At 39.3% G+C, this 72,089-nt stretch overlaps 2 protein-coding genes and 1 long non-coding RNA gene across 3 annotated transcripts in view; all 3 read left to right on the top strand.

The window, feature by feature from the left end:
• The window catches only part of LOC310719210 (uncharacterized protein), a 4,728-nt gene extending 3,346 nt beyond the window's left edge, over window positions 1-1,382 (top strand). The window contains exons 3-4 of the mRNA XM_083528683.1: window positions 619-761; window positions 1,246-1,382. Of these exons, the coding sequence (XP_083384809.1) occupies window positions 619-761; window positions 1,246-1,372 (270 nt within the window). The 3' untranslated portion in view covers window positions 1,373-1,382. The remainder of the gene's footprint in view (window positions 1-618; window positions 762-1,245) is intronic.
• A 16,925-nt stretch (window positions 1,383-18,307) lies between these two features.
• LOC310719198 (calcium-activated potassium channel subunit beta-4-like) lies at window positions 18,308-59,692 on the top strand. The gene is made up of 3 exons (XM_083528665.1): window positions 18,308-18,874; window positions 48,578-48,705; window positions 57,157-59,692. The coding sequence occupies exons 1-3, from the start codon at window positions 18,539-18,541 to the stop codon at window positions 57,323-57,325; spliced, it is 633 nt and encodes a 210-aa protein (XP_083384791.1). The 5' UTR covers window positions 18,308-18,538; the 3' UTR covers window positions 57,326-59,692.
• A 10,435-nt stretch (window positions 59,693-70,127) lies between these two features.
• The window catches only part of LOC310719223, a 3,612-nt gene continuing 1,650 nt past the window's right edge, over window positions 70,128-72,089 (top strand). The window contains exon 1 of the long non-coding RNA XR_014531388.1: window positions 70,128-72,089. This exon is cut by the window's right edge and continues 1,239 nt beyond it. This is a non-coding gene — a long non-coding RNA (uncharacterized lncRNA).

Here is a 72,089-nt window from a genome sequence, read left to right as displayed (position 1 = left end):
AAACAAAGGCTACTGTACCAAATATTAACATTGACTTTCTCAGGTGTTCAAATACTTATTTGCAGCTGTATCATACAAATAAATAGTTAAAAAATCATACATTGTGATTTCTGGATATTTTTTTTAGATTATGTCTCTCACAGTGGACATGCACCTATGATGACAATTTCAGACCCCTCCATGATTTCTAAGTGGGAGAACTTGCAAAAAAGCAGGGTGTTCAAATACTTATTTTTCTCACTGTATATATATATATATATATATAGATACGTGGAATTGTCAGGATTTTCTCCTTCTAAGAGAAATTCTTGAAGCTGTACATATAAAAGAATCCATATCATCAACGTTAGCGATGACCAGGTCGTTTTGTGCCTGCGCAAAACAAACAAACTAATCGTATTTCTAGCTACCTTTTTTTTAATACCCCTGGCATTGTTGTGTATGTTTTCAAGTTTAATAATAATAATAATAATAATAATAATAATAATAATAGTAATAATAAAATTCCCCTTTAAATGCAAGGCAGAGACTAAACAAACTTGCGTTCCTCCACTTAATATGTTTGTGAGGGAACTTAAATTTTAAATATATATAAAATCTCCATACGTGTGTTTACAGCTAGTTCGTATCGAGCAGGACCTCAGGGAGAAGGCGCGAATTGAGGAGGAGAGGCGGCGGGAGGAAGAGCGTGTACGGCAGGAAGAAAACCGCAAGCGCTGGAGAAGCCTGTGCTTCCTCGTCCTCAACCAGCGCACTGCGAAGTATAACCAATATTCAGCTATCTGCAATGCGTCCACAAAAGTGTGGTCTTTTATGAAGGTTCCTTTTGCAACAAACTAAGTAAAAACTAGTCTGAATTTTTGAGTAGCCATGTTGGTTTTTTCACCCGGAAAACCGTAAGTCTCCACCCTTCCATGCTCCAACCCCAAACCACTGAGCTTCCACCACCATGCTTCAATGTGGGTGTCATTAACATAAGACTTTTTAATGTTTTTCACACACATGAATATTTTTCTTTTCTTTTCTACCCTTCAGTGAAAAATGTCGACGGCATTATAGTTAAACATTTTCTTTTCCTAGGGATTATCACCCAATATTCTATTTCAAGATTGAAATGAGGAATTATGTTGATAATGATAATCTTATATTTGGTGTATTGTAATTAAATTTTTTACTCGCACTACATAAAGAAAAATAAAATCAATAAATGGCACTAAAGCGATGCCTCCTTGTGTTTTTCCACAGGCCGTGGGTGACGAGCTACTATACAAACATACCTATGCACATCTACTGTTTGCCGATTGAATCAGCAAACCAGCAGCGGTGGAACAGGAAGAAGAAGAAGAAGAAGAAGAAGAAAGAATGCAATTAGGTCGAAGGGATTTTGGGGCTGTGATCACGATCTTCCACAAGTTTTAATCTAGCTTCTGGAACTGTATATATTCTGGAGATATTGATGATGTTGATGCTCTTCAGTATTCCTTGAAGGTTTTTATAGGATTGGCTTCTACATCAGAAGAACATACAGAGAACTTCATACTCGGGATCGTGCTTCTCACGGTTTCACCACAAAGGCAATCAGGATTTCACTGAGAATGTGGATTTGGTTTTTATGTATAATAATTCAAAAGTTCTTCATATTATTTCTTCTAGTTTTCCTGAACTTTTCACACGGCCCCTGAATAAACTCTTTAGCCGAATGTGTCGTGTATTTTTTTCAGATCGTTTTTTTTTTGCCTTTGGTTTTGCCTCTGGTCACCATTATAAGAGCGCTAATACTAAAGGATATGAAGTGCTAAGTGTGCATGTCATTCTGATGAAGTTCCTCCAAAGCCATAGGTTTATCCTATAGGTTGTAGTTGAGGCAATAGGGATGGTAAGATTCAGATAACTCTTTATTTATATAGATTTACGTATCACGACACTCTTGAGAGTCCCATAGAATACAGATTAAAATGGCAGAGGTAGAGCTGCATCTTCCTGAAAACGGTACAGAAAAATATGATTTTATTCCATCGTGTTTTTTTCTTTTTATTGTACTACAAAGACCTGTTTGCGAAAGGGCCAAGCGTTAGAAGTCAGAAGGTCCGTAATTAAAAAAGTGATGATTTGCCGTGTGTCTGAACCGAAGAAATAAAAGCGAACTGTCTGCGCCATATTGAATTGCATAGCGTCGTATTTTTTCCATCACAGACAGGAATCCAGAGAGAATGACTGAAACAAGAAAAACAATAATCACAATTCAACACGTCTCCTTTCACTGGAGCCACAGCTGCATCGCCCCACATACATCATCTCTAGCAGAAGCATCGAAAACAACCCCAAAAGATAACCCCAGGGTTTTCAGGTGTATTTTTGGCAAGTGTTACAGTTTTCCTGGGGATTTGAAATGGTGTGCAAAAGTATAAACGGTTGATGAAAAAGTTTACAACCGTTTTGAACTGTTTTGGCCGACCTTTCCTAAGGATGTCCGACTTTTCTTGAGAAGTCCGTCTGGTAAATGAGCGAAATCAGTTTCCTTTACTCAATCGGTTGTTGTGGAATGAAAATTCAGCGATTTGATGTACACAAATATATTAAAGTTTGTGCAGTTTGCTACAGATGCGGGTTGCGAGCTCCGACTAGCGCGCTCTCTGACCGCCCAATCAAAGTGAAAATGCTGATGTGATTATACGCCTTCTAGGGGGCTTCAAAGTGGACAAATCGCAGTCTGTTGGACAGCAACATAGATTTGAAGCTTAGTGCCTACACTGTTTCTGCTGTTCTTATGTGATGTGAGAGCTGATATTTGACTGGATAGAACGTAAAATTACACTCGGTGGCACAGTGTACCCGAGAGAAACGCTACAAAATGACAATTGGGAATAATTGAATAATTGAATCTTCATGGCCAAAATTCTATTGAAAGGTAAGTCAGTGATTCAGATTTTAGGCCAGTAGGGAAAGTTTTGCTAGGCCTGACGGCCCGTCAATGTTAAATGGAAATAAGGTGTCACCCAGATAAGAATGGGTTCCCTTTTGAGACTGGTTCCTCTTGAGGTTTCTTCCTCCAAGCTGCTTTGGGACAATATTTCAAAATGCTCTACAAATAAAACTGATTGAAGCTGTCTTGATTCCCGTTTGACACCTATTCTCGGGTTCCCTGAACCTTGGCCAACCGCTACAGGACCTGATCATCAACATCATTATCATCATCATGAAGTGTATCAATCAGCAGGAACCTCTTTTAAACCTGCAACCTTTTGCAATAGACTCCAACATCCCAGGAAACTTGGTGTGTGTGTGTGTGTGTGTGTGTGTGTGTGTATATATATATATATATATATATATATATATATATATATATATATATATATATATATATATATATATATATATATATATACACACACAAAACTTGGTGTATTGAAGGGTTGGAGGTGCAGCCACTCATAGAGCAATGCAATTCACCATGGACACACACACACACACACACACACACACACACACACACACACACACACACACACTTTTAGATCTTGGATCTAAGTGTGGAAAGAAGAATAAATGCGGTGAGTGGAAATATCCAGGAATGTAAGGGTGCATGGAGCTGCAGGGACGTTTTGATGAGTACATCGACATATACTTCAGCATCAGTTCAACATCAAGCAGAACATTTAAAGAGGAATAAATGATGGAAGAAACTCCAGACTCGAACTCGCCACAACACACGTGTTCTACAAAGTTCTAGAAACATTTTCTATTTTTTGTATAATTATTTTTTTTTTAAAACGCTCTCACCTACGTTAGGCAAAATCAACACCTAAGGATAAGGATATGTTCTCATAGGGTTCAAACAAAAATGTTGGACTAAAGACTTTGAGGAGGACGTAGAGAGTACTCGAGTTCAGTTTGTTCTTTTGTGACGAGCGGATCATTTACAGCAGGCCCAGGTGTGTAAAGTGAGACCTGAAAGGCTGCTTTTGATCTGCATGCTGTGTTGGTGCATTCGATAAACACAGGAAGGGGCTTTGAAGAGATTTGAGGCTGAGACATCTTATGTCTAGAGTCTGACTGGCAGGAGAAAGGGATCAGGGTGAATATGTCAAGCCTCGGTAGTACATCAGCTGAACTGAACTTATATGGTATTATGTTTGGAACAAAATACAGGAATGAACCTGCAGCTACCAGCACTATGTGTATTCTTAAAATCATAAGAAAAGACAGACAGACAGACAGACAGACAGACAGACAGACAGACAGACAGACAGACAGACAGATAGATAGATAGATAGATAGATAGATAGATAGATAGATAGATAGATAGATAGTTTACCATATAGACAGACGAACAGGTAGCTAAACAGACTGTTAGACAGGTAGGCAGACACAGACAGATTGGACAAAGAGACATGTAACTAAACAGACTGTTAAACAAACACAAACAGAAAGACAGAAAGACAGACAGACAGACAGACAGACAGACAGACAGACAGACAGACAGACAGACAGACAGATAGATAGATAGATAGATAGATAGATAGATAGATAGATAGATAGATAGATAGACATGTCACTACACAGACTGTTGAATGGATAGGCAGGTAGGTAGACAGAGAGACAATACAATAAACAAATGGACTGACAGAAGACGGTTTGCCAAATAGCCAGACAAACACGTAGCTAAACAGACCTGTTGAACAGATACACAGGTAAACTGACAGACAGGCAGTAAGACATGCAGACAGACACACAGTTGGACAAAGAGGCATAAAACTAAACAGACTGTTAGACAAACTGACAGACAAATAGACAGACAGACAAGCAGGTAGCTAAACAGACTGTTGGACAGATAGACAGGTAGGCATACAGGCAAACAGATAAACAAACAGGCACACAGTTGGACAAACAGACAAATAAACACGTAGCTAAACAGACTGTTAGATAGACAGACAAAAGGACAGATACAGTAGGTATGTAGGCATTGTAATAATAATAATAATAATAATAATAATAATAATAATAATAATAATACATGTAGGTATGTATTATTATTATTATTATTTTATAAAAAAAGGATTTAGAGAAAGTGTATGACAGGGTGGAGAGAGGAGCTGTGGTATTGTATGAGGAAGTCAGGTGTGTCAGAGAAGTATGTGAGGGTGGTCAGACAGGAGTCTCCATGGACTATGATGTTTGCGGATGATATCGTGATTTGTGGTGAGAGTAGGGAGCAGGTTGAGAAGAGCCTGGAGAGGTGGAGGTACACGCTGGAGAGAAGAGGAATGAAAGTCAGTAGAAGTAAGATAGAGTACATGTGTGTAAATGAGAGGGAAGGCAGTAGAGTGGTGCGGTTGAAGGGAGAAGAGGTGGAGAAGTTGGAGGAGTTCAGGTACCTGGGGGTCAACAGCGCAAAGTAATTAAGAAAATCTGCCAGACCTTCACTTCCTCTCCAACAATGACTACACAACACAGCCAACAATCCACTACGTCTCTGTCAAGCTTCTCAACCTTAACAGAAGATGAGATACTGCAAGTCATCCGATCTTTCAATCCCACCACCTGTCCTCTGGATCCAATCCCTTCAACTACGCTTCAGACCATCATGCAAGATCTCCTGCCCTTCATCTCCACAATAATCAATGGGTCATTAACATCTGGCTATGTACCAACTACCTTCAAGCAAGCAAGGGTCATTCCCATCTTGAAGAAACCTGCTCTGGATCCATCAGACATGAACAACTACAGACCGGTATCACTTCTCTCCTTTCTTTCTATATCTCTGGAACGCACTGTTTTTAACCAACTGTCTGTCTATCTCTCACAGAACAACCTCCATGATCCGAACCAGTCTGGGTTCAAAGCGGCACATTCCACAGAGATGGCCCTTTTGGCTGTTTCTGAGAAACTGCATGCTGCTCGGTCAGCCAAGCTGTTATTTGTACTTATCTTTCTGGACCTTTCAGCAGCATTTGACACAGTCAACCACAAGACACTTTTGTCAACCCTCAAGAGCCTTGGTATCTGCGGAACAGCATGGGAATGGTTTGCTTCCTACCTGGAAGGTCGCTCATATCAGGTAACATGGAGGGGATCCACATCTGCCCCGTGCAGACTCACCACTGGTGTCCCACAAGGCTCTGTACTCGGTCCCCTCCTTTTCTCCCTCTATACCCACTCCATTGGTGAAGTCATATCCTCACATGGGTTTTCTTATCACTGCTATGCAGATGACACTCAACTCATCTTTCCTTTCCTCCATCAGATACCACAGCTTCTGCTCGGATCTCAGCATGCTTGTCAGACATATCTTCATGGATGAGTGCCCACCAACTAAAACTCAACCCCAGCAAAACAGAACTGCTGGTCATCCCAGGTAATTCATCTCCAGGTCAAGATCTCCAAATAACACTTCATGACTCTCTCTTCTCCCCTTCAGCCACTGCTCGTGAACTTGGGGTAACTATGTACAATGAATCTTTCTTCCCACATGTCGCTAATGTTGCTCATTCTTGTCGATTTCTTCTCTATAACATCTGAAGGATTCGACCATTTCTGTCCATACAGGCTGCCCAGGTGCTTGTTCAGTCTCTTGTCATTTCAAGACTTGACTACTGCAACTCTCTGCTGGCAGGTTTTCCCCTGAACGCTATTCGTCCACTGCAAATGATCCAAAACGCAGCGGCACGACTTGTGTTCAATCAGCCCAAGTTTTCCCACACCACCCTACTGCTGCGCTCCCTTCACTGGCTTCCAGTAGCTGCACGTATCAGATTCAAAACACTGATGCTTGCCTACAAGGCCAAAAATGGACCAGCACCATCTTACCTCAGCGACCTCATCACATCTCGCACTGCACCACGCTGTCTGAGATCCTCCAGCACTGCTCGACTGGTACCACCTTCTCTCAGAATGAGAGGTAAGTACACTTCAAGGCTCTTCTCTGTTCTGGCACCAAGGTGGTGGAATGAACTTTCCCTAGATGTCCGTACAGCAAAGTCCCTGATTATTTTTAAGCGACGACTGAAGACCTACCTCTTCCTGAAATACCTAAATTAGCACTTATCAAGTTTGTAGAATTAGAGTTATATTTATATTAAATTTGTAATCTTGCGTCCCAGTGTAGCTTTATTCATTACTAGAGATTTAAAGCACTTTTGTACGTCACTCTGGATAAGGGCATCTGCTAAATGCCGCAAATGTAAATGTAAATGTAAGTAATGAGAGTGTGTTAGAGAAGTGAAGAAAAGAGTGCAGGCAGGGTGGAGTGGGTGGAGAAGAGTGACAGCAGCAGGAGTTTGTTATAGCAGGTCTCACCACAGTCCTATAAACTTTTCCTTTCACTCTTGCAGATACCCTTCTAAGTTGTATTGTTTAGAGACATTGACTAAAAGGCAATGAGTTTACTAGAGGTGTAGAAAGTCCTTAGTGCCTGAGAGGGTGGTGTAAAGTCTCTTAAAGGTTTTTAATCTCCTGTAGGCAATCTCATTGTTTGAGATCAGCACAACAGTATCATCAGCAAACTTGATGATGGTGGTGGAGTTGGAAGTGGCCACAGAGTCTATGTGTACAGCAAATATAGCAGGGGCTCAGAACACAACCCTGAGGAACTCCAGTGCTGAGGGTGAGGATGGATGAAGAGTGTTTGCCCACCCGTACGGCTTGTTGTCTGTCTGTCAGGAAGTTGAGGAAGCTGAGTTCAAGGAAATTAAGGTGTTAAATGCTAAACGGTAGTCCACAAACAATATTTTCCCATATTGTGTGAAAAAGATGCAAACTATAAAAGTCATTGATAATTTGAAGGCTAATGTTTTAAAATCAATTCCTCAACATTCGTGGCCTGAAGTATTCTTAGATGAATTATTTAAAAAAAACATGTTTTGTAGACCATCAGTGATGTCAAGGGCAGTGTGGTCTCATCGTCATCCACCAGATGGAGCCTTAATACTAAGAAATACAATAGAACAGGTTTATTGTTTATAGAGTCCTGGTCTGGTAGAAAACATTTTTGTTCCAAGTTCATACACAAGGTCACTGTGGAGCCATGTGGTCGTCCGCATAATGCAAACTTTGCCTTCGAACCCAAAAAGTGGGGATTTAAACTCATGACCTTCCAGTCAGACTTTGAACATTTCTGATAGGAGGTCTTTAGGTACTGAAAAAGAGTAAACTGTGGGAAGGATGGCCCACAGAGAAGATTTTCACAAATTTGCTAGTCCACCATGAGCTCTTGCCTTTTACAAAAAGGCTCCACAAGACACTATTGATCAGGTACTCCTGCACCTTTGGTTGAACCAACCGGGTGTGTCTGGTGTTTTAGGCTTACTAGTAGATCCATCAGACTGAAGAGCTTCAGGAGTTGATGGTGGAACCGAAGTCTTTTTGCAAAGGGATGACATTACTATATATATTTGGGTGGACTGTACCAACTACAGATTGGGCTCCTCCCAGTGTCTTTGCCTTGTTGTACAACTGACAGATTTGATGATCGGCTCATTAACAGAAGGATTGACTGCTCCAGAACGTTCCAGCATTGAACCAAATTGGCCCTTGCAAAGCAATCGAATGTCAGTGCATCTATTTTTATGGCTTGGGAAGTGTATATCTGCAATTATCGCGTCAGCAAAACCAGAGCCAGGTGGAGTTTTGGTCGGAAAAGACATTACTTTATCAGCTTGCCAATCCTGCTAAAAGCAAGTATGAGCATATGCTTTTTTTTGGTGTTTTCCAATGAGTTTTATGTACTGTTTATTACAGAAACTGCATTAAAAACACTATTTCCTCATAAAATTCCTAAAAAATCTTAATTTTTTACCATAGAATATAAAAATTAGCTATAAAAATGATTTTATTTTGGTGTTTTCTAATGACTTTTATGTACTGTTTGTTACAGAAATTGCATTAAAACCACTATTCATTCATTTTCTCCCGCTTATCCGTAATCCGGGTCGCGGGGGCAGCAGTCTAGCAGTGCCCAATCCTCACAGCACCGTCCCTTACGGTCCCTCCTGCAGGTGGTGAGCCCACGGGAAGGCGGCCCCACGTCACTCCGACATCATGGACCTTGATATTTCCCTCGTAAGGGACCTCCGGAGCATAGAGGGTTAAGGGCCTTGCTCAAGGGCCCAAGAGTGGCAGCCTGGCGATACCGGGGCTTGAACCCCAGACCTTCCGATCGGCAACCCAGCGCCTTAACCGCTGAAGCCACCACTCCCCCCCTAAAACCACCATTCCCTCGTAAAATTCCTAAAAAATCTTAATTTTTTACCATAGAAAATAAAAATGAGCCATAAAAATGAATTTTTTGTTGGCATTTTCTAATGATTTTTATGTACTGTTTATTACAGAAAATGCATTAAAAGCACCACTTTCTACTAACATTTCTAAAAAACATTTTTTTTTATTTACCATAGAATAAAAAATGTAAAGAAGTAAAAAAAAAATTTTAATATAAGAAATAAACGCATGATTTAAAAGAAACAGACTAGAAACTATTTACACAAGCATTAAAACACTTTTAGTAAGCAGTTGATTTTTATGAACTTAAAATGAGCGTGGGGTTTTTATTTGATACATTTTATAAATTTTGATAAATTATTAAAAAAATCATTTATTGCAGTTTGCTTTTCTTAATTTGAAAAAAATTAAAATAAAAACACGATTACTATTAAAACCAATACTGCAAAAACTCTTTCTAGACTCTAGTCAATACTTAAAATTTTATTTCTAGCCATAAAAATCGTATTGATCTTATTTTTAGTATAAATTAAAATAATAATTTCTCGAGTAAAAGCTAAAAGTTAGTGATTTTACCTGCAAATTGAACTTAATCACCATCAGAGACATCATTTGAAACCTGGGATCTTTTAATCACTTTATTTTAGCTGTAATAACTAGGTTTAAGGTTGCCAAAGTAAAGAAAAAATGCTCAATACTCACACGTGTTCATTTGCATTATTTATTGCAAACGCTTGTTTTAGGTCGACGCCAACACATTTATTTACACTCTGTCCAAACAATATCCGGTACGGTTTTTGGTTTTTTTGGAACATTGTTATTTATACAAATTGCTTATGGCTTTTAATTTCAGTAAGTTGTTTTGTAGTTTAATTTCAGTTCCTCATGTCGAATATCTTTCGGTGTTTAGTTCTGAAAAAACACGTTTAATGTTTTAAGTATTTTTGAGAAGCAACAATTAAAGATTCTAGCTTTGTTTTCATTGTTGAACATCTTAATTTTAATTGTAATCTTGTATTTAGTTGAAACGCTTTGCCACAAGGGCGATTCTTAAATTAAGAGGAATTCTCTTGTTTTTAAATCATTTAAAGTGCTCGTTCTTAAAATTGCACTTTCAGAGATGCATAGAAAACTCGCTCTGGTCACCGTGTACAGACCCCCAGGGCCCTACGCTGATTTTCTTCATGAGTTTGCTTGTTTTCTCTCAGACCTCTTGATCAGTTTTGATAAAGTGCTGCTTGTAGGAGATTTTAATATTTATGTAGATGATGAAAACGATGCCCTAGGATTATCATTTGTCGATTTACTAAACTCTTTTGGAGTTAAACAAAACGTCACCAGACCAACCCACCGTTTTAACCACACACTAGACTTAATAATATCCCACGGAGCAGACGTCACTGATATAGATATTTTACCCCAGAGTGATGACATCACAGACCATTATCTCCTACTGTACACACTACCGGTAGAGCAGATTAACCGTGTTTCACCACGGTATCGACTTGGTAGGACTATTATTCCAACCACTAAGGACAGATTCATAAATAACCTGCCTGATTTATCTCAGTTTCACATTAAACCCATAACTGCTGATCATCTTGATGAGATGGCGAACAACATAGACCTTATCCTCACTAGCACTTTAGACACTGTTGCCCCCATCCGGTTAAAAAAGGTTCGAGAACAAGCACCTGCACCTTGGTATAATAGTCATACGCATGCCCTAAAGAGAACAGCACGTAATCTGGAGAGAAAATGGAGGAAAACTAAATTGGAGGTATTTAGAATTGCGTATAAGGACAGTATGCTTAGCTACAGACAGGCGCTAAAAGCTGCTAGAGCTAAACACCTGAGCAAACTCATAGAAAATAAAAAAACAACCCCAGGTTCCTTTTCAGTACAGTCGCTAAATTAACAACAAATCAGGGATCTGAAAAATGTGTTCCATCACAGTTTAGTAGTGAAGACTTTATGAATTTCTTCACTGAAAAAATAGATAACATTAGAAAAACAATTGTGGCAGTTTAACCTCTGACAGCATCTCCCGACACAATCGTACTTACAACCCCACAACTACACTGTATTACATGTATAGGACAGGAAGAGCTGTATGATGCTATTATGAAAGCTAAATCAACAACATGTCAGTTAGATCCAATTCCCACTAAACTACTGAAGGAAGTTTTATATACAGCTGGTGAGCCTCTTCTCAATATTATTAACTCCTCACTATCGTTAGGTCATGTCCCTAAATCCCTCAAGTTAGCAGTTATTAAGCCCCTCATTGAAAAACCTAATCTGGATCCAAGCACGCTATCGAATTACAGACCAATTTCAAATCTCCCATTTATGTCTAAGATTTTAGAAAAGATTGTCGCTGCCCAGTTATGTAACCACTTGCAGGAGAACAATATCTTTGAAGAGTTTCAGTCAGGTTTTAGGCCCCATCATAGCACAGAAACTGCTCTAGTTAAAATCACTAATGACCTGTTTTTAGCTTCAGACCAAGGCTACATCTCCCTATTAGTTTTACTAGATCTTAGTGCTGCGTTCGACACTATAGATCATGATCTTCTCCTCGATCGCTTACAGAATTACATCGGTATTCAGGGACAGGCATTAAGCTGGTTTAAATCCTACCTGTCCAATCGTTACCATTTCGTAGATTTAAATGGAGAGCTATCCAGGATAATGCTAGTAAATTATGGCGTGCCACAAGGGTCAGTTCTAGGACCCCTGCTTTTTACAATATACATGCTTCCATTAGGAAATATTATTAGAAGGCATGGAATTAGCTTCCATTGTTATGCTGATGATACCCAGCTATATATTTCATCCAAACCAGGCGACACAGCTCAATTAGCTCGCATAACGGAGTGTGTTGAAGAAATAAGAGATTGGATGACCCATAACTCTCTGCTATTAAATTCTAATAAAACTGAGATTTTGCTCATCGGCCCAAAAAATAGTACACAGAAGCTCCAGCATCTCAGCCTGCATTTAGACGGTTGTTCTGTAACTACTAGTTCAACGGTAAAAGACCTGGGAGTTATTTTAGACAGCAGCTTATCTTTCAAAAATCACATCAATCAAGTTACAAAAACAGCCTTCTTTCACCTTAGAAATATTTCTAAGCTAAGAAATATGTTATCTATATCTGATGCAGAGAAGCTCGTCCATGCGTTTATGACCTCTAGAATAGACTAATGTAATGCATTACTAGGTGGATGTCCTGCATCATTAATAAACAAGCTTCAGTTAGTTCAGAATGCCGCAGCAAGAGTTCTTACTAGGTCAAGAAAATATGATCATATAACCCCAATCTTATCGTCCCTACATTGGCTTCCTATTAAGTTTCGAATAGACTACAAACTACTGCTACTCACTTATAAAGCACTAAATGGTTTGGCTCCCATGTATCTATCCAGTCTTTTAACACGCTACAATCCGTCACGCTCCCTGAGATCTCAAAACTCTGGGCTTCTAGTAGTTCCTAGAATAGCAAAGTCCACTAAAGGCGGTAGAGCATTTTCACATTTAGCTCCTAAACTCTGGAATAGTCTTCCTGACAGTGTTCGGGGTTCAGATACACTCTCCCAGTTTAAGTGCAGATTAAAAACATATCTTTTTAGCAAAGCCTACACATAACACACATCACACACATCACATCACAACCTTGTGCTCCAGAACATCTGATCACATGCACATTATCAACTTGTGCTGTTAATATCATGAACAGCAGCTACGCTAATTCCTCTCCACTGCTTCTCTTTCTCTCCCCATCCCGAGGCATCCTGAGGTTTGGCCAGCTCCAGTCACGTCCCACCTCGTGAAGATTATGGACCTATGGATGATCATGGAGAAGTAGATGCCGAGTGTTTAAAGGCCCTGGCATGGAGAAGCTGATGCTGGATCTATGATGATCACAAATTGTTCTGTATTGTTGAAAGATTTATGACCAAACTCTTGATGTCACCCATATGAGGATGGGTTCCCCTTTGAGTCTGGTTCCTCTCAAGGTTTCTTCCTCATATCATCTAAGGGAGTTTTTCCTTGCCACTGTCGCCACAGCTGCTCATCAGGGACAAACGCACACCATTCACCTTCACTGTTGTTTTCTGTAAAGCTGCTTTGAGACAATGTCTGTTGTGAAAAGCGCTATACAAATAAACTTGACTTGACTTGACTTGACTTGTTTAGTAGCTCTGGTTTTAAGATCTTTCACACAAAAAGATAAAAAAAAAAACTGTGGAAAATAATAAATAAGTGACATTTTGTTTCTTTTCTAAAGCCTACTGACAAGTTTTCTTATTTCAAGAAATCGTACCAAACGTAATTGGCGGATCATCGGTCTTGTTTCTAGTGTAGATCTGAACCTAAATTGTTACTTGCTACTTCACAAAAAACGTCAAAAATTACCCCCCCCCCAAAAAAAAATTGAAAATTGTTTGCTAAATTAATACTTCAGATTCTTATAATTTCTTATTAGGTTGGTTTTTTGTTGACTAGGCAACCTTAAAACCAGTTATTGCAGCTAAAATAAAGTCTTAAAAGATACTAAATGGTGTCTCTGATAGAAAGCTACATTTTTTACATAAAAAAGGCATCCACAACCTAAAACAGATTATTTTTTATGGGAACAAACAGATGAAGCCACTTTCCCTGCATGCCAAATCCTGCTGAAAGCAACCGGGGGCTGTTTTTTCAATGGGTTTCACGTACAGTTTATTATAAAAATCTGCATTAATGGAACAAATTCCTCCTAGAATTCCTCACGATATGCACTGCCATATACGGACTGCAGCGAGCTGAAAATCCACCACCTCGAGCGTCAAGTAGTGATTTACGGATTACTGCGTTCGTAGAAGGCGAGGCAAAGCATATAAAAAAAAAAACGCAATGTGGTTGTAAAGTGAGGCTACAATAAATATTGATAAACTAAAGCTCCTGCTCAGGAGCTTTCAAGGTTATGAGACGAGTAATCGCTCCTCTGCGGGTGCTTTTAAGGTGGAATTCATAGCAGCCCGAGCCTCGTTTTGCTACACATCCATGACATGAGAGATGCAGGATTGTATTTTTGTGACTGTGACAAAGCTGAACACCGCCAAAGTGTTTAACAAATGTTTGGAACTCACAACCATCAACACAAATGTGCATTACCATGACCTGCTTTTCCCATAGACACACCTCTGCCTTAAATTAGGCTGTGTGTTAGTATTTATGTAAGGCATGTTGTGTCTGTCCATTAACACTGTCCATTACTGAAGCCAAACACTGTCCATTACTTGACAATAAACACTGTCCAAGACTCAAATCAAACATTGTCAATGACTATGTTTTGGTCTAGAATTTGACCGTTTCTGACCACACAGGCTGCAGAGTAAAAAAAATTATAATGATCTCAAGAACAGAGTTGTAGTATGATTTATCTTACGTTGTAATCTAACATACCAGTGTAGTTTTATTCATTGCTAGAGACCCTAAGCACTTTTGTACGTCGCTCTGGACACGACTAAAATCACTGTCCATAATTTGAAAATAAACACTGTCCATGGATGAAATCAAACACTGTCTATTACTTCACAATAAACACTGTACATGAATGTACACTATCCATTAGACAAAAAAACACTGCCCATGACTCAAATTACAACTGCCCATGACTCAAATTTAACACTGTTCATGACTCAAATTACACACGAACCAATACTCAAATTAAACACAGACCATGACTCAAATTACACACAGAACATGACTCAATTTAAACACTGTCAATGACTCAAATTACAACTGCCCATGACTCAAATTTAACACTGTTAATGACTCAAATTACAACTGCCCATGACTCAAATTTAACACTGTTCATGACTCAAATTACACACGGCCCATGACTTAAACTTAACACTGTTTATGGTGCAAATTAAACACGAACCAATACTCAAATTAAACACAGACCATGACTCAAATTAAACACGGACCATGACTCAAATTAAACACAGACCATGACTCAACTTATACACCGTCCATGATATAAATTGAACACAGACCATGACTCAAATTAAACACTGTTCTTTGGCTTAAATTGAACATAGACCATGACTCAAATTAAACACTGTTCTTTGGCTTAAATTAAACACGGACCATTAATCAAATTAAACACAGACCAATGACTCAAATTATACACAGACCATGACTCATTAAACACAGATCATGACTCAAATTAAACACTGTTCTTTGTCTTAAATTAAACACGGACCATTAATCAAATTACACACGAACCAATACTCAAATTAAACACAGACCATGACTCAAATTACACACAGAACATGACTCAATTTAAACACTGTCAATGACTCAAATTACAACTGCCCATGACTCAAATTTAACACTGTTCATGACTCAAATTACAACTGCCCATGACTCATTAAACACAGATCATGACTCAAATTAAACACTGTTCTTTGGCTTAAATTAAACACGGACCATTAATCAAATTAAACACTGTCCATGACTTAAATTAAACACAGACCATGACTCATTAAACACAGATCATGACTCAAATTAAACACTGTCTGTGATATAAATTTAACACAGACCATGACTCAAATTAAACACTGTTCTTTGGCTTAAATTACACACTTACAATGAATCAAATTAAACACTGTCCATAACTAAAATTAAACACTGTTCATGACTCAAATTAAACATGGACTATGACTTAAATTAAACACTGTTCATAACTTAAATTAAACATTGTCAATGTCTGAAATGAAACATGGACCGTAACCCAATTTAATCACTGTCCTTTACTGAAGCCGAGCCCTGTCCATTGCTTGATAATTAACACTGTCCATGATTAAAAATCGATTCCTTCTTGGAAATCAAACACTGTCCATTACAGACAACAAAAAGTGTCCATAATTGAAATACGGACCATGACAGATCCAAACCCACAGCCTATGACTGAAAACATTTTCCATAGAAATTGAGGCTTTGATAGATCAGGAGGTGCTCTACAGGATTTACTTACATCCCTGCTAATTTCCTGCTCAGTGATTTGTTGTAAAGCTCCATTTCATGATTCCAGCTCAGGACTGTTCTCATAAATTTCATAAATAAGAAATCAAACAGTGACTTTGCTTGCGTAATGGAACCATAACAGCCCTGAATTATTCATATTCAATAAATAAATCTGTTCTATCTGTTTATCCATCATCAGGAAACTGTGCTTTAAAAGCAAAGGGAAATTAAAAGCTCGACCTGGGAGGGAGGGAAGGGGGGGGGGGATCCTAAGTAATACGCAAAAATGAATCGGATTAGTGAAATGAATCCTGCACTGCTAATCTGATGTCCTACGGTGAAATGCTGGGCTTTTAGGGACACAATTTCAGGCGAAGATATGGCAACCTCAAGATGAACATAGAATGAGGACAGGAATTAGTAACAGTTATGGGAAAAAAAAGAAAAGAAAACTTGGATTTATGATCCATGAATCATTTTGAATCATTTTGAATCATTCTGAATCATTTTGAATCATTCTGAATCATTTTTAATCATTTTTTGAATTTTAACACCAGGATGATTTGCAACAGCAAAATGTCTTGTGTGGAAATCCAAGCCATCAGTCGGATTAAAGTGTTGATACTGCATTAGCGAAACCAATCCATTAGTTTAATTTAATTTTACAGAGGTTTTTTTTTTTAAACACGTCTAACCCTATTTCCATCCAAGTAGTGCAGATTCAGCAATTAATAAATCTAATTATAAATTTTTTTTACTCAGTGTTGAGAACATGGCCTTTTAATCATCATATATATATATATATATATATATATATATATATTAATCATATACACACACTGCTATATTTCAAGTGTTTATTTCTTTTCATTTTGAGAATTATGGCTTAAAGCTAATGAAAACCCAAAATTTAGTATCTCAAAAAATAAGAATATTGTAAAAAAGTTCAATATTGGAGACTCGTGGTGTCGCACTCTAATCAGCTCATTAAATCCAAACACCTGGAAAGGTTCCTCAGCCTTTAAATGGCGTCTCAGTCTGGTTTAGGCTCCCTAATCATGGGGGAAAACTGCTGACTCAACATTTGTCCAGAAGACGATCATCGACCCCCTGCACATGGAGGGTCAAAAAAGGAGACAAAAAAGGTCATCGCTAAAGAAGCTGCAGTTCACAGAGTGCAGTATCCAAGCACATTTATGGAAAGTTGAATGGAAGGAAAAAATGTGGTAGAAAAAGATGAAACGAAGCCCATTCAAGAATTTGAGGAGATTCACAAAAAGTGGACTGCAGCTGGAGTCAGTGCTCCTGAACCAGAGACAACGTCAGAGGTGTCTTACCTGGGGAAAAAGACAAAAAGAAGTGGTCCAAAGTCGTCTTTTCAAATGAAAGAAAAGAAAATTCATTTTATTTGGAAATTAAGGTCCCAGAGTCTGGAAGAAGAAGAGAGGAGAGGCACAGAATCCAAGTTCCTTGAGGTCCATTGTAAAGTTAGCACATGGGCCATACATGAGCTTCTCTATTAAGAAACATGGCTCTACAGGAGCTTCTCTATGAAAACACGGATCCACAGGAGCTTCTATAGGGAGACACGGCTCTACCTGAGCTTCTCTATCATGAAACCCTACAGGAGCTTCTCCTTGGAAATACAGCTTTTTTTTATGGAAACACAAATCCACAGGATCTTCTCTAGGTAGACCCTTCTCTGCTTTACTCGGCTTTATAGGTGCTTGTGTATCGAGACAACTCCACAGAAGCTATGGAAACACAGCTCTTCGAGAGGTTCTCCATTAAGACTCAGCTCCACAGGAGCTTCTCTGCTTTACTCGGCTTTATTGGTCCTTGTGTATCGAGACAACTCCACAGAAGCTATGGAAACACAGCTCTTCGAGAGGTTCTCCATGGAGACTCAGCTCCACAGGTGCTTCTCTATCAAGTGACACAGATCGATATGAGCTTCTCCATGAGGACACACCTCCACAGGAGATTCTCCATGGGGACTCAGCTTCTTCATTAGGAGATGGTAGAAAAGCCCATCTCCATCACCTGGATCTGCCATGCATCCAAATCGGGATCAGGAGTTGGACGCGTAAAAGGGAGGAGCGAGCGGTGGGTTTTTTACCAAGTTGCACGCAAACACACACACACACACACACACACACACAGTGAGACAGAGACTCACGCAGCAGGATGTGTTGTGGATGCGCGCTCTCGGTTCGCAGTTGAAGTTCCAGAAGCGTCCGCCTCGTGTCCGCTTTGCGCCGCGGCGTTTTATGGACCTTTCCTTCCCCCGAACCGCGCGATGGCGAAGATCCGGGTCTCGTACGAGTACTCGGAGGCGGAGGACCGCAGCATTCGGCTCGGCCTCTTCCTGATCGCGTGCGGCGTGCTGTCGCTCTTCATCCTGTGCCTGTGCTGGCTGAATCCGGCGCTCCAGAGTCTCCGCAGCCGCCCGGCCAACTGCACGGTGCTGAGCGTGCGGCGCCTGGACGAGCGCTTCGAGTGCGTGTTTACGTGCGGAGCGGACTGCCGCGGCACCTCACTCTACCCCTGCCTGCAGATCTTCGTCAACAACTCGGCGTCCGGCGCCACCGCGCTGCTCCACTACGACGAGCAGCAGCTGCTCCTCAACCCCAAGGTATTGTAACGTTCTAGCACTTCGAAGTTCACCCCCTTTTTCTGCATCCAGGGGCTCCATAACGATCTCCCTCATCCACCTGATCCACAGGTTTCTCACTCTGGTCCTCCTCCTGGTCCCGCCTCTGCCCTATCCTGCACATCTGTAATGTTCTCCATACTCCAAACATTTCATTAACTATCATCCTTTTAACATCTGAGTTTGTGTGTGTGTGTGTGTGTGTGTGTGTGTGTGTGTGTGTGTGAAACAGAACATGAGTTTTTTTCAGGACCAGAATCGGAAAGCTGTGATGATCCAATCTAAAAACCACCCCAGTTTATTTTTAGGTTCTTTTAGCTGCTTTATCCTGGTCGTGTTGGTTAAAAAAATCTTCAGTTCATTACTGAACTCGCACACACACACACACACACACACACACCCACACACACACACACACACACACACACACACACACACACACGCACACGCATTCACCCAACTTGAAGCACAACCTGAGTGGATTCTTTTCCCCTTCTTGTATGATCCGGTTCCCTTCTTCAATCAGGACCATCCTTTGGATCTCTTGGATTGGAGTCCGCTCGCTGTAGCTGAGGACGGTTCCACCACATGAGGTTGCTGTGGATCTCGAGAACCATGAACATGGATTTGGGCTGTGATTAATAGAAATCTACTGCAATGGTCCATGATGGACAATTAGGGATAAAAAAAGTGTCCTCAACAATGATGGAACGAAGAAAAATAGACATTCAGTGCGATTCGGTTCCTCACAATGTTTCTCCAGGCTTCATGATACCATCCTAGGCTGTATTTTCCATCACCACTTCCACTTCTGGCTCATTAATTTGGAAGAAACCAAAAAGTGATGTTGCTAGGAATGAATAGATTCAGCATTTCAGGGTCACATCAAACCAAAACATGATGGTATGGGAATGATACATAACACTTAATGAATTCAAAATGAGGTATTCGGGGCAAAAAGCAAAAAAATGTGAATTATGTAACAAATCAGGTGTGTGTGTGTGTGTGTGTGTGTGTGTGTGTGTGTGTCGTCTACTTGATATTCTTAATACCATCACTCTTCATTAAAGATTCCATACACCGAATGCATCAGCTGAATCACTTTTTTTTCCTGCAGTAGTACAATTAATGATTTCGACTCAGACGGTAAATCAGAGTCAGTATTTAAAAAAATAAATAAATCATTTAGGTCATTGTCTGCGAGCGCGGATTAACGGCTCAGATGGGATTATTAAAGACGTTGGTCACATGTACCAGCGGATAATCCCGGGAATACACACTGACAAACCCGGGTTAATACATCCTGGTGGATCTGCACTCTGAAATATGGAAGCAAATATAATACAATATAATACATAATAAAATACAATATAATACATAATAAAATCGAATATAATATAATACATAATAAAAATTTAATATAATAATACATAATATATTGTAATAAAATATAATTCATAATAAAATAGAATATAATATAATGCATAATAAAATATCCTATAATATGATACATAAAATAGAATAGAATATAATACAAAATAAAATGTAATATAATAATACATAATAAAATAGAATAGAATAAACTATAATATGACCTACATGCACAACATGATTCCTGCTTGAACTTTCCCACTGCTTCTTCCCTCTCGTCTAGTCGTTCCACATGGACGTAGTAGTGCCATGGCAACGCCGGGCCACGTCTGCTCCGGCTCCACAAAGCCTCACCTGGTTCCCATGGCAACATTTGCAGGGAACTCCTTAGCATTTGCATGAATGTTGGACTACTGAGTGTCAAATATTCTTTTTTTTTTTTTTTTTTTTTTTTACTCAGTGATCGGTATTGGATAATAGATTAACGAGCCAAAAGTACTGGAACGTCTGAGCTTTCAATTAAATTCAATTAAAAAAAATGTAATACGAAGTTATATTTCGTTCGTTCCTTATAATTGTCAGTTGATCCCCTAATGAGTGAGACAGTGGTGACTGTGGCAAGAAAAACCTTCCTGGGATGATGGCATGAGGAAGAAACCTTCAGAGGAACCAGACTCAAAACGTCAATCCTCATCCTCAACACAGTTCCATCGCTGTCGAGGTTCAGTGATTTGTGTGATAAACTATTCATGGATCCTGTGATCCTGATCCATTGTAGCAGACAGTCTAAATTTATCCTCAAAGTTCTTGAGTTGCTCAGGAACTTCATGGATCTTTTCCATGGACCTTTTCCAAACCCTACTGTAAGTGGTGGTTCGTCCCCAAACACAGCGTATGGACAAAATAAGCGTTTTCCAGCCTAAAAAAATCAGCAATCGGAAGAGTGCTGTGATGCTCTTCTCGGGTACGCGGTACATTCATTTCATCATCACCTTCATCATCATTACTACCGCACATTTATTGCATTATCTTTATCGTTCAAGTTGCATCTTGACTGGTGAGTAAAATATCGAATTATTTATTGGGTTGCCATTTCATGGATTTTCCCCTATCGCGGGTGGGGATTACCGTACTTCAACAAAAGTCACGCAAACGAGTTTGAGTCTGGAGTTTCTTCCATCATTAATTCTTCTCTAAATGTTTTGCTTGCTGATGAACCGACGCTGAACTGCATGTTGGTGATGAGAAGATACGCCAAGCGCAGATCGAAACAAGTTCGAAATGGAGCTCGCGCTCGATCCCGATCTTCACTGCTTTTTTTTCCCCAATGGACGTTGTCTCAAAGCAGAACTTAAGAATTGAATTGAATGATGTGTGTTTATCCCTGATGAAGAAGCCTGGGGGGGGGGGGGGGGAAAACTCCCTTAGATGTTATGAGGAAGAAACCTTGGGAGGAACCAGACTCAAAAAGGAACCCATCCTTATTTGAGTGATATCAAGGGTTCAATTTTAAATCATAAAACAATACAGAACACTGGAGAGTGAGAACTAACATGAGCAGTGTGAGATTATGAGTAAATGTTCTTTCTACACTCTTATACAGTTAGTTGATGTTGTGGAATCAGGAGCTACTGAGCAAAATAATCTTTTCTATTATAAGCTATTCCGAGATTAGATTAAAAAATCTATTCATACAGATTTAATATCTTTTTGTCATAGATTTGGTCTCACACTTGTAGGGACGTTCATGAGACAGACATTTTTTCAAATCCCCAGGAAAACTGTTATGCATGAAAAAAAAAAAGAAAACATCGGATGAGGTCAATGTGGGCGATGAAGCTGTGGTTCCAGTGAAAGGAGACTTGATGAATTGTCTGAAGGTCTAGGGTTAGGGTTAGGGTTAGGGTTAGGTCTAGGGGGTCTAGGGGTTCTGTACCTACTGAAGGTCTAGGGGGTCTAGGGGTTCTGTACCTACTAAAATCTGCTATGAAATGGTGGAACTGTTGAACCAGAGCTCGGGTTACCCCATGACTGGGTGTTTCCCCCAGCCACTCCGGCGTGGTCTGAAAGGTTGTGTGATGAAGATGAAGATGATGAGGATGATGATTATTATTATGATTTGGATGATGAGGATGATGAGAAAGAGAATAATGAGGAGAAGGAGGAGGATGAGGACAATGAAAATGATAATGAAGATGATGATGAGGATGATGATTTCTATGATGTGGAGGATAATGAGGAAGAGAATAATGAGGAGGAGGAGGAGAATGATAATGAAGATGAAGATGATGATTATGATGTAGATCATGATAATGAAGATGATGATGAGGATGATGAGGAAGAGGAAATTAATATTCATAATAGAAATGTATGTCATTCTTTTTTCAGTGTGTGTAGGTGTGTGCGTGTGCGTGTGTGTGTGTGTGTGTGTGTGTGTGTGTGTGTGTGTGTGTGTGTGTGTGAACCCGTGACGGGAGAATTGACCTTTCCGAACGCATGGTAACGAGCGCAGGTCTGTGTCTGTGTAAGCAGCAGTGGCTAATGACTTGATGAAATCACCTGTGGGATTTGACTGGCATGACATTATCACTGTTATGGTGGCCGTCGTCTATTAATATATGGGCAGGTAGATCTCACACACACACACACACACACACACACACACACACACACACACACACACACACACACACACACACACACTAATGATACATATAAAGCAGCTACCGTTACGATTCGATTCACCCCATTACGATGCAGTGCGATTCGATTTTGATTTGATTCAACACACCGATTTACTGGTAAAAATATAACTCACACACACACACACAAATCTATAATTAAGTTCAGTTCTACAATTGAACAGACTCTGATACCCGCGTTGTATATCGAGAGTCTACTGATTACGTCTCGCGCACGTCTCGCGTCTGACCATGGCCTTCACGAAGAGCAGAGATGAACGATATTCATCATCGTCCTCCATCTTCGGTGAGAAGTGACGTGACCCGTGACGGCTTTTGTAAAAGTCTCCATCGTGATTTTTCAGTTTTTTTAACCGTTGTTTACAGTCTTTGTTCTCAAAGCGTCACGCTCACGCTGAGCACGCGCACGTGTCTGTTTGTTTTTGTTTTTTTCTCATTGTTGTGGCGCTCTTTTTGTCGCCATGGTTACGAGGTCATGTAGAACTGCCATGCTTTTCATTGAGCGTTGAAGAAGCACGAGCCCAGTCATGTTCTATTTATACAGAGGATGAGTCGTGCTTTGGGTGGATTCCTCGCTAAGCCAGGCACACACACACACACACACACACACACACACACACACACACACACACACACACTGGGAGAAGGGCAGCATCAAGCTTTTCAGTATATATTTTTATAATTCCGAAAATGTGCCAAGGCAAATTATTTTGTTTCGGTAAGTCCATTTAAGCTTCACAGGAAGCACCGTGTTTCCCCACGGACCATTATTAATGACGCACCACCCGCTAAATTCTGGAGCGCTCTGGAAACAGTATGTTTCCGCCACTTCTTTGCCTAAAAAATCTTTGCCTAATTCTGGCTTTAGTTTTTGCAATTCCGTTTCCTCAAATTTCCCACTTTATTTCAGCCAATCTGGCAGCCTTCCTCCCTCTGTAGCACCAGAAAGCTTTACACATTGAACGTGAAAAAGGCTCCAGTCAGTAGAATCGTATGGTTATCAAATTCCTCCGATCCCTTTAGAAAACTCTGTCTACACAATCATACAGTAATCTGAGTAATTTTTTCATTTTGAATGAGTCTTTAATTTTACTCAGAATGATGAGTCGTCTCATTGATTCGCTCATTTTGAATGAGTCTTTTGTGATTCAGAAAGACGAGTCGTCTCAAATAGTGATTCATTCATTTTGAACGAGTCTTTTATTTGACACAGAATGCGAGTTGTGGAGAAGTGATTTGTTCAATTTAAACGAGTCTTTAATTTGACTTCGAAAAACGAGTCGTCTCAAATAGTGATTCTCTCATTTTGAACAAGTCTTAAATTTGACTCAGAATGACGAGTCGTCTCAGAGTGATTTGCTCATTTTGAATGACTCTTTGTGATTCAGAAGGACGAGTCATCTCAAATAGTGATTCGTTCATTTTGAACAAGTCTTGTTTAAAATAAACAAATCACTCAAAGACGACTCGTCCTTCTGAGTTACATTAAAGACTCGTTCAAAATTAACGAATCACTTTTTGAGACAACTCGTTCTTCTGAGTCACATTAAGGATTTGTTCAAACGAACGAATCTCTCAAAACGACTGGTTCTTCTAAGTCACATTAAAGACTCATTCAAATTGAACGAATCACTATTTGAGACAACTCCTTCTTCTAAGTCACATTACAGATTTGTTTTAAACTAACAAATCAATATTTGAGACAACTCGTTCTTCTGAATCACATTAAAGACTCGTTCATACGAATAAATCTCTCTGAGACTAACGTGACTCAGAAGAACAAGTTGTCTCAAATAGTGATTCGTTTATTTTGAACGAGTCTTTAATGTGATTCAGAAGAACGAGTAAAGACTCGTTCAAAATGAACAAATCACTTTTTAAGAGGACTCGTTCTTCTAAGTCACATTAAGGATTTGTTCAAACGAACGAATCACTCTTTGAGACAACTTGTTCTTCTGACCCATTATCACCAAGCTTCCACTGTTGGGGCCCATGAGCAGGGCCCTGACCCTCTGTGCTGTATCATGGCTTCCTAACAAACTGGTATATGTGAAGAAAGAAAGAATTCCAATCTAATGTATATTTGCCATGATGACTCTTTTTTTCGTTCTTCTTCAAAGTGTAGTCATTATTTGGTTACGTGCTTCACCTGATGGCCCTATTAAGGTCCTGAAGTCTACAGAAAATAAAAGGATTTGTTTCATTTGGTATTAAACAGCTCATATTTTGCATTCTGGGGAAGGTATGTAGAAATAATGGAGACACCAGACAGTCCTAACTGGGTCTTCTAGCAGGCCAATAATCCTAAATATACCACCAGACTGGCTTGAAGACAAACAACAAGGAAAGTATCGGCGCGGCCAACACAAAGCCTGTGACCTGAATTTGTGGAGTAAAAAAAAAAAGCGTCTGAGCAACAAGGCCTATAAACCTGAGGTACACCAGTTCTGTCAGAGGAAATGGAGGAATAAAAAAAACTCCAACAAAGTTTTTTGAGAAGCTTTTCAAAATACAATAGAATGCAATGGAACCAATGGTGCTAATAGTGGTTAAGTAAATAAGGGGTATTTGTGAGGTCCAGTTGTCATAGACGTCCAGAAAAATCCCCCAAAACTAAGTTTGAGGCACACTATTGAATAGGATGTCTTTAGATGCGGTAATATAAAATGTTACCCTCAGGAGACCCGACCCTGATCCAGCTCCATGAAGATCTGCTTATCATGAGTTGAAGTGGAAGAGCCTGAGTGGCACAGACTGACTGCATCCCAGACCTCATCACCCTACCTGATTTTACGCCCTTGTGCCTGGAAATCACAAAAAAAATCTCCACAGAATCTAGTGGAACATCTTCCCAGAAGACTGGAGGCTCTTAAACCAGAAAATGGGATTATTGTGATACAAATGCCAACTTGTATCTGATGCACACTTTTTTAAAAATTTTTATCAATAAATCGTGACGTTAACGATTATGCCGGAGAGGGTTTAAGGGCCTTGCTCAAGGGCCCAACTGCAGCAGCTCAGGCTTGAACACGCCAATTGCACCAACATATGCGTAAACAATAGAGATGAATTTGCGAATAAAAATGCCTGGTGTCAATAATCAACACAAGCTCGTTAATGTAACAGTAATTAACCCACGCCTCAGCAATAATGAGAAAATGTCAGGATGATAAATGCTGATAAATTGTAAAGCTATTAAGTATATATTTCATATATACATATATTCCTTTATATAAGTATATATTTAATATTTCGACTTTAAAATGAAAATGAAAAAAAAAAAAATCCAATATTTTGACTATCCTCGTGATTTTTATTTTTCAAAATATTGCAATTTTTATTTCCCAAAATATTTCGACTTTATTCCCAAAATATTTTGACTTTATTTTCAAAATATTTCGACTTTTTTTTCTCAAAATATTTCGACTTTTATTTTTCTTTAAATATTTCGACCTTTTCAAAATATTTAGGTTTAATTTTTAAAATATTTTGACTTTATTCTCATAATTTTTAATTTATCCTATAAATATTCTTACTTAATGCTATCATTATGAGAATAATGTAAAAATGAATATATAAAAAAATAAATATTTTTTTTTATATATTTATTTTTACATTATTCTCATAATGATAGAATTACATTTTTTTAAACAAACAAACCAGACTTTACCAGGCTGAGACAAGCTAGCTAGCTTTGGGGTTGGCTGATCTCTTCTCACAATGTCTAGCTTTTCTTCAAAATGGATTTTTAAGAATGTCCGAGACCAAATCTTTTTCTCTTCCTCCGTTATCCATTGTGGCCATAAAACAGTCTAACTCTGATGTATTCATGTGTTCAGTGCGGTACAGATGTGTTTTGCCAGTTGAACTTGGCTGTAACGGTTTCCCTCTGACCAACCAATCAGAGGACGGACAAATGCTGACGGTATTGTGAGGCGAATATGAATTCTGATTGGTTAAAGAAACGGATTTATTTCTTATTGAGACTGAGGTAAAATGGCCAGCAGTACTGACTTTGAAGGCTCTGGGGAGATTAGATTGACATGGCAGCACATAGAGGCTGAAATCTGATTGGTCAAAAAAAACCTAACATCCACATACACGTACTGGAAGCAGTGCAGCCGAGAGAAACGCTACGAAATGAAGAGAATAAACTGTTGGGAATAAATGAATACAATTTCATGGAACAAATATTAAAATTTATTTTGTAAATGTAGGTCAGTGTTTCTGATAGTGTTCAGGCCATTAGAGAAGGTGTACATACCACTGGTGTACAGTATGTATCCCACTTGGATGGATGGATGGATGTGTGCAGATGTGAGTATGTAAGGCACAATATGTAAGGAAAATGGGGGGTATACAATTGCAATATGTACATTGTATGTAAAACTGTACAAAAGTTAGATACAGTGTTTATACAGTGATTTAATGGTGTAGTAAAGAGTTCAGTAGGGTGATGGTGGATGGAAAAAAGTCGTCCCTGAACCTGATGGTTCTGGTGCGTATGGTATATTTACTTTAGGTGGGTCATTTTCAGCTGTAAAACCCAAAGTGGGGGCATTACCTCCTGTCCTGGGCTGATGGAACATTCTAGTGAAATAGTTTAGCAAGTTGTTTTCCTACTCTCTTACCTGAAGATGGAACTACCGTGGAGGTCTTTTAGAAATCGATGCCTGAAAGCTGCTCTGCAGACGTCAAATAGAAATCAATGAGAAAGTAAACAATGAGAACGAATACTTTTCTCAGACAGGGCTAATGTTAACAGCAGCATAAACTTTCTTTCTTTCTTTCTTTCTTTCTTTCTTTCTTTCTTTCTTTCTTTCTTTCTTTCTTTCTTTCGTTTATTCGTTCTTTCATTAAATATTAACTTTGTTCTCTTTTTCTTTATGTCGTTCATTTGTTCGCAAATTCTTCCGCTCGTTGTTTTACTTTTGTTCGTTCTTTGTTTGTTTGTTTTTGTTTGTCCGTTTGTTTGTTTTTTTCTATGTTCGTTTATTCTTTTGTTTATTTTTTCCTACTTTCGTTCTTTTTTTTGTTCATTTTAAGTTACCTTAGTTCATCCTTTTGTTTTATATTGTTTGTTTTGTTCTGTTTGTTTGTTTGTTCTTTTGTTTGTCCATTCATTTGTCCTTTCTTCTGTCCATCCCTCCTTCGGCTTTTCCTTTGTTTTCGTTCTTTCATTCAATATTTACTTTGTTCGTTCTTTCTTTGTTTTGTTCGTTTGTTTGCTCTTTTTTCCGTTCATTGTTTTTTCCGTTTGTTTTATGTTTGTCCGTTCATTTGTTCTTTCTCCTGTTTGTTAGTTCTTTGTTCGTCCGTGCGTAAATTGTTTATTTTGTTCATTTGTTCTTCTTTTGGTCTTTCCTTCCTTCGTTCTTTCATTCAATTTTTACTTTGTTTGTTCTTTCTTTGTATTGTTCGTTTGTTTGTTTGCTCTTTTTTTTCCGTTCATTGTTTTTTTTTATTTGCTCGTTCTTTTGACCATTCATTGTTTTTCTTTCGCTCGTTCTTTTTCTGTTCTTGTTCTTTCTTTGGTTTGTTCTTTCTTTGTTTATTCGTTCATTCTTTCGTTCATTTGTTTCTTCTTTCATTCTTTTGTCCGTTAATTCTTAGTTTCCTTTGTTCATTTGTTTGGTTGGTTGGTTCGTTCATTTGTTTGCTCTTTTTTCCGTTCGTTCTTCTTTTGCTTGTGCTTTAATTGTTTGTTCTCCTGTTTGTCCATTTATTTGTTCTTCCTTCTGTTTAAATGTTTTGTTTCTTTGTTCTTATTTTTCTTTTGTTCATTTGTTCCTATTTTCTCTCTTTTGTCATTCTCAGTTTCCTTCATTCGTTTGTTCTTTCTTTTGTTTGTTTGTCCTTTCTTTTGTTTCGGTTTTTTATACGTTTGTTCTCCCTTTCATTTGTTCTTTTATTTATTTGTTTCCTCTTTCTTTCTTTTCATCTTCAGCAAGCACTTTATCATCATCAGTATTTATGTGAAACTGAAATATCTCTGGAAAAACTGGGCCTAAAGAACAAAAGCTGTCCAACACAAAACACATTCACACACACATTCACACATTCCATCACACCTAAGGCCAATTTTTTATAGCCAGTCCGCCTACTAGCATGTTTAAAAGAGATGAAACTGAAAAACCTATAAAAATCTATTTGGGTGAACATGCTGGAGAACATGCCAGACACTACCAAGCGTTCCGCAAAACAGCCAATTTCCTGAAAGTCTGTCAGATTTTTTTTATTTCTGATGAAATTAAGTTTCCTACTAGAACCGCTGCAGTGTCCGTTTACTGATTATTACTCCGTGCTGATGCGCCAAAAGACAACGATTTCCTTATTGCTAAATCTGAACTTAAAGTAGACTTTTGATCAAATCCTCCACATCTACTTTATGAAAAACAGCGTACGGTTTCTTGCAATTCTGTGTTTAAAAAAAAAAAAAATCTAAATGACGTTAATCTCGTTTCGCTACGACTTTTTCCCCCGAAATTTTACAACTTTATTTTCCTCATTTCTATTTAATTCTCCTGATTGATATTTTATTTTCCTAATTTCAGTTTATTCTTATAATTGCGACTTTATTCTTAAAATTTCTATTTAATTTTCCAAATATGGCGACTTGATTCACAAAATATCGCGACTTGATTCTTGTAATTTCGATTTTATTCTCTAAATATTTAGACTTCATTCTTAGAATTTCGGTCATTTTTTTAAAATACCGTGTGTCTACGGCGTAACAATGAAATATGTTTTCCTACCGAAAGCGTGAACAAATCTGGAAAAGAAGAAGACCCTTGTTAATAAAATGAACAGCTACGCTAATTCTTCTCCACTGCTTCTCTTTCTCTCCCCATCCCGAGGTTGTGCCAACTCCGGTTGTGTCCCACAGCGTGAAGATTCTGGAACTTCCAAGAAGTAGATGCAGACCTTGCAACCATCAAGCACCATCTAAAGACGTACCAGCGCCATTTGGATCCCACTTCATCTAGGGTTTGGAATTTGCACCTCTTTCAATGTTTCAAAGTTCTGGCATGGAGAAGCTGGTGTGGGATCTATGATGATCTCAGATGTTGAGCAACTTTATGAGAATTTATAATCACACTCTTGATGTCACCCAAATGAGGATGGGTTCACCTTTTGAGTCTGGTTCCTCTTAAGGTTTTCTTCCTCATTCATCTAAATAAAAGCCTCTTGACTCGACTCGACTCGACTCGACTCTAAGGAGTTTTTCCTTGCCACGGTCGCCCCAGGCTTCATCATCAGGGATAAATATTTACTTTTATTTTATTTTTTAAACATTCACATTTATTTTTAAGTTCTGTTAAGCTGCATTGAGACAATTTGAGAAATAAAATTCAAGGTCATCTTCTAGCGGAGGCAGGACCTGAACATTACTACACAAGGTGATCAATGAGGATTTCCTAATGTATCTTCAACCAGCGGTCCGGGACCCCTAGGGGATCCACGATGGTACTGCAAGGGGTCGGCTAATTAAATGTTAAATCAATTTTTATAAAAAACAAAAAACAAAAAAAAGGGGTTAAAACAACAAAGAAAATATATTTAAAAAAATTACAAAAGTTATATATAGTATTAAATATAACAAGTTCTATTCAACTGAAAGCTGATGTAAAAAGCAATGTTAAAATCGAACAAAATGTAGCCGATTCAACTGCAAATAGACTCTGTGCAGTAAACGACTTTACACCAGACCAGAACATGTCGTAAATATCATAAAAGGAAATGGTTTGTTCTGGGTCTGGCGTTTTTTTTTTTTTTTTTTCTTCCTTCTCTCACCTTCCAGAGACATGCTGCTGGGCGGATTGGCAACGCTGATGAGTGTGAACATTTGGATTTCCGTACTCTCAGCGAGCTGTTTAGGATTTGGAACGGAGGGGCTTCTGACTCATAGGTCTTTTAACATCAGAAAGCTCCAGCGAATCAGAGCGGGGAGAGAAATGTGCCGAGTTGATGAGCAGACGCTTTGAACGCCAAGTCATTTTTCAAAAAGCCCAAACAGGATTGCTTGATTTGGTGTGTGTGTGTGTGTGTGTGTGTGTGTGTGTGTGTGTGTGTGTGTGTGTGTGTATATATACCTCTGGTAGGAAACGTTTCAGCATATAAAATGTAATCTGTGTGATTGGCCGATCCCAGTCGTTACAGGACAGGAATGAAAATCAGCCCCATTTTATTTCGTTTGTTTCGCTTCGTCTGCACTGGTGCAGTGATTCATCACAACATTCCCCATTTAGCAGATGCGACACTTCACAGCTCCTTATCCGAGACAAATCATCCCCTGGCCAATCGCCCCATTCAAGACATTTCCATAATGGCGCCCATTATGAATATACCCGGACTGGGACTCCAGAAAGGACAGTGGAATATCCGGTAGCCGGACCTGCTGCCTGATGTGCTTTAAATCCACGTGGTCATTTGGAAAATCAGTCTACGAGCTACAAACTATTAAAAGCACCAGCGTCTGAGATTCCCCCCGAAAAAACATCACGCAACATCTTGCATCATTGTGCTTCAACATTCCAATCCAGAACCACTAAGGATAATTCAATATTGTCTTTCTTTGCTCCTCCCTTTTCATTTCCTTATTCTGTCTTTCCTTTTTTCTTCTCTCTCACCTTCTTTCCATTTCCTCTTTCCTTTTTCATTTCCTCTTTCTTTTCTTTCCCTTTCGTCTTTCTTCCTTTCATTTCCTCTTTCTCTCTCTTTCCCTTACATCTTTCTCCTCCCTTTCCTCTTTTTCTTTCTTTCTTTCTTTCTTTCTTTCTTTCTTTCTTTCTTTCTTTCTTTCTTTCTTTTTCTTTCTTTTAACTTACCTCTTTCTTTCTTTCTTTCTTTCGTTCTTTCTTTCTTTCTTTCTTTCTTTCTTTCTTTCTTTCTTTCTTTCTTTCTTTCTTTCTTTTTCTTTCTTTTAACTTACCTCTTTCTTTCTTTCTTTCTTTCTTTCTTTCTTTCTTTCTTTCTTTCTTTCTTTCTTTCTTTCTTTCTTTCTTTTTTTCTTTCTTTCTTTCTTTCTTTCTTTCTTTCTTTCTTTCTTTCTTTCTTTTCTTTCCTCTCGCTCTTTCTTACCCTTTTCTTCGCTTTCGCTTTGCATTTCCTCTTTTCTTTCTCCTCCCTTCCCATTTCTTTCTTTCTTTCTTTCTTTCTTTCTTTCTTTCTTTCTTTCTTTCTTTCTTTCTTTCTTTCTTTCTTTCTTTCTTTCTTTTCCCAATCCAAAACCATTTATCCTTTTCTTCTATTTCTTTTCCTTTTCCATTACCTTCAGCATTCCAATACAAAACCATTTGCATTTATATTGAACTGACCTTTTTCCAGTTATTGAACATTTACCTTTTCCAACCAGGTCTATTTGGGGATTTTCCGTTCTCTTTCCTTCCCCCGACTCCTTTTTCTTTCTCTTTCCTTCTCTTTCCATTTGTGCTTTCCATTTCTCTTTTTATTACCATTTTCCTTTCTCTTCGGTTTCCTTCTCTTCTTTTTTTTTTTTTTTTTTTTTCCCTCTTTTCGTTCCTTTTCCAAAGAATTGACCTCAGGGGCAAAGAATTAACCCCAGGTCCGGTATTGAGGTTGTCAGGGGATTCAGCTGACCCCTACATGAAAGCCAGAGCAGTGCTGTCAAAGTCTGAAAAAGAAGAGAACCTGGTGATTCATTCTTTTAAAAGCTGCTGACAAGTTGAATGAAAGCAGAGGGCACTTTTCTGGCTTTTCGCAGAGCTCCGCTAACTGCAAGCAGGGCAGATTCAGCTGAATGTCTGACCTTGTATGTGTGCTGGCTGGCAGCCAGAAGGTCATATCGTTTGAGATACGAGGAAAATCGTGAGATTGATGTCTTTACACCAAGATTGCAGACGCCCATGCAAACTTAGTCAGGGACTCGGCTGTTCTGACATCTATGGGAAGTTCATTCCACCACCTCAGTGCCAGAACAGAGAAGAGCCTTGAAGAACACTTACCTCTTCCCCTGAGAGAAGGTGGTACAAGTCGAGTAGTGCTAAAGGATCTCAGACAGCGTGGTGCAGTGTGAAAAGTGATTAGGTCTCTGAGGTAAGAAGGTGCTGGTCCATTTGTTAAAAATAAATTTACAAGAACGAGCCACATTAGGTAAGAAAGACAGTTGATTGTTCATAGTTACCCTGAAGTTGCGAGCAGTGTCTGAAGGGGAGAGCAGAGAGTTATGAAAAGATGTTCGGAGATACTGACCTGGAGATGAATCACCTGGGATGACCAACAGTTCTGATTTGCTGGGGTTGAGTTTTAATTGATGAGCACATAGCCATGAAAATATGTCCGCCAAGCATGCAGAGAGCAGAGCGGAAGCTGTGGTATCTGAGGGAGGGCAAAAAAATATGAGTTGAGTGTCATCTGCATAGCAGTGGTAAGAAAACCCATGTGAGGATATGACTTCACCAAGAGAGTGGGTATAGAGGAATAAAAGGAGGGGACCAAGTACTGAGCCTTGTGGATGCCAGTAGAGAGTCTGCATAGGGCAGATGTGGACCCCCTCTATGTTACCTATGAGCGACCTTTCAGGTAGAAAGCAAACCATTCCCATGCTGTTCCCCAAATACCAAGGATCCTGAGGGTAGACAATAGTCTTTCCTTTCCTTCTTCTCTTTTCATATCCTTTTCCCTTTCCTATTCTTATTTCCTTTCCGCTCTTTCTTTCTCCTTTCCTTTTTCCCTTTCTCATTTCCTTTTTTCCTTTTCGCTCCTCTTTTCCTTTTCTGTTATCTTTCCTTTAACTTATTACATCCATTCTCTTTTTCTCTCTTTTCCTCTCAGAATGAGGCAGCTACACTGCTGATGATGCTGTATTTTTTGCTTCTTCTTCTTTTGGTTAGCATGTGGCTTTGCAAAAGAGCAAGATTGAGAAGGAGAGGTGCAGTGCGTACCTCTCCTTCTCAATCTTGCTCTTTAAAAGTAAAGGATGATGTCTCAGTGATTGTTTACTCAGCTTGTCTGCTTCAGCCTTAAAATGCCACAAGTTTACTTTCAAGACAATATTTCCCCTTTCCCCCATTTATTATTATTTTTTTATTTACAAGGATTCATAACTGATCCTCAGTCAGTATGGTATTGATTTGCCATATCCATTAAAATAACACTAGTGCATGATGAAGACCTTCATATTAGATGTTCTTTAAATTCCTGGGTGAAACAGATTTTTCATTTGAGACAATTTAAGATGATTGTGATCTTTTAGAGAGGAATTCGGTGGAAAGAAAAGATTCAGACGTATTTCGCACACATTTGAGTTCCGGTGTGCATGGAATGAAGCAAATAAGTCTCTGCTCAGTTTTCAGAGAAGCCGAGCATTTGTGTTAGCAGAGCTATAATAAACAACACTCATTCAGCCGTGAGAGATGGAGACACAACAAATGATCCAAAAAGCACCCCAGAAAACAAAACAGAATACAGATTTGATCATTATATCAAAAATAAAAACTGAAAAAAGATTTTTCCATGACACTCAAAACTGAGCTCAGGTGCATCCTGTTTCCACTGATCATCCTTGAGGTGTTTTCTTCATCTTGATTGGTTCACCTGTGGTAAATACAGTTGATTGGACACGAGTTGGAAAAGTACAAACCGGTCTACAGAAGGTCCCACAATTATTAGTGCAAGTCAGAGAAAACCAAGCCATGAAGTCCAAGGAATTGTTTGTAGACCTCTGGAACAGGATTGTATCGAGACACAGATCTGTGGAGGGGGACAGAATTTTTTGCAGCATTGAAGGTCCTAGTGAGTGCAGTGGCCTCCATCATATGTAAATGGAAAAGGTTTGGAACCACCAGGACTCTTCCTAGAGCGGAGTCGCCAGGTTAAACTGAGCAATTGTGGGAGATGGAGGAAACCAGGGAATTCTGGAGGAAACCAGGCATTGCTCATCACTAGGCCAATACCATTCCTACAGTAAAGCATGGTGGTGGCAGCGTCATGCTGTGGGGAGACTTTTTTGATGAAAACTTGCTCCAGAGTGCTCTGGACCTCAGACTGGAACAACGGTTCATCTTCCAACAGGACAACGATCCTGAACACAGCTAAGATAATAACGGAGTGGCTATGGGACGACTCTGTGAATTTCCTTGAGTGGCCCAGCCAGAGCTCAGACCTGAACCTGATTGAACATCTCTTGAGAGATCTGAAAATGGCTGTGTACCGACGCTCCCCATACATTTTGTACCTACAACCAAAATGTACTTTACTGAAGTATTTCTATTTGGGTCGAGCACACACAATGTTCTAAACATGTTTGATTAGTGGGATCTACTTATCACTAACATACAGTTTAGTGTCAGTTAAACAGCAAGCAGAACATTTAGAGAGGAATAAATTATGTGCTTCAAAAACTTTGATGGAGAAGTATAGAGATGGTCAGAAGGAGTTACATTGTGCTTCTGGATTTAGAGAAAGCATACGACAAGGTGAAGAGAGTAGTTGTGGTATTGTATGAGGTAGTCTGGTGTGTCAGAGAAGTATGTGAGGGTGGTGCAGGACATGTATGTGTACAGTGTGACAGCAGTGAAGTGTGCAGTAGGAACGACAGACTGGTTCATGGTGGAGGTTGAACTGTATCAAGAATCGGCTCTGAGCCCTTTCCTGTTTGCAGTGGTGATTGACAGGTTGTTGGACGAGGTCAGACAGGAGTCTCCGTGGACTATGATGTTTGTGGATGATATTGTGATTTGTGGTGAGAGTAGGGAGCAGGTTGAGAAGAGCCTGGAGAGGTGGAGGTACACACTGGAGAGAAGGGGAATGAAAGTCAGTAGGAGTAAGACAGAGTACATGTGTGTGAATGAGAGGGAGGGCAGTGGAGGGGTGCAGTTACAGGGAGAAGAAGTGGAGAAGGTGGAGGAGTTCAGGTACCCGGGGTCAACAGTGGAAAGTAATGGAGAGTGTGTTAGAGAAGTGAAAAAGAGAGTGCAGGCAGGGTGGAGTGGGTACTTTGGATACTTGAGTACATTTGAAGACAAATACTTTTGTACTTTTACTCAAGCGAAAGTTTAAATGAAGCATTTTTACTTTTGGTGGAATAATATTTTACCTGTTGTGACCATATCGACTAATTGAGACACAGCCTGTCATTCCAGTTGATGACCAGTAGGTGACTCTGGCAGGATGAACAGGCCAGGTTTTGTGTCAGTCGTATCATATAATAATATAATCGTCTTACTATAGTTCCTTGATTGGTGCTTTGGTTTTTGAAACTTTCTACCCTAAAATACATCATTTTACCAGACACTGGTCTTCTACCATGCAGCTAACACCAGTTTTTCATGTGAAGTAAAGTCGAATTTGAGAGAACTGAGGCTCGAGCTACACACACGTGCACACATTGTTTTTTGTTGGTTTAGGACCTTTAGCCCCGCGGCAGTCTGCAGTAGATCTATTTATCTTCATGCGTATTGCTTTAGTGGCCTCTCAAGACAGCTCCCAGATGGTGATCCAGTTTGAGTGATGAAGCTCATCTTAACAATTCAAACAGAAACTGCCGTGTGTCAGAAGAGCGGAATTATTGATGGCTACTTCTAATATGCCGAGAAAAGCTACAGGGAAGAACAACAGTGTGACTTGAGTGAATAAATAATAACCAGAACTTTACTGCCGAACAACAAATCATCAACCTGCCTGTGCTACATTTTATATTTATATATTTCTCTGAAAATAACTCAACATACAGCCATTATTGTTTAAATTACTGGCAACCAAAGTGAGTACACCCTAAGTGAACATGCCAAAACTATGTCCAAAGCGTCAATATTTTGAGCGAGTACTATTGTTATCCAGCACTGCCTTAATCCTCCTGGGCATGGAATTCACCGGAGCTGCACAGGTTGTTGCTGGGATCCTCTTCCACTTCTCCAATAATGACATCACAGAGCTGCTGGATGTTAGACACATGGTGCTTCTCCACCTTCCGCTTGAGGCTAACCACAGGTGCTCAATGGGGTTCAGGTCTGAAAACATACTTGGCCATGTCTTCTTCACCTTCAGGTTCCTCAGCAAGGCATTTGTCATCAGTGTGTTAGGGGTCGTTTTAAGATACACACATTTGTCTCGTTCTGTCAAGCAGACAAAAGCATGAACATGATGAATAGGACATCAGTATTAGAGAGAAACGCAGTAGAACAGAGCACTCACAGGAATCCCAATGCACACAACAAGTCTCCTTTCACTGAAGCCACCCGCATACATCATCTCCAACAGAAGCATCGATATTAACCTCATAAAATGACCCTCTGCATTTTTGCTGTGCATTGTGGTTTTCCTGTGGAATTTATGAACCCTAAAGCTGAAATGTATTGAACTGTTTGGCCAACCTTTCCTCATGATGTCCAGCTTTTCTTGAAAAGTTAATTTTGTTCCTCAACCAAAATCAATTTTGTCTACTGTGTCAGCAGTAGTCAGCAGTGTCTTGAAGGACAGGAGTTTAAGGGAGTTCAAGGGAGATATCCCCTATCCCCTAAACCCAGCCATTAGGGGGGCACAAGCCAGTGTACTCTTAGTGCCGGTCCCAAGCCCGGGTAAATGGGGAGGGTTGCGTTAGGAAGGGCATCCAGCGTAAAACGTGCCAAATCAAATATGCGGATCACAAATGAGAATTTCATACCGGATCGGTCGAGGCCCGGGTTAACAACGACCGCCACAGGTATCGTTAGCCGACAGGGTACCGGTGGAAATTGGGCTACTGTTGGCTGAAGGAGGAGAAGGAGAAAGGCGTCTACAGAGACGGCAGGAAAAGGAGCAGTTTAGGAGAGTAGAGGTTGGGGTTGGTACTTTAAATGTTGGTACTATGACGGGTAAAGGGAGAGATATAGCTGATATGATGGAGAGGAGAAAGGTAGATGTGTTGTGTGTTCAGGAGACCAAGTGGAAAGGGAGTAAGGCCAGGAACATTGGAGGTGGGTTTAAACTGTTTTATCATGGTGTGGATGGGAAGAGAAATGGTGTAGGGGTGATTCTGAAGGAAGAGTACAGTAAGAGTGTAGTGGAGGTGAAGAGAGTTTCTGATAGGGTGATGATCGTGAAGGTGGAAGTTAAAGGGATGATGATAAATGTCATCAGTGCCTATGCTCCACAAGTTGGCTGTGAGATGGAGGAGAAAGAAAGATTCTGGAGTGAATTAGATGAAGTGGTAGATGGTGTACCTAGGAAAGAACGATTGGTGATTGGGGCAGACTTTAATGGGCATGTAGGTGAAGGGAACAGAGGTGATGAGGAGGTGATGGGTAGGTACGGTTTTAAGGAGAGGAATGTGGAAGGGCAGATGGTGGTAGATTTTGCTAAAAGGATGGAAATGGCAGTGGTGAACACGTATTTTAAGAAGAAGGAGGATCATAGGGTGACGTATAAGAGTGGAGGAAGGTGCACACAGGTGGATTATCTTCTGTGTAGGAGATGCAACCTGAAGGAGATTGGAGACTGTAAGGTGTTGGCGGGGGACAGTGTAGCTAGACAGCATCGGATGGTGGTCTGTAGGATGGTTTTGGAGGCGAAGAAGAAGAGGAGGAAAGTAAGGTTTGAAAGAAGAATAAGATGGTGGAAACTGAAGGAGGAAGAGTGTAGTGTGAGGTTCAGGGAAGAGGTCAGACAGGGGCTTGGTGGTGGTGAAGAGGTGCCGGATGATTGGGCAACTACTGCAGGAGTGATGAGGGAGGCAGCTAGAAAAGTACTTGGTGTGACATCTGGAAATAGAAAGCAAGACAAGGAGACGTGGTGGTGGAATGAGGAAGTGCAGGAGAGCATTAGGGGAAAGAGGTTGGCAAAACAGAAGTGGGATCGACAGAGTGATGAGAAAAGTAGGCAGGAGTACAAGGAGATGCGGCAGCAGGTTAAAAGGGATGTGGCGAAAGCCAAGGAAAAGGCATATGAGGAACTGTATAAGAGGTTGGACACTAAGGAAGGAGAAAAGGATTTGTGCCGATTGGCCAAGCAGAGGGACCGAGCTGGGAAGGATGTACTGCAAGTTAGAGCAATAAAGGATGGAGAGGGAAATGTGTTGACTAGTGAGGAGAGTGTGTTGAGAAGATGGAGGGAGTATTTTGAGCAGCTGATGAATGAGGAAAATCAGAGAGAGAGAAGGTTGGAGGATGTGGAGTTGGTGAAGCAGGATGTAGATAGGATTAGTAAGGAGGAAGTCAAGTCAAGTCAAGTCAAGTTTATTTGTATAGCGCTTTTCACAACAGACATTGTCTCAAAGCAGCTTTACAGAAAACAACAGTGAAGGTGAATGGTGTGCGTTTGTCCCTGATGAGCAAGCCGTGGCGACAGTGGCAAGGAAAAACTCCCTTAGATGATATGAGGAAGAAACCTTGAGAGGAACCAGACTCAAAGGGGAACCCATCCTCATATGGGTGACATCAAGAGTTTGGTCATAAATCTTTCAACAATACAGAACAATTTGTGATCATCATAGATCCAGCATCAGCTTCTCCATGCCAGGGCCTTTAAACACTCGGCATCTACTTCTCCATGATCATCCATAGGTCCATAATCTTCACGAGGTGGGACGTGACTGGAGCTGGCCAAACCTCAGGATGCCTCGGGATGGGGAGAGAAAGAGAAGCAGTGGAGAGGAATTAGCGTAGCTGCTGTTCATGATATTAACAGCACAAGTTGATAATGTGCATGTAATCATATATTCTGGAGCACAAGGTTGTGATGTGATGTGTGTGATGTGTGTTATGTGTAGGCTTTGCTAAAAAGATATGTTTTTAATCTACACTTAAACTGGGAGAGTGTATCTGAACCCCGAACACTGTCAGGAAGACTATTCCAGAGTTTAGGATCTAAATGTGAAAATGCTCTACCGCCTTTAGTGGACTTTGCTATTCTAGGAACTACTAGAAGCCCAGAGTTTTGAGATCTCAGGGAGCGTGACGGATTGTAGCGTGTTAAAAGACTGGATAGATACATGGGAGCCAAACCATTTAGTGCTTTATAAGTGAGTAGCAGTAGTTTGTAGTCTATTCGAAACTTAATAGGAAGCCAATGTAGGGACGATAAGATTGGGGTTATATGATCGTATTTTCTTGACCTAGTAAGAACTCTTGCTGCGGCATTCTGAACTAACTGAAGCTTGTTTATTAATGATGCAGGACATCCACCTAGTAATGCATTACAGTAGTCTATTCTAGAGGTCATAAACGCATGGACGAGCTTCTCTGCATCAGATATAGATAACATATTTCTTAGCTTAGAAATATTTCTAAGGTGAAAGAAGGCTGTTTTTGTAACTTGATTGATGTGATTTTTGAAAGATAAGTTGCTGTCTAAAATAACGCCCAGGTCTTTTACCGTTGAACTAGTAGTTACAGAACAACCGTCTTAATGCAGGCTGAGATGCTGGAGCTTCTGTGTACTATTTTTTTGGCCGATGAGCAAAATCTCCGTTTTATCAGAATTTAATAGCAGAAAGTTATGGGTCATCCAATCTCTTATTTCTTCAACACACTCAGTTATGCGAGCTAATTGAGCTGTATCGCCTGGTTTGGATGAAATATATAGCTGGGTATCATCAGCATAACAATGGAAGCTAATTCCATGCCTTCTAATAATATTTCCTAATGGAAGCATGTATATTGTAAAAAGCAGGGGTCCTAGAACTGACCCTTGTGGCACGCCATAATTTACTAGCATTATCCTGGATAGCTCTCCATTTAAATCTACGAAATGGTAACGATTGGACAGGTAGGGTTTAAACCAGCTTAATGCCTGTCCCTGAATACCGATGTAATTCTGTAAGCGATCGAGGAGAAGATCATGATCTATGTGTCGAAAGCAGCACTAAGATCTAGTAAAACTAATAGGGAGATGTAGCCTTGGTCTGAAGCTAAAAACAGGTCGTTAGTGATTTTAACTAGAGCAGTTTCTGTGCTATGATGGGGCCTAAAACCTGACTGAAACTCTTCAAAAATATTGTTCTCCTGCAAGTGGTTACATAACTGGGCAGCGACAATCTTTTCTAAAATCTTAGACATAAATGGGAGATTTGAAATTGGTCTGTAATTCGATAGCGTGTTTGGATCCAGATTAGGTTTTTTAATGAGGGGCTTAATAACTGCTAACTTGAGGGATTTAGGGACATGACCTAACGATAGTGAGGAGTTAATAATATGGAGAAGAGGCTCACCAGCTGTATATAACACTTCCTTCAGTAGTTTAGTGGGAATTGGATCTAACTGACATGTTGTTGATTTAGCTTTCATAATAGCATCATACAGCTCTTCCTGTCCTATACATGTAAAACAGTGTAGTTGTGGGGTTGTAAGTACGATTGTGTCGGGAGATGCTGTCAGATGTTGAACTGCCACAATTGTTTTTCTAATGTTATCTATTTTTTCAGTGAAGAAATTTATAAAGTCTTCACTACTAAACTGTGATGGAACACATTTTTCAGATCCCTGATTTGTTGTTAATTTAGCGACTGTACTGAAAAGGAACCTGGGATTGTTTTTGTTATTTTCTATGAGTTTGCTCAGGTGTTTAGCTCTAGCAGCTTTTAGCGCCTGTCTGTAGCTAAGCATACTGTCTTTATACGCAATTCTAAATACCTTCAATTTAGTTTTCCTCCATTTTCTCTCCAGATTACGTGTTGTTCTCTTTAGGGCATGCATATGACTATTATACCAAGGTGCAGGTGCTTGTTCTCGAACCTTTTTTAACCGGATGGGGGCAACAGTGTCTAAAGTGCTAGTGAGGATAAGGTCTATGTTGTTCGCCATCTCATCAAGATGATCAGCAGTTATGGGTTTAATGTGAAACTGAGATAAATCAGGCAGGTTATTTATGAATCTGTCCTTAGTGGTTGGAATAATAGTCCTACCAAGTCGATACCGTGGTGAAACACGGTTAATCTGCTCTACCGGTAGTGTGTACAGTAGGAGATAATGGTCTGTGATGTCATCACTCTGGGGTAAAATATCTATATCAGTGACGTCTGCTCCGTGGGATATTATTAAGTCTAGTGTGTGGTTAAAACGGTGGGTTGGTCTGGTGACGTTTTGTTTAACTCCAAAAGAGTTTAGTAAATAGACAAATGATAATCCTAGGGCATCGTTTGCATCATCTACATGAATATTAAAATCTCCTACAAGCAGCACTTTATCAAAACTGATCAAGAGGTCTGAGAGAAAACAAGCAAACTCATGAAGAAAATCAGCGAAGTGAGAGCAGCGATTAAGAGGATGAAGAATGGAAAGTCGGTTGGACCAGATGACATACCGGTAGAAGCGTGGAGATGTTTAGGAGAGATGGCAGGGGAGTTTTTAACCAGATTGTTTAACAGGATTCTGGAAGGGGAGAGGATGCCTGAGGAATGGAGAAGGAGTGTGCTGGTACCGATCTTTAAGCATAAGGGAGATGTGCAGACCTGCAGTAACTACAGGGGAATTAAGTTGATCAGTCACACCATGAAGTTATGGGAAAGAGTAGTGGAAGCCAGGCTGAGAGAAGAGGTGACCATCTGTGAGCAACAGTATGGTTTCATGCCGAGGAAGAGCACCACAGATGCCTTATTTGCTTTGAGGATGTTGATGGAGAAGTATAGAGAAGGACAGAAGGAGCTGCATTGTGTATTTGTGGATTTAGAGAAAGCGTACGACAGGGTGCCGAGAGAGGAGTTGTGGTATTGTATGAGGAAGTCAGGTGTGTCAGAGAAGTATGTGAGGGTGGTGCAGGACATGTATGAGGACAGTGTGACGGCAGTAAAGTGTGCAGTAGGTACGACAGACTGGTTCAGGGTGAAGGTTGGACTGCATCAAGGTTCGGCCCTGAGCCCTTTCCTGTTTGCAGTGGTGATGGACAGGTTGACGGATGAGGTCAGACAGGAGTCTCCCTGGACTATGATGTTTGCAGATGATATTGTGATTTGTGGTGAGAGTAGAGAGCAGGTTGAGAAGAGCCTGGAGAGGTGGAGATATGCGCTGGAGAGAAGGGGAATGAAAGTCAGTAGGAGTAAGACAGAGTACATGTGTGTGAATGAGAGGGAGGGCAGTGGAGTGATGCGGTTGCAGGGAGAAGAGGTGGAGAAGGTGGAGGAGTTCAGGTACCTGGGGTCAACAGTGCAAAGTAATGGAGAGTGTTAGGGAAGTAAAGAAAAGAGTGCAGGCAGGGTGGAGTGGGTGGAGAAGAGTGACAGGAGTGATTTGTGATAGAAGAGTATCTGCAAGAATGAAAGGGAAAGTTTATAGGACTGTGGTGAGACCTGCGATGTTGTATGGATTAGAGACAGTGGCATTGAGTAAAAGACAGGAGGTGGAGCTGGAGGTAGCAGAGCTGAAGATGTTGAGGTTTTCGTTGGGAGTGACGAGGATGGACAAGATTAGAAATGAGTTTATTAGAGGGACAGCACATGTAGGATGTTTTGGTGACAAGGTGAGGGAGGCGAGATTGAGATGGTTTGGACATGTGCAGAGAAGGGACATGAATTATATTGAAATATATATATTAGAAAAATGCTAAAGATGGAGCCACCAGGTAGGAGGAAAAGAGGAAGGCCAAGGAGGAGGTTCATGGATGTGGTGAGGGAAGACATGCAGGTAGTTGGTGTAAAAGAGGCAGATATAGAGGACAGGGTGGTATGGAGACGGATGATCCGCTGTGGCGACCCCTAATGGGAGCAGCCGAAAGAAGAAGAAGAAGAAGGGAGATATCCCCTAGGGGCTTAAAAGGCTGTTGGTCCAGCCCCTCCAGCACCATGGAGAGGTCCCATTATAGGACTACACTTCTGGTGACCGGTAAATTCACTTGGAGCTTGTGCAGTTTGCTACAGATGCCGGTCGAGGTCTGACTAGTGTGCTCCCTGACCGTCCAATCAAAATGCAGACGTTTTTGGATGCCTGCTAGAGGGCCCCGGAGTTATTAATTCGAAATCTGATTGGTTAAACGACCAGCTTTTTGCAGCATGAACTTATGCTGCAACTTGTAGCAGTGCATCTGAGAAAAATGCTGAAAAATGAAGGGAATAGATGATCTGGGAATAATTCGATACATATTCATAGCGTAATATTTCAGCTTTAACTTGCTGCAAGTTATATTTAAATGTGTTAAACAACTGAGAACATGACACTTTGTTTAAACCCACCTATTTTTCAAGTCATCAACATGTGACTTATTGCTAAGGTGTACCCTGTATCACTGACTGTGAAAATGGGCATGTCTAATACAGCAATTTGGAAAATTGGTGAAGAAAAACCCAAAAGCAAGTCAGTAACATCACCAGCAACCTGAAGGTGTTACTCCTAAATGTTTTTAGATGCAAGCAATATATAATGATAGCAATATACAGTAAATGATTGAAATATATAAATCTCTCTGGCATCAAGTTTAACCTCAATCTAAAAAAGAAAACAAGGTGTGGAGAAGGAAAGGATCTGTTTATGATCCAAAGCCACATTTAATATGATATGAGAGACGATTTGAGAGATGATCGGATATATAAAATTATATAATATAGTAATCCCCTGCTTTACGGCGGTTCGAATCTCGCACTCTTGGTTTATCGCGGAATTGCATTTGCCACAGAAATAATTTGTTTGGCTGATTTTCTCGGTCTCTCGCTGATAGCACGATAGACCAATAAAATTATAGGGAATTGAATTTATGTTAAAATAATGAAATCTATTAATAAAAAATATAATTATTATTTATAAAATAAAGTAAACAAGTTAATACAAGAACATTACTGTATACATGAAATAGCATTTTTGGAGTTGCATGCATTTATCGCGGTTTTTCGATAATCTCGGGCAGTTTTTGTAACCAACACAATAAACGGGGGATTACTGTGTATATATATATATATACAGTGAGGAAAATAAGTATTTGAACACCCTGCGATTTTGCAAGTTCTCCCACTTAGAAATCATGGAGGGGTCTAAAATTGTCATCGTAGGTGCATGTCCACTGTGAGAGACATAATCTAAAAAAAAAAAATCCAGAAATCACAATGTATTATTTTTTTTTATTATTTATTTGTATGATACAGCTGCAAATAAGTATTTGAACACCTGAGAAAGTCAATGTTAATATTTGGTACAGTAGCCTTTGTTTGCAATTACAGAGGTCACACGTTTCCTGTAGTTTTTCACCAGGTTTGCACACACTGCATGAGGGATTTTGGCCCACTCCTGCACACAGATCTTCTCTAGATCAGTCAGGTTTCTGGCCTGTTGCTGTGAAACACGAAGTTTGCGCTCCCTCTAAAGATTCTCTATTAGGTTTAGGTCTGGAGACTGGCTAGGCCACGCCAGAACCTTGATATGCTTCTTACAGAGCCACTCCTTGGTTATCCTGGCTGTGTGCTTCGGGTCATTGTCATGTTGGAAGACCCAGCCTCGGCCCATCTTCAATGCTCTAACTGAGGGAAGGAGGTTGTTCCCCAAAATCTCGCAATACATGGCCCCGGTCATCCTCTCCTTAATACAGTGCAGTCGCCCTGTCCCATATGCAGAAAAACACCCCCAAATCATGATGCTACCACCCCCATGCTTCACAGTAGAGATGGTGTTCTTGGGATGGTACTCATCATTCTTCTTCCTCCAAACACGTTTAGTGGAATTATGACCCAAAAGTTCTATTTTGGTCTCATCTGACCACATGACTTTCTCCCATGATGCCTCTGGATTATCCAAATGGTCATTGGCAAACTTAAGACGTGCCTGGACATGTGCTGGTTTAAGCAGGGGAACCTTCCGTGCCATGCATAATTTCAAACCATGACGTCTTAGTGTATTACCAACAGTAACCTTGGAAACGGTGGTCCCAGCTCTTTTCAGGTCATTGACCAGCTGCTCCCGTGTAGTTCTGGGCTGATTTCTCACCTTCCTTAGGATCATTGAGACCCCACGAGGTGAGATCTTGCATGGAGCCCCAGTCCGAGGGAGATTGACAGTCATGTTTAGCTTCTTCCATTTTCTAATGATTGCTCCAACAGTAGACCTTTTTTCACCAAGCTGCTTGGCAATTTCCCTGTAGCCCTTTCCAGCCTTGTGGAGGTGTACAATTTTGTCTCTAGTGTCTTTGGACAGCTCTTTGGTCTTGGCCATGTTAGTAGTTGGATTCTTACTGATTGTATGGGGTGGACAGGTGTCTTTATGCAGCTAACGACCTCAAACAGGTGCATCTAATTTAGGATAATAAATGTAGTGGAGGTGGACATTTTAAAGGCAGACTAACAGGTCTTTGAGGGTCAGAATTCTAGCTGATAGACAGGTGTTCAAATACTTATTTGCAGCTGTATCATACAAATAAATAGTTTAAAAATCATATATTGTGATTTCTGGATTTCTTTTTTAGATTATGTCTCTCACAGTGGACATGCACCTACGATGACAATTTCAGACCCCTTCATGAGTTCTAAGTCGGAGAACTTTCAAAATAGCAGTGTGTTCAAATACTTATTTTCCTCACTGTATATATATATATATATATATATATATATATATATATATATATATATATATATATATATATATATATATATAAAATCATATTTAGTAATATTTTCATTCTACAGCTATGAGTTCCATCAGTACTGAGTCAGTACAGGAGCAGCCTTGCAACCTCAAGCCTCCATACTACCTCCACCATGCTTTACCTGTTCACTTGCATGCTTTGGATCATGAGCAGATCCTATCTTTCTCCACACTTTGTATTTGTATTTTTTTTTTCATTTGATGCGAGTTGATGCCTGATGTGAGTTTTGCATCTTGTAGTTTGGCTTATATAAGCATTGTGCTTAAACCCTGGACACTGAGCTGAAGCTAGCAAGCTTTCTGAGAAAACCAATTCGACAAAACAGTGTTTTGTAGATAGCACTGATCTTTACACCCAGCCTCTGCAATTTTGTATCGGCTTGAATATATTCTTTTAACACTTATACATAGTTATATATACATTACACCCTTCTTTCTGAAACAATGTAGTGCCACATTTAGACTTTTAGCACCAAGGACAGACATGCCAAAGACATAACATTTTTCCTGGAAGGCGAAAAAACGGCTCCTTTTCTCCAATTATTTGCAAACATTATGATGCTGACCTTCAGAAAAAACTCTTCTTTGAAGTGAAGAGGTTTCCGATAAAGCCTGGTGAATACATTGATGAATACATTGACAAGCCCATACTCAGACTTATACACAATGAGAAGATGTTTCAACACTTTTTTTTTTATCCTTTGCCATCCATAATATGGATAGAAATCAATCAAAGACGGACTATATATCTAGCCATATCTAGTTTTCACACAGTCACACATGCCCGTGTGTTATGATATTCCGAGTGTTAAGCAGGTCTTTGTGAACCCAGCCAGCACCCTGCACCAGTCACGTTAGGCATTCGCTCACATGCTGCCCCTATCCTCGCATTTCCATGGTAACCTGGTTGCACTGGTGAAGCAAACTCAATCAGATATCTGTATTTTTTGTTTTTCCCTTCAGCCCAAGGGCCCTGATCTTTAAAAACCGAAGCGGTATCACACACCCTAATTCCAATGTGGTGACTGTATTTCAGATTGCCATTATTTTACCACACACATATAATCCATATTTCTAAACAGGATATTGTGTGTTTTTTTTATTTTATTTTATTTTTTAGCATTCTACAAATTGACCAAAGAATATGAGTGTTCTTATCTCTAGACATATCTTAGCTATGTATGGTATATGATTCATCCTGGAATTACAGCCTTTATCACAGGGCTCAACAAACTTTTTTCATTTCTTTAATGGGGGTCGGTCTGTAACAGACAGTGACATGGGCTGGAGTGACTACCAGTATTATTGTAGAGATTTTATGATGATCTGGATTGTTTTGGCCTCCAAATGCTAGATTAGTTTATTATTTTGTTTTGCACCTTACAGACAAATGAGCGTTGCATTTCAAGATATATCACCTATTAAAAACGCCTTATTACTATCATAATGAGATTTTTTCCTATTTCATTGCTATTAAATTAATTGCATACTAAATATCAAAAGTAAGAAAAATAAAATCATGAAAATCTGCCAATGCTCCCTATAGGGCTGATATAGGAATATGAAAATATTAACTAATACATCTAATTATATAATAAATTCTAATGAATAAATATAATAAAGCGCTCTCTATATAGCCCTCAGTGTCACAAGTAAAAACACACATTAATTGGTGTCAGTGATTCGCCTCCAGAGGCCACTCTTGTAATGACAGTTGACCGGAAAAACGGTCTGGATTTTTGCTGAAAAAACAAGATTTCCAGCGATCAACTATCAGTGTCTCGACCTCTAGTATTAAATAAGGTACTTTCGGTTGGAAGTCAAACTTTATTGTTAAAAATAGATAAGAAAATATATAAAATATTTTCAAAATATGTCTCTGGCATTGAGCAGAGGGCCTTTCCAAATGTGTGGGGCCGTAGATTGGGGACCCTTATTTTAGGGAATTTTTCACCTCATTGCAAGAGGTCTATGGATTAAAAGAATCTATGAATTATGAAATATCTGTTCCTTGATCATATTATTACTATTCTCTCTCTCTCTCTCTCTCTCTCTCTCTCTCTCTCTCTCTCTCTCTCTCTCTCTCTCTCTCTCTCTCTCTCTCTCTCTCTCTCTTTTTGTAGTGTTCTTACGTTCCCAAATGCGAGCGAGATAACCAGAAAATGCGAGAAGACATCCTAAGGTTACAGCACTACTGGAGTGAAGAGGGGAGTAATCAGTCCTTCACCTGCTTCTTCAATCCCCAGAGGAGGTACAGTATCACACTCTCCTCACACACACACTTCTTTCTTCCTCTGAGTCATTAGAAAACGCAAGAGTTACAGTTAAACTGCTGAGAGTAATAAAAATATACTGAAGATTTATCAAGAGAATAAAAAAAGTAGGCCATTGTTCTAATAAGTCTAAAAAATCTTAATTAGCCGTGACTTAAGTCTTAAATGCATAGGATTTACTGTACATTAGCTATCCATAGTGATGGACCAAACCTAGCAACAGCCAACTAGCATGTTTGTTCTGCACTTGCATAAGAGAACAAACCCATCCAGTACCAGCAGGTGTCAGTAGTCTGTATTGTTCTCTTTCTCGCCCGTGAGCTCCGCCTCCAATTAAAGATGCAGAATACTTGCTTAAAAACCACCTGACATTGCTTGATGGCCGACCATCAGTTTGTTGTGCCTGCAGCTTCAAGTTCTTATCCTTCATTCTTAATCTAGTTTTCTATATTTTATTGGTTAAATATGATGCTACATTGTAAAGAGAACGATAACATTTGGAGAGAGAACTTGAGTAACTTTTTGGAACTGTATTGTTAGCGATCCTTCAACCAGCTGTAGTTTAGGCTACAGGTTGGCACCGGTACCAAAACCTTGTGAAAAGTGCACTGATTGGAGAGGCTTATTAATTAACTGTTAGATTTTTGACAAAAATTAACTGGACAAATATCGGCCAAAAAAAATCCTCATCATATATCGTCATCAGCCAGAGATAAACCCATATCGCATGACCTCTAATCTGTAATATGCAAAGAACCTTTACATGCTGTCTATATTCTATTGCTTCACAGTATGTTCCCATGCCCATGTATCCTTTCATGTATACCATATTTTAAAAACCTAAAACATGATTTTAACATCTAAATACACTACGAACAACTGTATTTCTGACCTTCCCAGCAATATGTTGAACTTTTTAAACTTTTTAGCAAACAGTTGAAAGCATACAATTGTAGCAGATGCATCTGGCACTAGCATGAAATTTTCCCTTTATTTGAACTGCTAACGCCAGCTCCACGAATATATGGGTTGGCATGCGAGATCGTGAGTGGCCCGCTATAAAGCTCTCAACCCTATCAACCACCTTTGGGATAAATGCTAATGCTGACCGCCTCCAGCCTCCGAAGCCTCCTCACTTCACTTCACTTCACTTCACTTCACCCTTATCACTTTGCTAATGCCCTTGTGGTTGAATGAGCATAAAATCTATTGAAACATCTTCCCAGAAGAGTAGGGGCTATTAGGACAAAATATGGAATGGAGTGTTTTAAAAGCACATATCTACAGTATCTAAAAATGAGGTGTCCACAAACCTTTGTCCATATTGTATATATTCTATTGTATTGAAGATGCAAATGCTGGACTTCTGACAGTTGCCATTTTACAGACCAAAACGTATTTAATTTTAACTATTGCCCATGAATTTACCATTAATTAGCATTAAACCAATCAACAAAAATAAATTGCCTTTCCTTTTAATGTACTGGTAGGAAAACCTTGCACGTTTAACCCTCCGCATTGGTTTAGTCCAGGTTGACCTTGAGTTTTGTCCTATTAAAAAACAAAAATATACACAGACATGACAAAAAAGAACAAAAAAAGAAAGGTGCTTACAACTTAAAACATGTACTTGCACAGTAATATTGTTTTCGTCTCATATCCCAGCAATGTTAGGAAGCTGGGATCAGCCATGATACAGTACTGTACATCACCCCTGAAGCACTGAGGGTTAAGGGTCTTGCTCAGGGGGTCACAAGAGTTGCAGCTTGGCAATACCAGGGCATAAAACCCTGACCTTTTGATCTATAACTCAGATTTGACCTACAGATCAGCAATTCATGTTATTAAATACAGCTCAAATTTGGCCAAGAACAATCTCAATGTAGACAAAATTGCAACCCCTGGATACAGATTTCAATAAAGATTTGATGGTTCTTTTTAAATTAGATCTTGAATTCAAGATCTCGAGCTAGTGGAATATACACTGCACCATTTATAAACACTGCAGAACCAAGTATGTGATTTGTAGGGACATAGAACACTCACCAGTCTTTAATCCTCCAGGACAGATTGACGCACTTATAACCAGTAGGAAAGATCTAAATAAATTTCTCAGTTTAAACATTTACTGCGTGATCCTGGTGAAAAACTCCGCTGACTCATTGTTCTCCAGGTGACTCTTTACGAATCTTTATGTGGGATACCTTTGGACTGCGCTGATACAAGTGTAATTTGCTTGTTAATGCTGATATGTTGCTTTTGGCTCAATTGCTATTTTCAAGGCTGAACAGTTGGTCTTTCACTCCCAAAATGCACACCAAGCACTTTATAAGTCTGCACCCAAAACCCTTTGCATATACAAGCCAGATCAGTGGATGTTCAGTATTCACCTTTTGTAACTCCACATACAACAAACCGAACACACTCAATAATTATATCTGAATGAAACCCTTTTGTGGCACACTGCAGCAATCCATTCAAGTGTAGTTACACTCCATCCACATCCATTATAAAATCCGAGTCCAAAAATAGCAGTGTTTGAATAACGTAGCACTCTGCGGCTGCTATAAAAAGAGGTGATGTGGCAGGCGTTACAAGGTCTTTTCCTTTATTTTCATTCAATAAATTAAAAGGCTGAACAGCTTCCTTTCAGTGCCACAAAAAAAACAAACATAGGAAACAAAAAAAAATTTTTTTCCTCTCGTGGGACCTTGTCCTCTTTTTGATGAAGAGGTTATAGAGGAAAAATAGAAAAAATGAGTAATTTACAATGCTTTGGTCTAAGCAGTTCCTTGTCACCCGCTGGTTCTTGCACAACTCTTTACCTCCAAAGTCAACTACTGGAGGACCAGTCAAGCCCCTCAAAACTGCCCTAATTCCCTACATACAACCAAATTATTATACCTTCCATTGTACCATTACACCATTGTCCAGTAGGTAAGTGGTAGCTCAGTGGTTAAGCTTCTTGAGCATGATCGGAAGGTCAGGGGTTTTAAACTAGGTATTGCCAAGCTGCCACTGTTCATGCTGTTAAACATGGCCCTTAACCCTTGGTGCTCCAGGCAGTGCTGTAACATCTCCGATCCCAGAGTTGACCATGTCCCTGCTGGCACCATCATGCCACTAATTACATGCCTGTATAAAAAAACTTTGCAATTTAGATCAAACCACAGGCATGAGCACTTCTACTTTGGGTTCCTGCCCTTGGCATGGTGGGTGGAACTCACCACATAGAACCTAAGACCCAAAATCACCAGGCTGGTACCGTGCTATACCCTTGCTCTTCTCCATCAGAGCCCCCCCATAGCATAGCATCCACTAAAATGTTCCCATGCTGGAGGTCTGGTTTAGCTTCTAGCTTGCATCTGGCTGGGCCTTGAATGGATTGGATGCTGAAATTTAGCCCCTAGAAGTGAAAAGACATTTTTCCAAGGCATCAAACAAAAACAACTTGCACTCTGTCCATATGGTTTATGCACACAAATATGTTTGGCATGGTCTGCATTGATACCCGCATTTAACTCAAACCTGCGAAATCTGCCTCATGGGCTGGAGTTGCCCTTAGGGTTCAAATGGGCAAATTAAAATATAGTCCGTACTTAAACACTGAGAATTATTGTCTTAGGCCCTAGCAAACACCTGGACACCCAAGAAATGGTACCCCAAAACCAGTAAATAGTCCTGAGTGATGGGAACCACTAACATAATGCTTCCCATTCAAAACAATTTCTATTCTAGAATGAGTACATTGAAAGGTAAGCCCTGATTTCAGTGTGTCAAAGGGTAAAAACTTATTTTTCACTGCAGTATCGCCACATTGGGGTTCAGGTCCTTGCCAATATCAGGCCCCATGAAAATCGCACCTCTAACCCAAAAGTTCCCACTTAGGCATAGGTGCAATCAAAAAAAGGGTAATTTAATTGATTTCTGAGATTTCTGAACTGATTTCTAAAATTCTTCCCTATTTGCACTTTTAGGATACATATAATTTAGCTTTTGAGGGCAGGCATTCCAATTTAAATGTTTCCTTTTCAATGGGCACTTGATAGTCCTAAAATGAATAAGTCCAAAGTGGATATATTCGAAAACACCATTTTCGCATTGCAATATGGACTGTGAAAACAAAGGCTTTAGAAAACGAGGACACATTTTTAGTCACGTGACTGTGCCTTCCCTCGACATTTCCGCAAAGAGCCAGAAAGTAAATAAATGCTGGTTTAATGTTTAATGCTTTGTTTATGCGCAGTACAGGGATTTAGTGTAAGCATATGGATGTAGTTTATTCAAACACTCTTTAGACTGAAAATGAGGCCAGCAGCACGTAAAAGGCAGCGGATGTGGGTAGGGGAGTTTGAGCACCTCATTTAGATGACATCTTCAGAGGTGCAGAAAGGTAATTGGTAACCTTCATTGTCAATTAATTATAGTAAAGTAAACAGTACATATATTGAATCATAAAAGTAGTTGTGTAAAGAGGTAAAGTTACTTATCTTTGGATACTTAGTAAAACTAGCCCAGAAAAATTACTTAAATACACTATTGAAGTACATTTACTCAAATACTTTACACCACTGTTGTCTGATGTGCAGCAGTGCTGGTGAAAGATAATTTGGCTAACGAGGCCTGGAGCAGACACCCTGCCTCTCAGCCTTGACAGCACATTTGACAGAGAATAGTTTGTCTATTCACAAAAAGATCTACTTTCTTGTAAATTGGCCAGTCTCCAAATACAGGACTGCTGTTAGATATCCAATGCATTATCCCAGGAGGCAGACCTAAAGTACAGTGCGGAATGCATCTCTCCTGTTACAGAATGTGCCTTCGGAACCACAAATAGAATCCCTCATGGGCGTTGACTTGATTTAAACCATAAATGTGGTGGTGTCTGTACCCGTAACTATACAGCTTCCAATTTGGGGTTATAGGGCAGTGGTGGTTCAGTGGTTAAGGTTTTGGATTACTGATCATAAAGTCAGTGGTTTACTATTGGGCCCTTGAGTAAGGCACTTAACTCTCTGTACCCCAGGAGCAAAGTACCATGACGGACCCTGCTCTCAGACATGCAAAAATTGTAGCTAATTGTAGTAGCTCAGTGGTTAAAGGGTTACTGATTGGAAAGGCGGGGGGGGGGGGGTGTTTTGGTTCTGTCGCAAATAGAGTATTTGGAATCCTTTATAGAGAATCAAAGCTATGAGCCTCAATTCCAGTGCCATTGCAGTGCCATATGTGGTGCCATTGATACTCTAATAGAAAAACTATGCATGTTGCATCACCAACGGGAAACAAGGCTTTTTTTTTATTTTATTTTAGAATATCTTATTGAACCCACAGGAAAATTGACCCCAGCTCTGGGATATGAGAAGAGTGCAGGGTCAGCCATCATACAGCACCCCTGGAGCACAGAGGGTTAGAGGCCTTGCTCAAGGACCCCAAGTGAGGTAGCTTGGCGATACCGAGGGTTGAAACACCGGTCGTTTTGATCAGTAACTGATTGGTTTGGATTGGATTAAATATCCCAACAAAACATCTTGTTTTTCTTCACACTGAACTGAACCAACCCCAGTTTCCACTAAATATAAATCTGATACAGACTTGCCCTCTACTGAGGCATCAGGTGTGTTTTATTACTGTGTCTGGCACCTTCATGACTCCTCTCTACCCACTGGGCTTTCTCTTTGCAGAATGAGCTGCGCTCCAGCATCATAAATGCTACTTATCAACACTACAGGCCTCCTGGGCGGAGGCAATATGTGGAACCAGGGGGTGGGGGACTGCAGTTTGTTGAGAAAATACTCCCTGGTGGACAAACTATTATCTCGGTTGCTTCAGCAATATCTTAAGACCCTTTGCTGAAATAGCATTCTCGATTTAGCAGTCATGCCTCCCATATTATCCGGTCGTAATTCGACTCGCTGACCCGTGGGAATGGTTACTCACCTCTTTCTATTGTCAGCAGTGTTCTTCAGGTGAAAAAGAGAAATCCGCCGTAATGACTAATAATAAACCATCCTCAAAGTGGCTGAGCTTTTCATTTCGTTTATTTGATCAGCGAACAAACGGGAAGCCTAGAAGTGGAATCTGGGCATGCTTCACTTCCAGACTGGATTTAAGTGATGTCCTACATAAATACATTTGTTTTTTCTCCAGGACCGCTACAAAACTTTCTTCAGCATATTAAAAGTGTCCTACTTTCTTGTTAATATTCTCACTTAGGTCTGTCAGTCTGCATTCAATATAGTTGTAGCCTTATAGCAAAAAGAAAAACATCTCAGTTTTGACTTCTAGAAATTTTACCTCATAGTTTAAGCTCATATATATATATATATATATATATATATATATATATATATATATATATATATATATATATATATATATATATATATATATATATAATATATTTTTTTTTTAACGAAAAGCTCACTCTCTACATTGATGCATAGCTTATATTAGCGATCTTAAGCTAAATATTTATAATATTATATATAATAATTTTTTAAGACCAGTGCTGAAATAAAAACGGCACCCAACGATCCTTACGCTTTTAAACAACAAGCTTGTTAGCCTAGCTAGCAAGTTTTTAGCTTGATTAGTAGTTAGCATGATAGCAAAAACCAGTTTAAAAAGGAACACCTGTACACATTCAGTTATTCGATCAACCAATCATCTGGATGCAGTGCAATGCCTAATAATCGGACTTTAAAAAAATCCGATATCACAGACAAACTGAAACTCGATAGTTAAAAAGAGTAGAAAAAAAAACGTCCAGTCCAATCTTCTAGGTTGGGTGATGCTGTGATAGTTTCAGTTTTCTTTTTATGGCTGGCAACGAAAAGATGAATTAAAGCCAGACGTTCTTTTCCTGTTCTGTCTCCGGGAAGACGCAGCTCTACCTCTGCCATGTAAATCTGTATTCTATGGGACTCTCAGGACACGCCTCGGTCTCCGTAGTGTTGCGATACGTCATATTCACGTAGCAGCAGTGGTGCTGAGAGAAATGGTTTAGCGAGGAGAAATCACTCGACATCTTAAATATTGGTCACGAAATATTGGTCATTTTCTAAATAATACTAATAATTATGGATAAATAAATTGGTTTATCAAATATGCAAATACGTTCAAAAGGATGCATCGCGATACAAATGGCAACTTTTTTAAATCAATGCAGCACATTGTTAACTTTTACGGCGTTGCACTGTTGCAAATCGCCGATCGCTGAGTCAGCGATTTTAGCCACACCTTCAGCCAATGGTCGAACATGTGTCTTACTAATGCTGAACTTTTTTAAAACCCACAGATAAGATTGTAAACATGCTCTGAAACCGCTCTTTAATCACTGTATACATTTTGTGTCTGAATGAGTCTTTCATCAAGTCGTATTGTTTCCAGTCATCCTTCATGAGTTAGTACACAGATGTATGGCTGCTCCGAAAAGCAGAGTAATCAGACCTATTCAGAGTTTTCACATCAGAACAGATTAGCATCTAGGAAAGCTAGGTAGACCTGCTGAGATTTGCCTCAAATGTTCCCATTAGCTGCTTCCTGATTTCTTTTCCTGTACACTGCTGTGGAATCTTAAGTAACCCACAGAAAGTGCAAGGTTTAGCGTTCGAACATCTGGAGAACTTTGTCTCTTTGTTCATTTAAACACTGTTTCTATTTGCACATCTGTAGATTCTAAACTGTATTTTGTTAAGTACATTTACTGTGCACTGACTACTACTTTCTACCTGTTTGTCTGTCCATCAATCCATCTGTCCATCTATGCATCTATCCATCTATCTATCAACCTGTCCAAACTCACTATCCATCCATCCATGCATTAATTGTTCATCTGACTTTCTTAGTCCGTCTGTCCATCAATCCATCTGTCTGTAAACTGTCCATCCATCCACCCATCTGCCTGTTGGTCAACTCTCTATCTGTCAGTCTGCCCTTCATCTGTCTATCTATCTGTCTCAACTCTTTATCCAACCATCCATTCATCCATCCAGTAGTTGTTCATCTGACTTTCTGTCTGTGCATCAATAAATTCATCTGTGTCGACTATCTATTGATTTATCCACCCACCGATCCATTCATCCTTGCATCTATCTTTTTGAGTCCATCCATCCATCCATCCATCTATCCATCCATCCATCTATATCTATCCATCTTTCTGAGTCTGCCTGTCCATTAATCCATCTGTCTGTCAACTGTCCATCCATCCACCCATCTGCCTGTCGGTCAACTCTCTATCTCTCAGTCTTCCCTTCGTCTGTCTATCTATCTGTCTCAACTCTTTATACATCCATCCATTAGTTGTTCATCGGAGTTTCTGTCATCTATCTATTGATTTATCTATCCATAGTCTGTCTGTCTGTCTGTCTGTCTGTCTGTCTGTCTGTCTGTCTATCATAACCTTCTTTGTGTGTCTCTTCCCCCTGCAGGCCAGATGATGTGCTATGGCAGCGTTCTCATGATGTCAGTGTTCTTCTTCACTGCGTGCTGTGGCCGATGCTGAGTCTGCTGGTCGGGACGCTCATCGTCCTCCTCACTGTCTGCGCTCGCAGTTTGGCCGTGAGAGCCGAGGCCATTCAGAAGCGGAAGTTCTCCTAAGAGCGAAGCGCTGCGGGGACTGACAAGACATTCGTTTGGCTTCCGAGGTGCGCCTGCACACCGCTTGCAAAGCTGTGGAGCATCTTTAGCTGAAACCCATGTGTTCTATGTGGGGCTGAAAGCCCACAAGAGTGTGGGCACTTCTGGCATGGTGTCACTGGCTCTTGAAAGTCGGGAATACTTAGGCCTAGCTGAGGACAATCGATCATTTTAATAGGAGTAGAATTACCCATGCAACGCTTGTTGGTTTTGTTTGTCGTAGGTGTGGAATATGGAATATAAAAAAACAAAAACAAAAAAAAACACGATGTATTTAAGTGGTAATTGTGGTCTTTTAAAGCCATATAGACAAATGAAATAGGCTACACAAGGCAACATCATGTTGTTCTTCCTCAGTTCCGTTTTCAGTGCTCGTCTCGTCGTCCGTAATTTACGTAACATTCCCCGCATTTGCGTGATCTGTGCCTGTATTAGCTAAGCTTCAGGCTAAGCTCTCATTAGCACTGACTGATGTCTTTTAAGTAGCATTCGCTAATGTAGCAAGAAACGAAATGTTGTCCGTTGAGTAGCCACTTTTTCTACCTCTTCCGCGTCTCATTTATTAGCGTTAACGTTCCTCAGTCCAAGCATTTCCGTGTCTTTTAGCTAATCATCAATGATGCATGTTTGTTTCACTCACAAACTGCTTTGCCATAGCTAGAGATGCTACGTCCGTGACTTCTTGTTCTGCGAATATCCGCCTGGACACGAGGCACCGCAAGGTATATTAATCTCGCTCAAACACCACAGTGTGGAACATCAGAGGTTTATCTTTATACAATATAGTCGCAAACAAATGCTAATATATATGAGGGAAAATTATATCTCCACAGCAAAAAAATTATTAGTGATACAGACTTTGTTGCGTTGTCTGTACAATTCCTCCCGTGGCTAGTTTTTAATATTCTGACCCGTAGCGCTTTGTGAATCCCTTTGTCCCGACTAGCCTCGGTCTGAACGCCATCCCACAACGCATAATGAATTTCTCTTTACCTCAAAATGTCCCCTGGAGTATTCGCAGCGCTGCTCCCGAGATCCCTACTTAATAAAAAATAACAGGAAGCAGGATAATTAAGTTGGGGGGATGAGATAATTAAACCGTGGCCAACAACTACAAAAAAAAAAAGTGCATGGATTTTACAACAGCTGGGTTGATTTGCATACAGATTTTTGCCCCGCCCTCACTCACTGATGTGTTTGTTAATTACGAATTGAGTGGAAATTTATTTATTGATAGATTTTTTATAGACAGCTAACTTATATACTTCTTATATAGTTATACTCACCAACTTATGATAGAGTTGCATTTCCTGACGTAACATCAATAATATCGTAAGTCGAGACTTAGCCTAGCATACCCAGGAGTCGTAAAGAATGGTGCTCAATGGGATAGTATAATGTAAATTGAACAAATTTCAATACATAATTTAGCAAAATTTTTGCAATTTACAGTACAGTATTGTATGTACCGCTATATGCGTGGATGAGTGGAGGGCGGAGCTTATTTTTACAACTTTGTCGCTACTCAAGATCGAAAAATTGGCAGTCTAACCGTTGTAACTCATGGACCCTTTGTAGTGTAGAATATAATGACTTACAGTGCAGTGATTTTTGATTGACATGATTGTGATTAGGATTCATATTCAGATGTTCCAGATGATGAATTGATGGTTCTTTGATGAACACTTGTCAACATTAATAAGTGATCCTGGTATAAAGTAAGAAAATGACGCACTCCACTTCACACCTGGTGGTTATTCAGCTTTGCATCGTAGAGTAAAACCGTGCAACACACACCCAGATGTTAAATATAAAAAATATCCTGTGGTATTTCCACTTTGGCCTGTTAGACACTTAGGATGCGCATTGCGCAATTACATTGACCAAATAAGAGTCCTAGCTACAGTAAAAGAATGATATATTTAAATCATGGAATGAAAATATTGCATTGTTGGTTGAACTGGTGTTTGAGTGACATTAATATGAGACAACTTGACTTAATATTACCTCTACTTCTGAAAGGAAAAAAATGTCTGAGCAATACTTCTTTAGAAATGTGTGTGTATGTGTGTATATAAACACCTAGTCTTTTATGGTTTTTGAGACACAGGCATGTTCCTTTTGGTTCTATGTAAAATAAATAAATTAATTAATAAATAAAAAAAACCCGAATGAGTGGAACAAAGTGCAAATGTGGCACTTTTGTCTCGAACAGAACAACTTGTGTAAGACGGAGAACAGGAGAGAAACAAACATAAAAGTGGAAGCGTAGTAGTTTGGAGACATATTCCGTAAAGTGAAAGGAACCAACCTGGCTGCCGTTCCGTCCTTCACAATACTTCACTATACACCATGCGATTCCGTCTAGACAGCGACAAATTGGAACTGATTTCACCATACAAAATGACAAGACGATGAGCCGAAGCATCTGAGCTCTGTAAGCATTATTTAGAGAGCAAACAGTCGTCTGGAGTGATATCTATCATGGAACGTTCTGCCCCAGTCACTGCACCTAAATCCAAAAACTGCTCTGGGATGAACCGCATCACGGTTTTCCCCAAGAGGCACGGCTTTCAGCCAAAACGAACTGTCCGGAGGCTGAAAGTGTATAAAGCTGTTTTTTATGCTAAGGGAGGATTTTTCAATGAAAATATAGAGATATTTGTACATTTGTCTGATCAAAAGAAAGTTTTCATACAAAGTACCTGCATAGAAACAAAAGGAACCTTCATGTGTCTTTTAAAAACTGGCAAAAAACGTAAAGGTTTTTGACAGCCGCTATATACAGTGAGGAAAATAAGTATTTGAACACCCTGCTATTTTGCAAGTTCTCCCACTTAGAAATCATGGAGGGGTCTGAAATTGTCATCGTAGGTGCATGTCCACTGTGAGAGACATAATCAAAAAAAAAAAAAAAATCCAGAAATCACAATGTATGATTTTTTAACTATTTATTTGTATGATACAGCTGCAAATAAGTATTTGAACACCTGAGAAAGTCAATGTTAATATTTGGTACAGTAGCCTTTGTTTGCAATTACAGAGGTCAAACGTTTCCTGTAGTTTTTCACCAGGTTTGCACACACTGCAGGAGTGATTTTGGCCCACTCCTCCACACAGATCTTCTCTAGATCAGTCAGGTTTCTGGCCTGTCGCTGGGAAACACTGAGTTTAAGCTCCCTCCAAAGATTTTCTATTGGGTTTAGGTCTGGAGACTGGCTAGGCCACGCCAGAACCTTGATATGCTTCTTACAGAGCCACTCCTTGGTTATCCTGGCTGTGTGCTTCGGGTCATTGTCATGTTGGAAGACCCAGCCTCGACCCATCTTCAATGCTCTAACTGAGGGAAGGAGGTTTGGTCCCAAAAATCTCGCAGTACATGGCCCTGATCATCCTTTTCTTAATACAGTGCAGTCGCCCTGTCCCATGTGCAGAAAACACCCCAGAAGCATGATGCTACCACCCCCATGCTTTACAGTAGGGATGGTGTTCTTGGGATGGTACTCATCATTCTTCTTCCTCCAAACACGTTTAATGGAATTATGACCCAAAAGTTATATTTTGGTCTCATCTGACCACATGACTTTCTCCCATGACTCCTCTGGATCATCCAAATGGTCACTGGCAAACTTAAGACGTGCCTGGACATGTGCTGGTTTAAGCAGGGGAACCTTCCGTGCCATGCATGATTTCAAACCATGACGTCTTAGTGTGTTACCAACATTTACTTTGGAAACGGTGGTCCCAGCCCTTTTCAGGTCATTGACCAGCTCCTCCCGTGTAGTTCTTGGCTGATTTCTCACCTTCCTTAGGATCATTGAGACCCCACGAGGTGAGATCTTGCATGGAGCCCCAGTCTGAGGGAGATTGACAGTCATGTTTAGCTTTTTCCATTTTCTAATGATTGCTCCAACAGTGGACCTTTTTTCACCAAGCTGCTTGGCAATTTCCCCGTAGCCCTTTCCAGCCTTGTGGAGGTGTACAATTTTGTCTCTAGTGTCTTTGGACAGCTCTTTGGTCTTGGCCATGTTAGTAGTTGGATTCTTACTGATTGTATGGGGTGGACAGGTGTCTTTATGCAGCTAACGACCTCAAACAGGTGCATCTAATTTAGGATAATAAATGTAGTGGAGGTGGACATTTTAAAGGCAGACTAACAGGTCTTCGAGGGTCAGAATTCTAGCTGATAGACAGGTGTTTAAATACTTATTTGCAGCTGTATCATACAAATAAATAGTTTAAAAATCATATATTGTGATTTCTGGATTTTTTTTTTTAGATTATGTCTCTCACAGTGGACATGCACCTACGATGACAATTTTAGACCTCTCCATGATTTCTAAGTGGGAGAATTTGCAAAATAGCATGGTGTTCAAATACTTATTTTCCTCACTGTATATATATATATATATATATATATATACATACACACACATATACACTGTACACACATTTTAGATGCTTTTTATACATTAACACAGCGCCGTCGAATTCTTCATTCTGATTGGTCGGTTCTTTTGCTTGAATCCTACCTGCTAGCCGGACGCAAAAATCGCAGCTTTAAATCAGCACGTAGGTTTCCGCAGTCACGACGTATTATACCTCTACGCCATCGTATAACGCATTTTCCGTACGCTTGTTTATTGTTCGTGGAATGAGTCTCCAGTGTCAATGTTTATAGCGCAAAGCTACCATATTTCCTTCATTTTCTACGTTTTTGTGCGTTTTTGTCATGTGACGTAAGGGATACCAGGAACTCATTCGGTTTTAAGAGTAAATAGATAAAAATATATATATATTTTATTGCATTGCCATATTTTAGGTATCGGAGGAATAAATTGCCCCAGGAATGTGCCATATATGAAAAATGTATGTAAATGTATTGCTTGTGTAAACCTCACACGCCATTAACAATTACTGTATGTACGTTTATATATATCATACATTACCTTGCGTAAGCATTTACCCCCCAAAAAATGTGTAGATTTTGTTCAATTACAAATCAAACCGTAATCTATATGGCTAAAAGTGTGGACACCTGACTTTTGTGCTTTTTTTGGACATCCCATTCCACCTTTAGTCCCCAATTGTCGAACAATCTCGACTTTTCTGTAAAGATTTTGATTTTGTAGTGTGTTTATGGAGATACCTGTAAGCTCAGGTACTCATGTAGGTAAATTTAGGAGAATCGGGGTGTAGTCAACGTACATATACAGCAGGAGATCTTCCGCTCCAACCCGTAGACCTTCCTGGAGCTGGGTTTGAGCACTACATATCCTGCTGGAACTGAATTGGGTCTTGTAGTTTAAGTGAAGGGAAAAATTTCATGCATCCGTAGACATTCACTAGACTCACTAGATTTATGGGAACAGTTTGAGGAAGAAGCACAAAAAGTCGGGTCCTTCTAACTTTTGTCCATCAAGCATGAAGGATGAGCTTTTTTTTTGGACTGCAAATCAATTAACCAAATCAGGAAGACAGTTTTGATATTTATGTTCGTTTGATACACTAATAGTAGGTGTGGTATGTGGTAGTTTTATGGTTAAGACATTGGACTTAGAAGGTCGCAAGTTCGAGACCCAGCCACACTAATTTACCACTTCTGGGCCCCTGAGCAAGGCCCTTAACCCAATATCTACTCCATTAGGAATGAGAGAAATTTGCTGTGGTTAAAAAAAAAAAAAAGGCCGTCTGGCAAACGGCAGTATTGTAAATGGCAGAATGTAAATGTAGCCAATCCGACTAGCTAAATTGACCGAAAACCTTTTTTAGACGATCCGAATTAGAAAATTGTGTTTATTTATTTATTTACTTTTTGTTTTTTCGACCGAGCAGCAGCCCAAATCGTTCATATTCGTTGTTAATGCGACGTGTAATTATTGTGTTTTGTTTCTTGTCGAGCGTTTCCTACCGTTATATAATCCCCATATGAACCTTCAGGATTTCTACCTGTTCGAAATTTTTACTGATCGATTGCTAGAACACAGCACTTTATAAAAAAAATTTAAAGAAGAAGAAGAAACAACAAAGCACTAATGAATGTACAACATAAAAAAAAATACTTCCTTTCCAGTACCTGAGGTAAAGATGGATTGTATACCACAGGGTCAGGTTGTATTTATATATATATATATAAAATATTTGCTTTACTATTACTGGTCAATCGGATATCCTCAGGCCCCTCCCCCTCCCCCACCCCCACCCAAAATACTGAATTGCTCAATACTTCAAACCAATGAATGAACTCCTTTGTTCCGACATACTGTGGGAAATTCCCAGTGCTTACCGATATCAACGATATTTCCGTTTATCGTATCGACACGACACCGCGAACAAACGTATCATGCGATACGTTTCCGAAAGACTTCGACACCATTAATATTACACTATACTGTATATCTCAACAAGTAGTGCCTGATTTGGAAAAAAAACTAATAATAATAAAAAAAAAAAAACCCTGAAATTCATATTGTTTGTGTTTTTTCATTTAAAAAGCAGATACCGTGTGTGTACTTGTGTGTGCGTGTGTGTGTATGCACCTGACACTTTTTAATTTCATCTCCTATTCATCAATCAGTGATGCTGATTACGTTTTTTTTTTTTTTTTTTTTTTTTGCAACGACGGGTTTCCATGGTAGCCGTGTTTATGAGAGCGAGCCAGAGGGGTGTAATTATTCCTCGAGTTTTTCTCTCAGGTTGTAAGAGAGCCAGGTGTGTAGATCTGCTCAGAGAGTTGGGTGGAAATAACACGTATCGCTCTGATTGGGCGAGTAGAACGCTGAAATTTAGAACAAGGCCAAGAAATCGAAACCATTTGGCCATAAGACCTTTATTACATTTATCTTGGAAGTGGAAAGTCGGAATTACATGTAATTTTCCAGACGTGCATCAATTGATCCCGAGCATATATTTGTGTATATATGGATCAACCTATTTAAAGCCATGAGGTGCTACTTTAACACTAACAGCATGAGCAGCCAATTTTTAATCACTTGCAGGACTCAGGGTTGAGGTGATCATCCCGATTTCATGTCTAGGCGAAGGAGCTGCAAGTCCAAACCTATTCCCCTAATTAATACTAAACACAGATGAAATGAAGACGAAGATTGGAACCACAACCTGAACTAAAGGCAGCAACATCCACACTAAAGGGAAACATGGTCTGGTCCTGAATTCTGCCAAATCTTGAAACAAATCCCCTTTAAACTGTGGCTCACAGTGTGCAAAACATATTTGAACAGGGGGTCTTGGACTGCCAGGTGAGATTTCCCTTGAGGGATTGATATGTACAACGGAAATCTTCTTGTGATGGAGCCACATCTGGAGCCATTTGACTCGACTACATGTCAGATAACCCTGAGAGTGTTAAAGGAGAAACCTTGTTCTGGGTTCTCTCACTATGTGTGTTGAACTATAGAATTCTCTTTCCTTATAAAAGGTCTGAGGTGCAGAAGAATAAAACGCTGACCTGCATCCATTATTCCCACACAGTTCTCATACAGCACTATTTTGACTTCTCATACTGAAATCCTTTCAAAAGCAAGAACGTTTGTGTTTTTTCCTCGAGTACAGCAACTATGTACTTCATCCAACACTGATTCGAGTGCATTTTGGCATAAACAGACGTCGACCTTGGAAGGATTCTTTTATTGCAATCGGTAAATATTACAAACTTATATGCACATTATTGATCTTCTTGCGTTTCCTTATTTATATGTCTATCAGTTCTAAACATATTTCTCCTTCCAAATAATTAACACAGCCAACAAAACATATATGAACAATCCAATACCTCAGTGAAGTCACACTGTTTTTGTCTCTAAGCCACTTCTTAGGTCTGTTAAGGGTTTAGACGCTTTGTTTGTTTGATAAAAAAAGTGTACTGAAGAAATGATTAATGAAACCTAATAAAATGAAACCAAATGCAGCAACGGAACAGAAAAGATAAAGCCATTTGCTCCAAGCAGGCCACAATCCAGTCAGCCATATTTGGGCCTTTAAGCCTCAACCTGAACTGCAGAGTGCGCATATCTTCACCTGTCATGCAGAGGGTGCACATCTTCATCTGACCTGCAGAGGGCACACATCTTCACCAGTCCTGGAGTGTGCTGGTGAACATTTATATTTATCAGCCACAAGGGTGTTATGAAAGGCAGGTACTGATGTAGGTGAGGAGACCTGGGGTGCAGTCAGCGTTCCAATTCATTCCAAAGGTGTTCAGTAGGGTTGAGATCAGAGCTATAGCAGGCCACTCAAGATCTTCTTCTTCTCCAAACCATGTAAACCGGATCTTCATGGACCTGGCTTTGCGCACAGGTGCAGGATTGGGTTTCCAAGTTTAAGTAAATGCAAAATGTTATTATACTACATCCAAAGATTTCCTGTACAATTGTGTGCCTACAGCTTTGTGGTTTAAAGATTTTGGAAAAGAACCACATATGGCAGGGAAGGTCAGGTGTCCCAATACTTTTGTCAACATAGTCTACCTGCCTGCCTACCTTCTTACTTATCAACCTACTTACCTACCTTCTTACGTACTTACCTATCTACCTATTTACTGACCTACCTACTTACTTACTTACTTACTTACTTACCTACCAACTTATCTATTTACTTACCTACTACCTACCTACATACCTACTTACTTATTTACTTACTTACCTACCTGCTTACATACTTACTTACCTACATACTTACTTATTTACTTACTTACCTACCTATCTACCTACCTACCTCCTTACCTACCTACCTACATACCTACATACTTACTAACCTACCTACATACTTACCTACCTACCTACATACTTACTAACCTAGCTACATACTTATTTACCTACCTACATACTCCTCCACACAGATCTTCTCTAGATCAGTCAGGTTTCTGGCCTGTTGCTGAGAAACACGAAGTTTGAGCTCCCTCCAAAGATTCTCTATTGGGTTTGGGTCTGGAGACTGGCTAGGCCATGCCAGAACCTTGATATGCTTCTTACAGAGCCACTCCTTGGTTATCCTGGCTGTGTGCTTCGGGTCATTGTCATGTTGGAAGACCCAGCCTCGGCCCATCTTCAATGCTCTAACTGAGGGAAGGAGGTTGTTCCCCAAAATCTCGCAATACATGGCCCCGGTCATCCTCTCCTTAATACAGTGCAGTCGCCCTGTCCCATGTGCAGAAAAACACCCCCAAAGCATGATGCTACCACCCCCATGCTTCACAGTAGGGATGGTGTTCTTGGGATGGTACTCATCATTCTTCTTCCTCCAAACACGTTCAGTGGAATTATGACCCAAAAGTTCTATTTTGGTCTCATCTGACCACATGACTTTCTCCCATGACTCCTCTGGATCATCCAAATGGTCATTGGCAAACTTAAGACGTGCCTGGACATGTGCTGGTTTAAGCAGGGGAACCTTCCGTGCCATGCATGATTTCAAACCATGACGTCTTAGTGTATTACCAACAGTAACCTTGGAAACGGTGGTCCCAGCTCTTTTCAGGTCATTGACCAGCTCTTCCTGTGTAGTTCTGGGCTGATTTCTCACCTTCCTTAGGATCATTGAGACCCCACGAGGTGAGATCTTGCATAGAGCCCCAGTCCGAGGGAGATTGACAGTCATGTTTAGCTTCTTCCATTTTCTAATGATTGCTCCAACAGTGGACCTTTTTTCACCAAGCTGCTTGGCAATTTCCCCGTAGCCCTTTCCAGCCTTGTGGAGGTGTACAATTTTGTCTCTAGTGTCTTTGGACAGCTCTTCTGTCTTGGCCATGTTAGTAGTTGGATTCTTACTGATTGTATGGGGTGGACAGGTGTCTTTATGCAGCTAACGACCTCAGACAGGTTTATTATCCCAAATCTAATTTGGGATATTAAATGTAGTGGAGGTGGACATTTTAAAGGCAGACTAACAGGTCTTTGAGGGTCAGAATTCTAGCTGATAGACAGGTGTTCAATAAATAGTTGAAAAATCATATATTGTGATTTCTGGATTTTTTTTTTAGATTATGTCTCTCACAGTGGACATGCACCTACGATGACAATTTCAGACCCCTCCATGATTTCTAAGTGGGAGAACTTGCAAAATAGCAGGGTGTTCAAATACTTATTTTCCTCACTGTATATATAATATTATTTTTCATTATATTTTGTTTTACTCTAATTGTACTGTGACCACCATTTGAGCACAACAACTGCAACCCAATATTTTCCCAGTGGGATCAATAAAGTGTTCTGATTCCGATGATTCATTTCTGTCAAAATATCCGATATGGAAAAAAGAATTCAAAGATGGAATGATTCAATAAAGTTTAAACAGTTTGTTGTGACAGACGGGAATTAAGACGAAGCTGGAATCAGGGCCGAGCGCCGAGGGATTCTCGCGGTTCAAGCCGAGTCACTGTACTGTACACACTTTAAATAAAGACTATAAAAATAACACAGAAAAGGAGCGTTTTAACGAAACGGAGAAAAAAGAGCTGATCGGCGGAACATTCATAACGCCGCTGACAGCTGGCCTGCAAAAATCCTGGAAATGGGGTCAGATTCTGAGTTTATTTAGTTTTTCTTTTCTCCTTTTGTTTCTGATTACAAATGAAATATGACCCATCATATGCACTGTATGGAGATGTGGAAATAAGTTATAGTGGACATCTGACTTGGTGCTTTTTTGACATCTCATTCCACATTTAATTTAATGATCTTGAGACAAGTGATCGGAATGAAAGGATGTTTAGATAAAAAAAAAAAATATTTTAATTATGAGATTATTAATGAGATTAAAGTAAAAAAATGTATGGGAATAAAGTCAAAATATTTTAAGAATAAAATTGAAACATTTTAAGAATAAAGTCAAAATTGTGAGTATTAATGTGCTAATATTTTGAGAATAAAGTAAAAGTTATGAGAATAAATTCGAAATATTTCGAGAATAAATCCGGAACTACTCGAATAAAGTCGTAGCAATACAAACTTAAAGGGGTAATATTTTAAGAAAAAAGTCCAAAATACCAGAATAAAGTGAAAAAAAAAATTTGAGAATAAAGTCAATAAAGTAAAAATTACACAAATATAGTTGAAATATTTTAAGTATAAAGTTACAATATTCTGAGAATAAGGTTGAAATCTTTTAAGAATAAAGTCAAACTTAAACTTTAACACAAGGTTAAAGAGATAATATTTTGCAAAAAAAGTCCAAAATATGAGAAGTACAATTATTTTGAGAATAAAGTAGAAATTACAAGAATAATGTCAATAAAATCAAAATTACAAGAATATAGTCGAAATATTTTGAAAATAAAGTTTATTCTTGCACTGCTATGACTTTATTCACGCACTCTTAGATTTAAATAACTTTTTTTAATATGGCACTGAAACGTAGTAAAACAAGACCCATTTGAAAAAAGAATGTAAAATGTAAAAAAAAATAAAGACCATGCTCTATATTCATTTTTCCTCTCATTTTTATAACTGGACAAAAGAAAAGCCATTATAAATATTCATGTTTTCGGTGCATGATTTATAGCAATTTCTTTTTTTTTTTATTAATAATACTTTTTCTGTGGCGAATTTGTGGAAAGGAAAAAAAAAAGATATAGTAAATATTCAGTGAAAATCATTTTTTTCCTGTGCAGTGTTTATAGTCGAAATTTCAGGACAAAATCTTTTTAAAAAGGCCGAAATATTAGTATATTTTTTATTTTTTTATCCTTTTTTCATTGTGAGCTACTATATATATATATATATATACAGTGAGGAAAATAAGTATTTGAACACCCTGCTATTTTGCAAGTTCTCCCACTTAGAAATCATGGACACACGATGTTTGGACACACCTTCTCATTTAAAGAGTTTTCTTTATTTTCATGACTATGAAAATTGTAGATTCACACTGAAGGCATCAAAACTATGAATGAACACATGTGGAATTATATATGGAATTATATACATAACAAAAAAGTGTGAAACAACTGAAAAATGTGATATTTTAGGTTCTTCAAAGTAGCCACCTTTTGCTTTGATTACTGCTTTGCACACTCTTGGCATTCTCTTGATGAGCTTCAAGAGGTAGTCACCTGAAATGGTCTTCCAACAGTATCCCCCAGCAGCAGCACCCCATCACTCTCCTTCTTGGTCAAATAGCCCTTGATGCCTTCAGTGTGACTCTACAATTTACATAGTCATGAAAATAAAGTGAACTCTTTGAATGAGAAAGTGTGTCCAAACTTTTGGTCTGTACTGTAAATATATATATATATTAAATACTCCTATTACATAATAAAATTATATTCATTCATTCATTAATTCATTCATCTTCACCCGCTTATCCGTAATTCGGGTCGCAGCGGCAGCAGTCTAAGCAAATTCCCCAGACACTTCTCCATGTCCAGGGATCGGGCTGTCAAGGCCCCCGCCTTCGACTGCTGCCCAATCCTCTCAGCACCGGTCCCTTACAGTCCCTCCTGCAGGTGGTGATCCCACGGGAAGGCGGCCCCACGTCGCTCCGACGTCACGGTCCTTGATTTATTTTTCTCATAAGGGTCCCCTGGAGCATAGAGGGTTAAGGGCCTCAAGGGCCCAAGAGTGGCAGCTTGGCGATACCGGGGCTTGAACCCCCGACCTTCCGATCGGTAACCCAGCGCCTTAACCGCTGGAGCCACCACTCCCCCCTCAATATAATATTATATTGAGGGGGGGATAATAAATAAATAATAAATAAATAATAAAATTATATTGTATGTCAAAATCATATTGTATGTCAAAATCATGCCATAATAAGTCATAGTTTAATAGTATATGCGATATAAGTATAATATAATATAAAAGGAGAAAATTGTCCAAAAATATGCACACACAATCTGTATTTTTATTACCATTATTATCATCATTATTATTACAAATATTATTTGACATATTGGAAATTTTCAAATATTCAGGCAGAGGCTACGAATTTAAAGGACACCATGTTACATGTGTAAAAAATACCAAATACAAATGACTATATTGTGTGTACAGTACATAAAAAGAGTATCTCAATGTAATAATAAAATACTAAAAATTATAATAAAATATGGTATAATATAATATAATATAATTAATATAATATACTATATAATTTAAGTATTATTGCTTACAGCAGAGTTCAGCATGAACAGCTTATACATGGTTTGTGGAAGAGGCTACATCAAAACACTTTTATATATATATATATAAAACAAAAAAAAAACAACAAAAAAAAAAATACAGCAAAACCTCTGTGACAGTAAAGGACGCATCTCAATCTGCTCCCTAGATAGTGAATTAGTGTATTGTGCAGACAAGTAAGGGGAAAGTAAGTACTCTGAGGACTTAATTTCTTGTCGCTGAAAGAAAACCCTAAACATGAAATATAAGGTTTATTTGCATATAAATTAAACTAAATTGATCTTAATTCACTTCCTGTTCTGATAGTTGATACCGATACTATGCGCAGGATCGTAGGCTAGCTCGTGGATTTTTATTTTCAACTATGAAACCATCATTAGACTCAAATATATAATATCTAAAGTCGGAATGACAGGAAATAAAAAGTCGGGAGAACGGGAAATAAATTAGTCGAGATTGCGAGACAAAAGTCAGAATTGCGAGAAATAATGTCGGAATTGCAAGAAATCAAGAGAATAAAATTGGGATTGCGAGGGGAAAAAGTCGGGACTGCGGGAATTAATGTCAGAATTGCGAGAAATAAAGTCGGAATTGCGAGAAATTCGGAATTGACCAAAAGAAGTCGGAATTAACAAAGTCGGAATTGTGAGAAATAAAGTTAGAATTAGCAAGAAATAAATACAGAGTTGCGAAAAATAAACTCGCAATTAAGCAAAAAAAATTTTTTATGTAGCAGAAACAGGCTGCAATCTACAGTACATATGTTAGGAAAATTTGTAAAAAAAAATGTATAGAAATTTTAGTTGATTGTGGGTCTGTTACATTATAGTATCATTACAAATTGGATTCAAATTAATAATAATAATAATAAAAAATTCTAATTAAGAAGGTTTCCTAGTAAGTATCTACCGGTGTCTAAGGTCCGAAAGGATTTTGTCATCGTTACTATCCTTCTCTGACATTTTCTCGTCTTAGAGACGAATTGTATCTCTGGTTGCGAATCACAAAAAATCTATTCGTTTTTGTGATTCACAAAACATTTGCGATTCACGATCAGAAAAACATTTGCAACTCATATATAAAACTTTTGCAAATTAATAAAAAAATAGTTTATCCACAAATGTATAATATTAAAAGAAACCCTTATTATTAATATTTATTATGTTAAATATTCGGATTTATAATGGCTCTTTCTCTTAGTTTGTCTTATTTAAAAAACGAATATTTCCTAGTTTTTGCAAATGCATTGTGGGATTTTCTTTTGTCCAATCCACCAGAAGGATTACCTTAAAAAAAAAAAAAAAAAACGACGGCGCTGATTGAGACCCGCCCCGAATACTGATCACGTTTTCCAAACACAGCATGCGTGACGTTATATCCCTGGGACTGCAGTAAAACACTTTCACATTATAATCCAGACTGAATTCATTGTCCACAATATAAACAGTAAATATAAAGCAGATATAAATATAAGTAAATATTTCTTACGAATAAAACAATGTGTGTTAGGAAGTTGCAAAGAAAAGAGATAAAGCATTATTGTTATTGAAAGAAAAAAAGTTTAATTTCTGTTTTTTTGTTTTTTTTAT

Source organism: Silurus aristotelis, assembly GCF_946808225.1.
Source record: "Silurus aristotelis genome assembly, chromosome: 24".
NCBI classification, from domain to species: Eukaryota; Metazoa; Chordata; class Actinopteri; order Siluriformes; family Siluridae; genus Silurus; species Silurus aristotelis.
The sequence above is the reverse complement of the archived record's forward strand: the minus strand, read 5'-3'. Positions and strand labels throughout refer to the sequence as shown.

Bases quoted from the DNA above. Each gene is read 5' to 3' on its own strand.
- LOC310719198 (XM_083528665.1), top strand. From the start codon at position 18,539: ATGGCGAAGATCCGGGTCTCGTACGAGTACTCGGAGGCGGAGGACCGC. The intron at 18,875-48,577 runs GTATTGTAACGT...CTCTTTTTGTAG, and splicing joins AGCTGCTCCTCAACCCCAAG to TGTTCTTACGTTCCCAAATG. The intron at 48,706-57,156 runs GTACAGTATCAC...TTCCCCCTGCAG, and splicing joins TTCTTCAATCCCCAGAGGAG to GCCAGATGATGTGCTATGGC.